The sequence below is a fragment of the Lytechinus pictus genome, chromosome 5, assembly GCF_037042905.1.
Source record: "Lytechinus pictus isolate F3 Inbred chromosome 5, Lp3.0, whole genome shotgun sequence".
NCBI classification, from domain to species: Eukaryota; Metazoa; Echinodermata; class Echinoidea; order Temnopleuroida; family Toxopneustidae; genus Lytechinus; species Lytechinus pictus.
This window is the reverse complement of record NC_087249.1, coordinates 2,472,731-2,524,285: the sequence shown is the minus strand read 5'-3', so window position 1 is coordinate 2,524,285 and position 51,555 is coordinate 2,472,731. Positions and strand designations below refer to the sequence as shown.

Below are 51,555 nucleotides of genomic sequence, written 5' to 3'. Positions count from 1 at the left end.
CGAAAATGATCTGAAAACGTACTCTATTTATACTAATCTCCAGGACCGTACGCACGAACGCGAGAACAATAGGTGGGCATTGATCCGTTGCGTCGGTATGCGGTGCGGCCGGTAATCCGTATATGCAAATAAGCCGGGGGTATATGCAAATACGCCGTGGGTCGGCAATATGCAAATTAGACAAAATTGGCGGGCTCGCTAGTTTCCCGTGGGCGGGGGCTGACTAGCTGAGCGGTCCCTCGTTCGGGGCCGGGAACGATCGGGTCGGCGTGCACTGCCAGGTAAGGGGGTATTGTGCTGTCGGATGGTTCGCATCCAGAAGTCGGGGATGTCGATCCCGCTGTCTCTGTTGAAGTTGTTAGGACAAAGACGTAAACTAATAGCCTCCTTAATCCTGCGTGTATACCAATGTCTCTCTTTTGCAATGCAATGTACACCCTCCCAATCTGGGTGGTGTTGCTTCTCCCAAGCATGTTCTGCCACCGCGGATGTGTCGGTTCGCTGTAACCGAACATCGCGCTTGTGTTCAGAAATGAGTTCAACTATCGGTCGGGCTGTTTCTCCGATGTAAGACCCGTCACATCCCTGGCAAGGAATGTTGTATACTACGCCATCACGTCTGTGATCAGGGATAGGGTCTTTGGGGTGTACAAGCTGTTTGTGTAAGGTGGTGTCCGAGCGGAAAACCGTTCGGATACCGTGACCTTCTAATCGGCGTTTAAGTTGTTGTGAGAGGCCATCTATGTATGGCAAGACTGTGCAAGTCTTGAAAACCTTCTGATCCCTTGGTGGTTGTTTTTTCTTGAAAGTGTTCTTGATAAAACGGCGTGGGTAGCCGTTGCTGTACAAGGCGCCACGTATGTGTGCTCTTTCTTTCGGGAGTTCAGGTGGGTGAGTTATGATACGTGCTGCTCTGTCGAACAGGCATTTAACAAGACCCTTCTTGACCGATTTGTCGTGATGAGAATCATATGGTATGTATTGGTCTGTATGAGTGGGCTTGCGGTAGACAGATTAGTTTACTCTACTCGCTAAAATGGGAACCAGTGTGTACAACTCTATGGGGAGTTTTCCATAGAGTTGTACGCACTGGTTCCCATTTTGGCGAGTAGAGTAAAGTAGTTTATTAAATCTAATCGCCAAAATGGGAACCATCTAAGAAAATTCTCATGAATTATACATGTTGGTTCCCATTTTCACGAGTAGATAAAGACAATTTGTTAGATTTATTTCGTCAGAATCATCACTGACGAAATAAATCTCATTGGCATTCTCTCTCTCTATATCTACTCTTCAAAATGGGAACCATCTAAGAAAATTCTCCTGAATTATAATGGTTCCCATTTTCACGAGTAGATAAAGACAGTTTATTAATCAGCTTTATTTCGTCAGAGAATCATCACTAACGAAATAAATATCACTAGTAATCTGTCTTTATCTACTCGCTGAAATGGGAACCAGCATGTACAACTCTATTGAGAATTTTCCATAGAGTTGTACGCGCTGGTTCCCATTTCAGCGAGTAGAGTAAACTAGTTTACTCTACTCGCTAAAATGGGAACCAGTGTGTACAACTCTATGGGGAGTTTTCCACGCTGGTTCCCATTTTAGCGAGTAGAGAAAAGACGGCGACGATATCAATCTTTCTGATCTAAGCTCTTTGAAGGATTACTTTATCTAGAATCAGTGCGCCAGCTGCGGTGAAGCAGTGAACAAGCTCGAAAAAGGTAGGTAGGTCATGTCTTGTCGTGAAAAAGTGTCCTTTGGAAATTAGGAACTGGTTCCCAATTTCACAATAATGCCGACATCACTTAGAAGCACTATCGTCTAGATGTGATGTTACTTCGGCTGTCGTGCAACTCTCACTTCCCTGGTTCATCCGAACTTAATACATAAACATATGACCATTGAGTCCCTGTAGTACAGATCGAGTTAGAACTTCGGTCTCTGTAATTGGTGAGTGGAGCCAACAGAGTTCAGCGGAACAACCAATATAACAGAGACCAAAGCTTTTGGTCTAAGTGCTAGGGTACTGTAATGTGACTGTGTGTGTGATTTATATGGTTTATTTCCAATTCGTCTAATGCAAATTTGTCCAGTTGCCAACTCGTCTACTATCATTTGGTCTACCATCAGTTCATCCTCTATCCACATGGTCTAAGTGCCAATTCGTCCACTCACCATTCGTCTAATAACCAGTTGGTCCAATAGCCATTTTAATAGTCGATATACCATTTGGTGTAATTGGACTAAGTGTTAATTATGCAAAATAAAGGAAAATGAAATTAGAATGATATTAGACCAACTGGCTATGAGACGAAATGGTCATAGACAAAATAGTAGTGAGACGAAGTGATGATTGGACCAAATGGTTAGACGAAATGTTGATGAACGGAATGACATTAGATTGAATGAGAGTAGACCATGTGGTGAGTGGACAAGTTGGTAGTAGACGATCTGAATTTCGCAAAGAAATATGTGGCAATTTCTCTCCCACCTTCTGGACCCTGGGGCGGCATTCTTAACATTGTCTTTTCTCAATATTTTTTTTCTCAGCGATATGACAGAATCGGTATTCTGGTGGATGTCATAACTTATAGAAATTGCCATAAATTTTGTCTCTTCTCTTTAGTGCACAAAAAATGTGCAGTTCATAAATGCACATAATCCCAATATACAAGCAAAAGTTATGACAATATTTATGAAAGGGTCTAACACTTATAAATTTTGTCATTTCCTTTAGTACCATAATATCCCGATACCCTGCCGACTAAATGTCAAGCATACAATTACTTTCACTCATCCATGACCATTCTCAAAAATATTTTTTTCATCCCACAAGTAGTTAGGCCCTACATATTAATTCTTCCTTTTTTCTCTTGTTTCTATCTCTCTTCCAAAAATTCTTTACAGCTTCCCTTTCTCTCTTGTGTAATTCTTGATGTAATTGACATGCAAAACCATGCCAAATGTGAAGTTTTTCCTTGTTCTTATTTAATGCGCAGGTATACTTTGATATAACAATAGGAGGTGAGGTAGAAGGACGGATAGTCATTGGTCTCTTTGGAAAGGTTGTACCCAAAACAGTGAAAAACTTTGTGGGCTTAGCCACACATGAGGTAAATATTTAACCTTTTATAATTCATGCATCTTGAGCTTGTCAATAGTTCATTTTGTTGAATGTTTATCCCTTATACATCCAATATGCATACATGTACATTGTATTTGTAGCAAAACCTTACTTTCATAGTCTACAAATTGCTGTACAAAGACAAAGGTTTGCACTACGATTTGTTTATCAAGACAAAGTATCAATAGCCGCTTGAAGTACCGTAAGTACATGTAAGTTCACAAACTGGATATTTTGAGTCATTGAAATTTACAGCATGACAAACACTTATTGCCTTTCCAGATGGTTATTGCCTTTCATTTTTTGAAAAATAATTGTACCAGTATGCAACCTTGACCCAAAAAAGACTTGGCTATTTCAATGCCTAGGAAGACTTATTATCTTGGCCCCCCTTCGCGACAAATATCAACACTTATGCTGTCCTTGGCATGATGTACTGAAATGTAAGATCAAATTCTTCATAAAATCTCATTTCTAATTGATTATGCTTATTTATGTGTAAAATCAAAGTTTGCTCTAATTAACTTATAAGGCCTCTAAAATGTTAATTTTTGTTCACAGACTCTTTATAGGATTCTGAACTAATGTAAATTAACAAATTTTAATATCACAATTATTTTCTTATGTATTTTATTGTTTTCTAAATTTCTTATGTATTTCCAATTTTCTATGATTGTTGACTTTTTTTTTCTTGTTTTTTTCAATGGAAATTGTTGGGGACTTTATTTTGACCATAAACAAGATGGAAGTAATTGATTTTAATCAATAAAAGGAGAAATAATGATACATTTATGAATTTTTTGCTAAAAAACGTTATTTACATTGGATTTGAACAGAATTCATGTTATTGGGCACTTTCGGGTCTTCACTTACGAAATGTTGTGTAATTTCAGAACTGCGTACCTGGGGGTCTTAAAAGTTGTGCGAGACTTGAAAGTAAAAAGTCAGTGAGTGACACGATCAAGACATTTTGTGCGGAGGATTTATCGTGAAAAATGTCGAGGGGGGCTGAATCACCCCCCCCCCAGTTTTATTTAATAGGGTTAACCATATATGTAACCGTAGACCAAGTTAGGCCAAATGAACTGAAAATTAGACAAAATGGTAGATGGGCTAAATGGCAATTATCCCAAATGGTTAATACTGTAGATGAACTAATGATAGACAAAGTAGGGTTTAGAGTAATTCTACTTTGTTTACAACCAGTTCATCTACTAAATATTTGGTCTAGACTATACATGTGGGATGAGAATGAAAATTAATTTACTACTGCAGTATGGTAGACCAAGTTTTAACAATTTCAGAAAGCACCACCACTCTATTTTATTAATAATTTTTCATGTATGAATGGGCCAGAAGAATAAGTGAGATGAGAAATTGTGAACCATAAGAGAGGGAAACAATGGAAAATTGGAAATCCAATAATCACATCTGTGTGTTCCAAAGTCTGGGGAAACAACACCTCGAAAGAATCTGTGTTTGGATTGCCTGGTATTTTAATGATTATTTAGCTGATACAACAAAGGCATGAAAAAGGGGTATACTTGTTTCTGGCACACAATCTCCATCACGAGTGTGTAATTTTAAAATAGTATTTTATGTGGAGCATATGTACTTGGATTTTATTTCTTGATGAGACTACCCTGAAGACTGTATGTCATGCAATTGTGATTTTACATATCAGAAGCAAAATAAGAACTTTTTTTAATGTACAGGACTAAAGTAGTAATCTACAATACGATCATGATATGATTTCCCTGCTTACGAATCAAAGATTTAGTTAGTAAGGGACAATGTGAATCATGCTAAAGTATCTTTTAACATTCCAACCCACCGGCAGATCCAGGGGGGGCCTTCTGAGAGGCACATTTAAAAATTTTTTTTGCTTGTTAAAATTTTCTCATGGATGAAATGTCATTTTTTTAGTTTGAAAAGCTTTTTTTTTTGCTTGTCAAATATTTCCTTGGGAAAATGTGCCGCCCCCCCCCCCCCCATTTTGGAAAATCCTGGATCCATCCCTGTTCCAACCTTATTGAGAATGAATAAGGGTTGCTAGGTATTTTGATACTTCAATAATTTAAAATTTAGCTTACATGTGATACACATTTGATTGGATTAAATTATTCAATTTCAATTAAACTGTTTCTGTATGGAGTTCAAGTTTAACCTCAAATCATCGTTCTTTTAAAATAAGCTTGATTAATCTTCAGAAATTTCACTACAAAATTTTTGAGTGTCATGCTTGAATGTAAGAGATGTGAAGGTTCAAATGATAACAGAACATATTTGAGATATTATTTGTTTTACCATGTCTTTAACATTCATGAACCATTTGTGTACCATGTTGTTGAGATATTTGTTTAACCTTATGTTTGCAGCAAGGATATGGCTACAAAGGAAGTAAGTTTCATCGAGTCATCAAAGATTTCATGATTCAAGGAGGCGATTTCACAAGGGGAGACGGAACTGGAGGTATGACATTTTAATTGTGTGTGAATATTACTTACATGTAATTGTTTTTGGCAAATAGAGTTACTGAATCACCATCAGGAAGATGTGTGGTCAATATCATTTTATGACATAGGATTTCATGTAGGGCCTATAGAGATTAGATGCCTTTATATTTTATTTTGAATTTGCCTGCATGAAAATATGACCCACTGTTCTGTACATGTACTCTGGGGAGCATTCCATTAAAAGAAATTCGGACAAGTTGTCAGATATGACATTTTCCCTCAAATTTGATTGGCTGAGAAGCACTAAATCTGATATAACGAAAATATGTTGAATAAAATGTTTAACAAGTCCTTTCATAAAATGATCCATTGAAGTCCAGTTTAACTTTGGCCATGGACAAGGTCTAACTCTGTGCTAATTGTGTTTACATTGTATCCTTGTGTTTAGGTGCCCCCCCTTTGTTTATTGGTGAAGAAAACTATTTTAATTATTATTCCACGAAAGTGACGAAGATTATTAATGTAATGAGCGTCAAAATTAAAAATTAAACCTCTGTGTTTTTAGAGATATATGTGTTACAGTTGGCGATCTGTAGTTTAATTGCAACTTTCAATCAAAGTTTGAATTAAATTCAAATTCAGAATGTGGGCATCTGTGTCTAAGATATTTGGAAAATAATACAGTTTTTTATTTTTCTTGTTTTTATTTTGTGTCTGTAGGAAAGAGTATATACGGTGACAAATTTAAGGATGAGAACTTCAAGCTAAGCCACTATGGAGCAGGATGGCTAAGTATGGCTAATGCAGGAAAGGACACCAATGGATCTCAATTTTTCCTTACTACAGTCAAGACATCATGGCTTGATGGTAGACATGTAGTCTTTGGGAAAGTCTTAGAAGGAATGGTGAGTAGAAAACACATTCATTTGGTTGGCTATTTTGTTTCTTTATTCCGACTGCTATAAGAAGCATCTGCTTCTCATGGTATGGTAGTCTGTAAGGTTATTAGTGGTGGTAATCTTATTGGGACACACCCCTCCATTGGGGTCAAGGTGAATTGAAATAGTTTTCAGGGCTTAAACAGTAAAAACCTAGATTTTATATCACTTTCTATGTCAGTGGCAATGTTAGTGCTGGGAGGGTGATTGTGATGATACATTGAGTGCAGGTTGGAAATATTGAGTGGTCAAAGGTTTTGACACTGGCACCTACCATCGTAGTGACATCACTGGATTTGAATTATAACAAGTGTATTCATGTAAAGTTGACAGTAATCTGAATGAAAATCACCAAGTTAACATGTCTAACAGTATTTTACTGATTTGTGTATTTTATTTGTTATTTCTTTAATTTGCAGGACGTTGTGAGAAGGGTAGAACAAACTAAGACAGCTAGACAAGACAAGCCCATCAAAGATTGTGTTATTGCTGACAGCGGCACTCTTGAAGTAGCAGAGCCTTTTGCTGTAGAAAAGAAACCAGTCGTAGAGTAAACTTCCCTTAGCCCTTCCTGCCTCTCAGTCTATGTCACAAATGATTATACCGATAGACAATTCACAATGTAGATGTATAGATTGTTCAGTGTTTTATATGCACATGCAGTTTATGCAACTTTTAAGTTACCAAGTAGTGTACCAGTAGTAGTTATTCCACTTCAAATAAGAATATATTATAAGATGTCTTATTTTCAATCAATTGGGAAAATTATTGTACTGTATTGAAGGATGGTTAGTTCTATAGGAAATTGTGAAATTGCACTGTTATTGCTGCAAAATTCATTGCTGATTGCAGTACTAGTAGGAACATTGTGCATTGCATGTTGGTCCTATTAAGACTTGATATTAACAACAAATGCACAATTTCTGTAACAAGTTTGCTATCAGCCAATGAAATTGAATGCTTTCAGGAGCTTTAAACTGTTATTTCAAATTTGTTATTTTAACACGTTTATGAAACAGGTCCCTGGTCTGTAGATCTTTCCTCCTCTATATTGATTAACTCAATATCTATAAAAGGACCTTCAGAGTGCAAGCTTGAATCTACCAGCTTGATCTTCGTAATTTATCACAGGCCTGATAAGTTCATCTTCTTTTCTTACAATGAATTTTACTACTCGATCAGAGTGAAGATAGATTGCTGATTATTGGACAAAGACATCATGTATGATCTTGGGATTACATCTATTGTAGTTTATATTGTTCTCACACCCATAGTATAGATAAAATATTATAGAGATAACTTTATTCATTCTGTTGGCAAATAGTTTTAATGCATTGCTTTAATGATAGCATCGAAGTAGAAATATACATGTACAAAATGAATTCTTGATAGAAATGGTATTTTGCAAGATGTTGTGATACATTTGTATATCATACAATCTGAAATGCATGCTATTTTTATTGCATTTTTTCTGAAATTGTTTGTTGGTGATCAAATAACAATAGTGGTAATCTCTTACTCTGCTAATTTTATATGACATGATCTTCAAATCACTGACAAACTTATATTGAAATTAGATAGAAACATGAGTATGTTTTATGTAATTATGATTTTGTTTGGTAAAGCAATAGCAGCATTTCATAGCAAGCCCCTTGTGACCATCTTAATTGTATAACTTAAAGGGAAGTTCACCCTGACAAAAAGTTGATTTGTAAAAATAGCAGAAGAAATATTTAAAAAATTCGTCAAAGAATAAAAAGTTATTAGAATTCTAATTATTTGATTTGTGACGTCATATGCAAGCATCTTTTCTACATATCGAATGGTAAAAAATCAATGAAATGTCATTTTCTCAGACAATTGAAAATTGTTTTTATTGTACCTTCAGTATTCAATAGACAAATCATTTCACACCCATTCCTAAAATGAAAACAAAATAGTCATCACGAATCATTAAATTACAAAACATATGGGGCAGCTGCTCGTTTATGACGTCACAAATCCAAAACTTCAATTTATAATAACCTTCTCGGTATTTAATGGATTTTCCTCAAACCTTCACCAATATTTTTCATTATTTTTTTTCTGCTATTTTTTTACCAGGGTAAACTTCCCCTTAAAGGCTTTTATTAGAAGAAATAATATATTATTTAGTATCAAAATATAACACCAATTTTTAAAAAGCAATGTGATTGCTTAAAATCAAGACCAGGAATAAAACTGTCACTTGAGTAATATTGTTTCTAGCAATATATTTTCTCTAGTCTAATTATCTCATTTTTTATGTTGATTAACAAACAAATTGAATATGATGAAATTGTATTGGATATTGTTAATTGAAATATTGTTATTTCATACAGATTCAATTCAATTTTTCTCCATTCGACTCATTTAGTCTGCTTGTCTTTGGAACAGTTGCCCTAAAATTAGATCAGTTAGCCTTCAAACCCTTTTTCACAGGCAGGAAGTCATGTTCTTCGATTGAAATGTCGGTGTGTGTCTTTTGTTAGTATTGTTTTTTTTGCTCCATACTGGCATTTGTTTGGTCTCTCATTTTGCATACCTCTTCATGTTACATTAGAAGAATAGTGGTGAAATATTTGAAGCAAAGGCTTGCCTATCGGAGCAAGTATTCATTGTATATATTATAAACAGTGCCTTTCTTCTTACCCATTCAATCTGAACACATTAGAAAGCAATATATAAAGGAATACTGTTTATGTATCATCAAAGTTTGATAAGATGTGTTGCATGTTACAAAACCATACAGAGGCAGGCTTTATTACCTGTTCATTTTGGTTGATGTGTTGTATATCTATAGAGTATAATTTAAGTCACAATTTATTACTGTGTACATGAAAGTAGCTTTCAATTATTTTACCAAACATTGAAGTGCAGGAAGAGTCTCGCATTTAGAGTAGAGTAGTTAATCTTTGTGATGTATGTTCAGGGTTTGATGTTTTTTGTCTCACCTGCATAGCAGAGTGAGACTATAGGCGCCGCTTTTCCGACGGCGACGGCGGCGGCGACGGCGGCGGCGACGGCGACGGCGGCGGTGGCGTCAACACCAAATCTTAACCTGAGGTTAAGTTTTTGAAATGACAGCATAACTTAGAAAGTATATGGACCTAGTTCATGAAACTTGGCCATAAGGTTAATCAAGTATTACTGAACATCCTGCCTGAGTTTCATGTCACATGACCAAGGTCAAAGGTCATTTAGGGTCAATGAACTTAGACCATGTTGGGGGAATCAACATCAAAATCTTAACCTAAGGTTAAGTTTTTGAAATGTCATCATAAATTAGAAAATATATGGACCTAGTTCATGAAACTTATACATAAGGTTAATCAAGTATCACTGAACATCCTGCATGAGTTTCACGACACATGACCAAGGTCAAAGGTCATTTAGGGTCAATGAACTTTGGCCGAATTGGGGGTATCTGTTGAATTACCATCATAACTTTGAAAGTTTATGGATCTGATTCATGAAACTTGGACATAATAGTAATCAAGTATTACTGAACATCCTGTGCAAGTTTCAGGTCACATGATCAAGGTCAAAGGTCATTTAGGGTCAATGAACTTTGGCCAAATTGGGGTATTTGTTGAATTACAGCCATAAATTTGAAAGTGTGTTGGTCTAGTTCATAAAACTTGGACATAAGAGTAATCAAGTATCACTGAACATCCTGTGCGAGTTTCAGGTCACATGAACAAGGTCAAAGGTCATGTAAGGTCAAAGAACTTTGGCCACGTTGGGGGTATTTGTTGAATTGCCATCATATCTCTATAAGTGTATTGGTCTAATTCATAAAACGTGGAAATACGAGTAACCAAGTATCACTGAACATCTTGTGCGAGTTATAGTAGTTTTCAAAATCAGCACTGCTGCTATATTGAATCGCGTGATGCAGGTGAGACGGCCAGAGGCATTCCACTTGTTTATGAATAAATCATTAAAGGTTAAAGATTATAAACAGTGGAAGGGGGAGGGGAGGTCTGACCTTGGAGATACATTTAGACCATTCAACAATTTCTTTTTAGCACGTCCCCTCTGATGGGCAATGCCATGTGGAAAGGCTAATCATTCTCTTAATGAGGTGTCTTTTCATCCTCTCGAGACAAAACCCCATATTTAAAAAAATATTTTCCTGATAGAAGCAACTTTCATGATCCAAGAACAGATATATAAGTGTACTTCATAGTTTGGGTATTGGTATGAATGTTATTCTTTAAACCGATGAACAATAGCAGTCAGGAGGCAAAGATGGGCAGGGAAGAGAATTATTTGAGGTGTCCAATTTTACTTTACATTCTTTTCACTTGAGCAATATTTTATTATGGTGATCAGGGCTTCGTAACACAAAGGTTAGCGATTAATCGCTAAATGAACTGACCTATCAAGACCTTCGTTGCATGCGCAATTTGCTCAGTTGACTGACTAGGAACCAATCAGAATCATTCTTTCATATTAGCGATTAATCGCAAATCTTTGTGTTACGGAGCCCAGGTGTAGTTTATTCCGGGAGTTTATTTTAGAAATATAGTTTCTTTGTTCATTTTGTTTTACCAGTAATGTCGAATTCAGTGAATTTGATCCTTTCGCTGTGATACAATAGATGCACGGATTGTGCACGTGATAACTATACTTGTGTGTTTTCACCTCACTTATTAATTCAGTATAGCCAGAGAGAGGGAGAGAGTGGGGGGGGGGGAAGATATGAGGGCAAGTCAGAAGTTTGAGAGAGGAGGTTAATTGAAATGGTAGAGTTCTAGCAATACATATATACTTTTTATATCCCTTACTTAAGATTGTTGTATTGAGAGTGTACACAAGGAGATAAAGAATAGTTTTACTACGAAAAACATTTGCCGTGAAAAAGGTTCATTTTCCTTGCTGACGTCACGCATAGTCCATTTTTTCCCTAGGGAAAAAGTGAACTATACATTTATTTTACCCCCCCCCCCCTCCCTACCTCGCGATTCGCGAGCTGTGCGGCACGATGCGAGCAGAGCGCTGCTCAGCCAAACGGTACTCTCCACTGCATGCCACGGGAAACTTTCGGCGAGCTGCACTAACCAGGTGCGCTCGCTGAACAGACGATCCATGGCGGCAAGACTTATTATTTTCTCAACGATTGTTCTATATCGACTTATTAAAAATCGTTTCGCTGTAAAATGCATGAGTGGAAGGGATATAAAACAAATATACAATGACCCATTCTCGGAGCAGGCTACAACTATTCGCACTCAGGAACATCACATAGTACTATTCTCCCTCGGGCCGATGGCCCTCGGGAGAATAGTACTATGTGATGTTCCTTCGATGCGAATAGTTTTAGCCAGATCCTCGAGTGTCATTGTATATTTGTATACTCTATCCAGTAAGTTCTTGGTATGATTTTAATTTCATTGATTTTTTTTTTCTGGAATACATGTTTATGAGAAAAGCTGCACAAGTGCCCCAACAAGTGCCCTTGGTAATCTTGTGAAAATTTGATGATACAATGCCGATAGTATATTTTACCTTCATGATTTCACATATTATTTGTAGAAGTTTAACATAGGTGTGGGCCCACTTCATACATGTAGTACCCTAACTTCACCCGTCTGTCTGCTTAAAATCACCGCAATTGTTTGATAATTCCTGATAACATAAACCACTGGCGTAAATCCCGGGGGGGGGGGGGGGATGGGGGGATATATCCCCCCACTTTTCGAGGAGGGGGGGATGGCCTGTACAAACATCCCCCCCCCCCACTTTTTACGAAAGAAATGAAGAAAAAAAAATCACAAGAGATAATTGTTTTATTGGTGAAAATTCTTCCTGAAATACCGCTTAACAAATAAAACGATATTATTGAATTATAAAATGCAAATAAAGAGCCAGTTCACCATTTCCAAACGAAATACTTATGTTCTTATTATAACATTGAAGAGAAACTCCCGTTTCTTCCAATTCAACAATGTTGGGGTCTTTGGGAAGGGATTAAGATGGAATGTCAATACTTTTTTAATGTAATCTCTAATAAAACCATTAAACCATCATGGGGTAACAAAGATAATAATATTGGAGGGGTATTTGCCATATGGACATACAGTGGCGTAACTACGGGGGGGGGGCATGGGCGGCACGTGCCCCCCCCCCCATCGGCTGACCAAAAAAAAGAAAAACGGGGAAAAGGAGAAAAGAGGGAGAAAGGAAGAGAAGCGTATAGTGGGAAAGAAGAAAATGTTATTCATTATAATGTTATATTACATAAGAAACATTTTTATCATAACTTCATGAAACATAATTTGCCCAGGGCCTACGTATTCATTGTTCCTGCATGGTGCTTGCATTGTCTGTTAACGAGATATATATAATCATGTTGTACTGAAACATCCCGTTTTCAAGTCAATATAAACCAATATATTTCCTAGCACTTGAGTTATCATTGTTTTATGTAGTGACATATGCTTCTTTTTTCATGACTCAAAAAGTGATTGCCCCATGTTAAGGTCTTTGTATATATGAAACATTTCCTGTCCGTGTTTACGTTCGCATTAGTGGATTGGTGAGATATGTCTGCTCTTCATGAATTCCTAAAATCAGTCCTTAAAATTTCCCTTCTTCTGATCTGAATATCAAAAATTTTCAGCTCGCGCTTCGCGCTCGCATCATTTGGATATTAAAATACGTATGGTCCTAGTTAATTCCTACAAAGAAACCTTAGAATGCCCCACTTTAGGTCTGAATTATCTATGATTTTCAGCTCGCGCTTCGCGCTCGCAATATTTGATTAGTGAGATGCATATGATAATCATGATTGCAATGACTACAAAAAGTGTTTCGTTTCGTGTTATCAAATGTAATTCATATAAACCAGCAAGCGCTTGGCACTCGCATTAGATGACTATGGTGAGATATGCATACTCTTAATGGATTCCTAAAATATATTCCTCAAAATCTCGCTGATTGGGGTCAAAATATACGAAAACTTCAGCTCACGCTTCGCGCTCGTATTGTTTAGCGAGACAGGTACCTATCATGATTACACAAATTTGATTATAATGTCTCTTTTTAGGTGTTAATATAAAAAAAATCAGCTCGCGCTTCGCGCTCGCATTATTTGATCAGTGAGATGCATATCCGTTTAATGACATTGTCCAGAAAATGTCTCTATTAGGTAAGTATAACTGGCAACTGAGCGCGCTCACTCAGTGATTCAAACATTTTGCTGGTGCCCCCCTCCCCAATGCCGTGACCCACGGTACGCCACTGTGGACATATCAATGACAATTCCTTTGCATATCTAAAAACATGATTGCAAAAAAAAAAAAATCCAAAATATTTCTGTCATCCCCCCCCCCCACCCATCAACACGGATTTACGCCAGTGGCAGCATGTCATAATATGGCATTAAATATACAGTTTTAAAAGCAGCATGGTGATTCAAATGTTCCTCTAGACACGTAGAAAGTACACAAAGAAAGTTATAGCATGTTCAGGTGATGTAAAACGGAGATAAAATCACAAAATAACAAGAAGGTTCAGAACAAGTTCATGGGAACATGGGAACATTAGACCGAATGATAGTAGACCAAATGTGGGTTCAGCCCATATTGTATTAGATTATCTGATAAGTATATACCAATTACTGCTTGTAGACCAATAAACTGGGCATTCTGACAGAATAAACATTACATTATCAAACAATCATTACGCCGAAAATTTCATCAAAATCGGATGTAGAATAATACTAGTAAAAAAAAATATTTTTATCACAAAAACGTGTATGCCCAGCACATTAATATGAAAGAGTCGATAATATAAATCACCAAATTGCATTGCATGTATTATGCCAATATAAAAAAAGTATATGTTACAACAGCAATTTCAGAAAGGTATAAAATAAAATTCTGTTCCGCATTACGATGAAGAGAAAGTTAAGATACACATTTTATATTGCATATACATTATAATAGAATTTAAAAAAAATAGGTGACGTTACCGGTTTTCTTATTCGCGTCCCGAGCATGATGAAACGTTTTTAACTTTCATATAATACAGTATATCACATCCGATTTTGATGAAATTTTAATTGATTTATCTCCCTTTTTATACTCAAACTAACAATTTTCATAATTTTGAAGGATTGAACTTCTCCTCTGATGGACTATCTGGCAGTTTTATAAAACCACCCTTTATCATGTTTATTACTTTATCCAACTTACATGAAACGATAGGGCAAAACTTAAAAAATTACGCACCTTTCTAGTTTATCCGATTTTAAAGAGTTTATTTGGAAGAAAAAAATAGAAAAGATCATGCCCATGTTGCACCATTTTTCGCTTCAGTTTTGGAGTAGAAGGGGGAGGGGTGGTTAAAACCTAACGTAAATCTTTCTCAAACCCGAATTAACAGACAGGCAAGCCCTTGTATCATTTGCTTAGAAGGTATTATTTACTGTTGTAAACCGTCTCTGAGAAAAAAATATCATACGTAGGCTCTGTATAAATATGCATTAATAGTCTTTTACAAGACAAACTGCAATGTATTTTCGAAATATTTTCACGTGGTTTTTTTTTATTATTTTGTCAATTTCGCTTTTCGATCGGTCAATATGTATGCCGTGTCATTTCACTAATAGAACCAATCAAACATCGGCTTATTTTAAAATGATTTGATGATTTTGGTATATTAATTTTATTTGGACGCCCCTAAATAACTTGAAATCTATTAAACAATAATATGTTAAGTGAGTATACTGTATGGTAGTGATTCTGAAAAAAAAAACTGATACTAAAAGAGAACCATCTCTCAGTACATTATAGTATCTTTGATTTGATCTGTCGAACACTAAAGCATTAAATCTACTATTTTCCTGAATTACTTCCTGCCTAAGTTTTTTTGTCGACATGTACTTCTGCTTTGTTCATCATTTTATTTTGTGAGTATAACAAAATAATTTTTTTTTATATAATCATGATAATAGAAATAGGCATACTTAAGACCAATGAAGTAAATAAGGAGACAGGTCTAAAGAGAAAGGGTGAGGGAGGTAGAAAGAGAGAGAGGGAGAAAGAGAGAGAGGGAGGGAAGGGGAGAGGGGGGGGGGGGGAGAGAGAGAGAAAAGGGGAAGTAAGGGGAAAGGGAGTGTTAAGATAGTAAGGATTTCATAATCATCATTTTCGTAATTATTTGTTATCATGGTTGTTGGATATCATTATTGTTTTTGTTTTTTAATGTTTTTCTTTGTTTATGTTAATGTTTTTTGCTGCACATATAACTGTTTAATCACCATTAATCTGTTTTCTTTATGCGCAGAACCAAGGGGGATTGGCTTCGATAGGTCTTTGGCCTTTGCTAATCCACTACATCCACTGCATGTTGGTTTTATCCTTTCCATTTGTCATTATATTGACTTGTTTATGTATTTATTGTTCTTTTTATTGTTTATATATACCTTTTTAATGGATGTGAATAAAGTGAAATTTATTGAACATTGATTTTTTTAAGGATTTTCCTGGTGAATTTCGCAATTTGAATTCATATTTGCATTTATTATGTTAGCGTCAATCGGTTTTCTGTGCGTGCGATAGGATTTTGGTCGAAGAATTTCATTGATTTTTCATTTGATTTAGAAACTGGCCACTTCAGGAATCATCAGATCTTGCATTTGTGAATTAGCGCCTGGCATTATTTTTTCCCATCATCATTGGCATGAATATCGTCACTAATATATACGTCGTTAAAAATGTTGAGTATGTTATGATAAGACATTTTCGGGGGGGGGGGTGCGTGGTGTAAAAAATACAAAAAATATTTTTTTAAATAGTCAAAAGTTACCACCAAAAAAGATTAGTTAGCAAAATGAAATGACAATCAAAATAGTAAAAAATAAATAAATGAAAAATCCCGGATGTATGGCGTGGGCTTGGACCCCTGCGTAATTGAAAGAGCTATATTATTAACGCTTCAACATCTGTGCAGAATTCACGCCTTCAAACAAAGATTTCAGGGCCGAATATACCACACCTAACTCGTGTAAGAGTGGCTGTATGCACATCAGTTCTTTGCTATCTAGCATGTCTAGTGGTTTCTGGAAGGAGAAGGAAAGGGGTGGGTCAAATAAACCCCCTAATTAATATTTGACTGTTAATAATAAAGACTATACGAAAATCATTTTGAAATATCATCCGCCTAAATAATTATGTCCGTTTTTTATTATACAAACCGGTATACAAAATCGGTTCATTTCCAAGTTTTTGCTGTAAAATTTGTCGACTCGCTTTAATAGTCTGCGTGCGAATTGAATTCCCTGCCCCTGCGATCTTAAAAATACGTTGATTTCCCGTGTATTGATCCATAGGACAAAAAATAATCACAATAGAGCAATATGAAGAGATTTTAAAACGGAATAAAATTAGTTTAGACGGAAATCGTGTTTTCACTTTTAAGTTGAGAATCTTTTAGTTCAGCGAGTAAATCCGACTAATCAGATATAATATCAAAACCAAAACCTTTATAGACCAAGTTAACTTGTTTTTAAATATATTTTTAGCTATTTGTTCATTTATCAAATGTCATTTTCTTTTAGGAGGTGTTTTTATTGATTCATCTTTTATTTGCCACGCATTGTGCCCCATCCAAAACTTGTATTTTAAATATCTTAAAGGCTTGCACAGTAATACAAAATTGAACATGTTTATAAAATTGTAAAAAAAAAAAAAATAACAATTTTCATATTTTAAGCAATTAATATTAGAAATCAAACATTGCTGTTTAAAATTCAAACAAATGTTTTAAATTCAATCAATGCCTCATCATGGGTCAATCGGTTTGGTGTACAATACGGTTTGTACTGTGTACAATACCATATTTAGTATCGCTTATTCATAGACACCTGTATTTCTGTACATCCACAAAATTGGATATAGCTCCTTCTGCAGTTGGTCTTTTAGGATATTGATCTGTTGGGATGAATTATAGTGTTACTCGTATTGGTGGTGACATCACTCTGCGATTCGCATATTACACCAATCTAGGTATTGTGGACATGTCAAAGAGGCTGATATGTGGACGTAATCTTGGAAATATCTACATTCAAGATAATGTGTATCGTGCTATACTCATAATGGATAAATTTTGATGTTCTAAATTCGTTTGAAGGGAGTACATTTCTAGCCAAGATTTTTGTATGTATTGAGTATCGCCTTCCTCTCGGATATTTAAAGGATTACGCCAGTGATTCAGAAAAAAAAACCTGCCAAGCTTTTATATATAGTCTCGAAAATGATTCGAAAATAGTCAAAAAGTTTAATTGTTTTGCTTTATTCCGCGAATTGCTTACCTCTCAATATTTTAACGCATCCGAACATTAATCATACGGAATAAAGACAGAGAGTAATAAACTTCTTTTTTTTTTCACAAAACTGTATGAGAGATTTTGTAAACCTTTTGTAGCAGATGGTATTCTAGCTGCAAGAAGTATAATGCTTGTCCTCAGTATATTTTTCTGGCTTCAGTTGGGTGTAAATGAATACGTTTAATACTCGTCATCCCGTTTTAAAATTAACAAACTTCACAATTCGACTGACTTACCCGAAATAGTTTTGAACCGATGACCTTCAGCCAAAAGTAAACCACATGACCAAGTCACACCCTTCCTGATATAATTGGATATTGATAATATATGCACGTGATTAAGGCGGGAACGGATCACAGACTTATACCAACCGAATTTGAGGCCAATGTAGAAATAAAACAGAAAAATATGCAAGCCTCTATATTTTATTTGATATTCATCTTCAAAGCCGGATTCGTTGGGCTTTCTAGCGGTTACCAAACTGGTGCACCTGCATCAGCCTGTGTGTCTCTAACTCCAGGGCACCAAGGGACAACACCCAGCTCAAATCCCTTCCTCTATTCCATCACTACTGATGCTCAATCATATCAACCAGGAGGAAAGGTCGCAGGTAAGATTTTTCTCTATATTGTCTTGTATTTGTGGTAGATTTAAAGAAACCAAAGAACGTTTTATTTACCAGAGGTGAATTGCCGTATGAAGAAATTGGACACCGATGCACAGCGATTTAAATCTTATTTATTAACTATTTCAATTCGTTCCATCATAATATTACATTCATTCGCTCACTCAATCACACATTATTTTATTTATTCTCTTATTCAATCATATATTCGTTAGTTCGGTCGGTCGTTCATTCATTTATACATTCGTTCGTTCATTCATTCATGCATTCATTCATTCGTTTGTTCGTTAATTCACTAATTTATACATTCATTCATTCACTTGTTAATTAATTAATTGATTAGTTAATTAATCAATTTATTAATTAATCTATTTATTTATTAATTTACGTATTCATTCATTCATTCATTACGATTGATTCATTTCATGCATACATCCATCCATCCGTCTATTCATTAATGCATGCATATATACAAATACCCATTGATTCATTCTTTCTGTTACATATTCACTCATAACTGATTATCATGTCACTGATTAAATTTGTTCGTGCACTTAGTCAACGACATTATGTTTTATCACTGAATTTCATTCATTTATACATAATTAGTTGTAACAATGCTTCGTGATATACAGGGAAAAAACGAAGATGGAGAAGAAGAAAAGAGAAAGAGGAGAAAGAAGAAGAAGAAGGTGAAGAAGAAGAAGAAGGAGAAGAAGAAGAAGAAGAAGAAGAAGAAGAAGAAGAAGAAGAAGGAGGAGGAGGAGGAGAAGAAGAAGAATGCGGAGGAGGAGGAGGATGGGGAATAGAAGCAGAAGGAGAAGGAAAAACTGGCAATTGGATCGGTTAAACTTTCCTAACATATGAATATGAATAGGAGGAGGGGAAAAGAAAAATTGTAAAAGGAAAAAGGGAATATATGTTAATAATGTAGGAATAGTGTCTTATTCCGTTATTTGTACTGTTTCTTCAAGAAACAAAATTCACACAATTCTCATTCCAAGTAAAATGCCCTTTGTCATGTTTGTCTTGTTCTGCCCTAAAGCATGTTCATAAACATCATTTTCATTTATTTTTTTCTGCAACTTTTCCTAAATCATACAAAGTAACAAAGAATACATCACGAAATTTTTAACAATATTAAAAATGTTAACAAAGTTGTGTTTTCTATAACACAGATCTTTAAAAAGGTTGCAGGGTTTGCCACTATAAGCTTAGCTTGACTCTGTGGCAACCCCGGAAAACAATTTCAAATTATATAATTAAAGTATAAGAGTGCAGGTGAAGGGGGGGGGCATCGCTTTCCTGGTTGGCGGAAGTTCATTTTAAACCTCTTAATTCTTTATTTATCACCCTCAGTAACTATTTCTTCAAACACTGGCAGCATACTTCGCGGATTTTTCATCCAAGCAAGGCCGCTAAACCAAAACATCCCTGTTGGTTTCTTTGAGACAAGGCCCTCTACGGCTCAACATCTTACATGCCCAGGTGGACCAGCTTTGAATTCTGTAACACACAACATAGGTATGTCACAGGAAAGAAAGTCATCTGTGGTTGTCGGTTGGCGAGCACCAACATCACTACATAGTGACATACAGTTTATGTGAGTACCATCATCGAAATCATGGAATTAACTTTGTAGAAAAGAAACTAATTAATTACTTCCTCCTCAATATATCTTTGAAAACTATATTCATCTATTTCACCACGATAATAATAAATAAATTCTCGGAGTAAAATTAAAATCACAGCTACGATGAACGCATAGTTTTGGCCTGACGATATCTTATCATTAATGCTGTGATCCCATATCGTTGTGCAAAGGAGTAGGGTCAACTTAATAAGCATGACTATAAAACCATAAGATTATATGTAAGGGAAGTTTGAATATGGTGGGGGTTGAAAGGAATACATTCCCTATCGAAACAAACCATATTTTTAACATCGGCAACGTTCAGTTCGGTGCAACTTTGAAATATTAAAAAAAAATCTTCTAGTAGACATGATAGCATTTACCGATATAAAAATAATTACTAATGAGAATATAAGACTATAATAATATCACTAATGGTTTTTTTTACTGTGGACGTGATAAGAAATATAAAATCGTACATTGGCTTAGTACGAAATAAGTGAGATGCAGATCTAAATCATGGCAATCTAATTCTTTTACACTTTAATCCACAGAGTCACAGTGGTCGAGTCGTTTACTGAATATTGGACAAACAGATATTCGGACGTTATTAGAGGAGGTAGGACTTAAAATCAAATGAATCGCGTTTGTATATCTTTCTACAAAAGTAATTAATAACATATAAAAGAAACATATATATTTAAAAAAAATAAAACGTTAAAGAAATGTTGCATGCACAAAGAGAAAACTACTCTGATATTTTCTTAATACATAAACACTGAATGTCATATAACATTGTGGAGTGCATTAATATTTCTCATTTTTTCTCACTAAAGCACCGGATTGCATAAAGTTGCATTTTAGGGGCATTTATTCAAAATTAGAGAGAGAAAATAGAAAGAAAAAAAAAGAGATTTAATTTCAGTAATGGTTGTCTATACTGTAATTTTGCCCCCCTCCCCCCAAAAAAAAACATGAAAAGAAAAATTGATTCACACCTTGCATTTGCATAGTCCTTGGATTTGTTTAATAAATTGATTATATACGTCATGCAATACATACGTCATGCAATACATACGCACAGTAAAACCGCTGTTCAATTTGTTTATGCAACGCTGTTTACTCTGAGCATAACGCTAGGTGTTTTTTAAACAACCGTGCGCTGTTTAAAATGCCAAGATTATCATAATTATAGATTTCGTACATATCCCAATGTAATTAATATTCTTTCAACGTATTTCTCTCAAGCTGGTGGAGTTTATAACTGTCCCGAGATATTTGAATTTTCATTGGAGAAAGACCAAAGCTATGCTATTGTTGATTTGGACGATGTGTTTGGACAAGGTGTACCACCTTACGACATCATCAGCGGGCCGGTGATGTCGAGTCCAACACAATTAGACTACAGTGAGATACTCCGTCAAGGTGTGACAGTGACTGTCAGGATGAGAGGAGCCATTGCTATCAGCAATGATTGCTCGTTTCTTCTTATCCTAACAGGTCAGTAGGATTTTGGGTTGGATATAGGATTGATAGGGGAGGGGGCCTTTTTGAAACAACAATTTGATGAGCCCCTCCACCGCTAAAAGAAATCAATGATTGCAACAGTAAAATTAACATTTTAACTGGTATATGATACGATTACTTACTAGTGATGAATATAATCGATGGACATGGTGGAGAGCAATAAATGAAGTACACAAATTATAAAGTTACATAAACCATTATTAAGCTGTAATTTTTATTACAGACCGCAAAGTACGAAAAAAAATGGTATCTTAAAATACTAAGGCGTTTATTTTTTGAGAGAGTTTGAGTCAAGTAATAACAAACGGTGAAATCACATTTTATTATACTGGTTAAACAAATATCAACGTTTTGTACAAATATAATTTCGCAAGCTGATGCTTCATTAATGCCAATATAACATTATATTTCCCAATCACACTGTGTGTAATTGTTATATTCCCTTATTTTCTTTTCTTATTCCTCCTATCCTTGCTGTCTAATTTGAATACTTACTCCTGTCCCCTCTGGTCTCACTACTCTGATACTTAACCCTTGGACAGAATTTGATCTCTATACCGTACCTATCTTCTATCCCCTCTCTAGATAACCAGGCACCAAACATAACATGTCCACAAAACCGCCTGCTTCAGACATCTTCATCAGATATCGAAGTCTTCTGGCCCCCAGCGGTAGCCAGAGATAATGTCGGACTCCGATCTAGTAACCCTATCGTCTACTCACACATCAATGGTATCAGACTACCTGTTTCGCCAGACCCGGTTATAATAACAGTGACGGCGTATGATACATCGGGCAACGCAGCCATGTGTGACTTTAGGATATTAGTGGGAGAGCAAGGTAGGGGTAAAGAAATAGAGGAAAGGGATAGATCATTACCAGGTCATAATAATCACGATTACATCTCGTAGTGTATCATAAAATTGGCTCAAGGCGCACGAATCTTATCGAGAATCAATTCAATGGCATATTAAATAACTTCGAGGTCCGAATGGGGTGAGGGAGGGGGAGGAGATCACTCTCCACGTGACCTGCTATCTACCTTTGTCCGACAACCTTAGTCTAAATGACGTAATAAAAATTATGCAAAGCCAAATTTGCAACCTGTCAAGATCTCACTGGTCTCTGTATTACTGCCAACGATGACAACATGCATTTAATTGATCTCTCTAAAGGTGTCGACGACAACCTCATCATGATCGACTGTCCCGACAACGATGTCATCACCTTCCCTCTGGATGCTGGTAAAGATAGTAGTACCATCGACCTGGACATACAGGGACGCGATGTCAACGGACAGCCTGTACCCATCTACCGTACTGCTGGACCTACCGATGTCACCCTACCGGGGATAGTTCAGTACTCGGAGAGATTCAGGGAGGGGCAACGGTTCACATTCGTGGCAGAAGATCCCACTACGAATGAGAGGCGTACTTGTAGCTTCGTACTTAAAATCGTTGGTAAACCAGCTTAGTTTGCGAACATTACATTCTCACTAGACTCGCTAAAGTTCACAAAGACTGGTAAACTACTGATATTCATTTAATTGAGAATACAAAGTTGTGATTTGTCTTGTCAACGTTATAATTCTAAGCGGAAATTATGTATTGAATCAAAATCAGGATCTCGGTTCCATCTCACCTCTCTGCCTCTATTGGGCAATATGTTATTGAATGCAATCATTGAATTTATTTTTACGACTCTCCCTTTCTCTAATTCTTTTTTAAAAACAGACGATGAGACCCCGACCATCGAATGTCCGAAAAATATCAGAGTGAGAACAAATAGGGACACGACTCCAGTCACATGGTCTCCGGCTCAAGCATCGGACAACCTTGCTGCCCCTTACAACATCACTATATCATACATCCCTGAGAATGGTTCGATCCTTGAAGCTTCAGATCCACCTAAGATGAGTGTCATCACCGCGGAAGCGAGTGATACATTCAATAATGTTGCTCGTTGTCAGTTTATTGCCTCTGTCCAGAGAGTCGGTAGGTGGACCTTCGGGTAGCTTTGACTGCGTGAATGTTTAGTATGCCATTGTTTAATCAGGGAAGCGGGGGTTCCCTAGTATAATCACCAATCATGCAAAGTGAGAACTTTAATATTTTCATATGAAATCAATCTGCGAAATTGCATGTTTACTGTTCCTTCTCCTTAGACATTAGAACGGCAGTAAGATTGCATGATGGCTTTGCATCATGTTCAGGAGCGTCTTCGTTGTAGAGGTTTGCTTTACATGCTTTAACAGTGTTTAATGAAAATTCTTACCCATGCTCTTTGAAACAGTCTTTATTTAAAGAGAGGTATCTCGTCAGTTACACCGTCTGGATTAACATTTGCAGGATTTTTAAAGGGAAATATCTATTCTGGTGTTCATATAAGGTTGATCACTTTAATCAGATAGGCTCGATAAAAGAATAAATGTACGAAACAAAGCGTTTCATTCTAAATCTTGTATGTGCTTGTATAGCCCGTATGGCAAGCCGTTTTAGCAAATAATCATATTTCTTGATATCAAGAATTCATTTCTTGATATCAAGAAATGGTTTTGTGTAGTTAAGCAATGGTAATTCTTGATATCAAGAAATATGATTAAATGTTAAGACGGCTTGCCGTAAGCCCGTGTTTGATATTATATTCATGGACTTCGATTATTGAAAGTTTTAACATTCAATAATCGTTTCTTTCTTGTATACGTTTAACAGATGCAGTTTGTCCGTTTCTGAGTCTTCCAAATACATCAGCAGTCTGCCAAGAGACGGCATCAGGTCAAACACAATGTAGTGTTTCATGTGACTTTGGTTTCCTATACGTTATGACTTCTAACCAATTCATATGTGAGATGGGAACTGATGGCGTCACATATTGGAACCCGTTACCCAATGACGCAATGTGCGCAGGTAAAATAACGTAACCGCTTAAAAATAATTTTCTCTATTTTTTATTGGGGGACTATAGGTTATAGTAATATAGTAATGGATTCGCTGTCTTATCAGCTCTTATGCCACAGGCAATAGATAAAACTGCCAATTGACTGGGTGATTGTGCGAACTCTCAAACCCAGGCCTACTCTTTGTCTTGACTCACGATTTTTTTTCTCTAAATAATTTTCATTCTACTCTAACCAGAACCTGAGTTGGGAGAGCGAATATATCAAACCGTAACGATACGTTTCATCATTCCTCAAGAGACGTGTCTCAACGACGAAGACCTTCCCCGTATTGTTCGAACCTATATCGTTCCTCAACTACTGGAGGAATCCTTATGTGAGTACGAGGACGCTAAAGCATGCGAAGATCAGTATATCATACCATACTGTGGCGGGAAATCAGGAGCGAAGAAACGACGACAGTCAGCGCGGACACTTCTCGATGTCGACATCGAAGTCAGCTCCGTGGTCGATAGTAATACAGACAATATGCGAGGTAAGCATATTTTCCATACCTCTTTTACCCGATGCGTCAGTTCGCGAACTCTGGCACTGCATTCTTAGGAGTCTTTGTGAAGGCTTCCCGACATACCAAACCACTATGTCCCTCTTTCCTTGAATCCTGGACCCAGCCTTGAGGAAGACAGATTCCATTTCCAGGATGAATAAATCAGTTATGAAAACCATGTATCTAGAGGCCCCGTAATAAGTTCAGTGACATGTCACGTGACAGAATACATCTCACAACCATGGGTTGACAACTTCTTCTTGTAAGTTTCTCTTAACTTTTTCTTAACTCTGACAAAAAAGACAAAACATTATGATTGAGAAACATTCATTGTCTATGCTGACAGCAAGCTTGATTGTCTTATTCTACTGTTCGAACAATGTAAAATAAATTACAAGTTAATTTTATATTTGTTTGGTCACTCATAGTGGCAAGTCTGGAGCAAGACGTTGATACCCTCGTCAAGATGATCGAAAAGCACGTGATGGAGAGTCGGATTACAATACGGATCGATGGGAATGACTATAATTCAGAGACGGACTGGTCGGTCGTTTCATCAGGTTTCACTTGGTCATGTCCTCGAGGATGGAAGATCACTGACCGTGGATGTGGTAAGCAACTATATTTTTACCACCACCATAATCATCATCATCTTCTTCTTCTTCTATTACTACTACTATACTACTACTACTACTACTACTACTACTACTACTACTACTACTACTACTACTACTACTACTACTACTACTACTACTTCTACTTCTACTACTACTTCTTCTTTTTTTTCTTCTTCTTCTTCCATTTCTTTCCCTTTCTTCTATTCTTCTTTCACTTCTTCCAATGAGGGTGTTGCTTTGAGCATGGACTGAGGAGGATCCTTTGAGGTGTTAAATATGAAAGTAATACAAGACAATAAATATCCTCGTATTTCACTATCGATGATTATTCTTACTCAAACGCTTAAGATCCTCTTCGTCCTCTGCATTTACTAGTTTTAACCGATAGCAATAATTAATGATCAGGTGATGATGAAAATGATGATGATAAAAACATGTCGAGAATAGAATAAATCGTATACCACATTGTTGAAGAGTGATACACCGGTGTTACTTCTTGGGTAACTCCCTCCACTAATGGATCGCATCATTTTATGCCGACATTGGGAACAGTAAGAAAACAGGATATACCGTCTGATCCCTGGATCAAGACGTAATCATGAGAGCGTTTCATCAACATCAATGTCCGACAGTAATTATCAGATCTGACAACTTTCCTTGATTTTGGATTGGCTGAGAAGCACTCTTACTGTGGTAACTGTCGGATGAAATGGGACTTATTGGATAAAGCACCAGAAAGGTCCTTTCATGAAACGCTCTCCTGAAGGTAACCACGGAGACCCTTGTCCAACTGAGTGTCAGGTATTTCGCTATAGACCATGGTTTACTTGATATAATAACGATAACAACCTTTAACCTATCTATCTGCCTGTCTCACCTACTTTTCTTTTGTAGTACCTTGCCCACGAGGATCATACTTTGAAGAAACTAGGAACATATGTGAGTTTTGTCCTGTGGAAGAATATCAAGACCTTCCTCAGCAGACATCCTGCAAGCCGTGTACAGGAGAGATCATCGTAAGCGGAGAAGGGAAGATATCTGAACGCGGATGTAAGATTCATATCTATTACTATACTACAGTACTACTGCTATCATCACACTAATTTTATTACTACTACTACTACTACTACTACTACTACTACTACTACTACTACTACTACTACTACTACTACTAATACTACTACTACAACTACTTCTACTACTACTACTAATACTACTACTACAACTACTACTACTACTGTCCCCATTACTGCTACTATATTACTTCTACGATTACTACTACTACTACTACTACTACTACTACTACTACTACTACTACTACTACTTCTACTACTACTACTACTACTACTACTACTACTACTACTACTACTACTTCTACTTCTACTTCTTCTACTGCTTCTACTACTACTACTACTACTACTACTACTACTACTACTACTACTACTACTACTACTACTTCTGCTACTACTTCTACTTCTTCTCCTCATCCTCCTCCTTCTACTACTTGCTACTAATGCTATTGCTGCTGCTGCTGCTGCTGCTGCTGCTACTACTACCACTTCCACCATTACTAGTACAACCACAGGAGGATCGGGGGGGGGGGCGAATACCCTTTTCCCTATCTATTTTTCTTTTCTTGTCTCTTTCATTGTTTTGGGGGCAAATATTAATGTGCAACTCCGAATATACTTTATTATTATTATTGTTTTTATAAGGTTTCACTGTCTATAGTCTGCAGGCCTTGATTGAAACTTTGATCAACAATTAGGTCTTCACACAAGACTAGCGTACCTGAGCGAGAGGTCCTTCAGTACACAGGTCATTGTAGGTCATGTAGTATTCAGTATTCAGACCACTTAAGTAGAGTGATAGGTTTGCAGAGCAGACTTTGTACTGCCCTACACATCATAATTATATCACAAAAAATTGATTTGTCGAACAAAAGTCTGTTTAAAAAGTATATTCTTTTATACCATTCTTGAAGGTTCGTCGGTCACTCCTTCAGAACCCCAGGAAACAACTTTTACGAGCCTTACTGCCATATTCGTCATCTTCTGTATCATCCTATGTCTTGGTATCCTCTTCCTCGTCATCGTCGGTATCATCTACTGCTGCATGAAGAATACAATCACCCATCACTTCCCTTCGTCATCACGAAAACGATCTTTAAGCAAGCTGCAATACCTCAACCAGGCTTTCGAAAGTGACAATGAAACGACGACCGGTCCGGACATGCGATATGAAAACAACAGAGGTACGGCACGACGGAACGTCTCTAGGCAGTTCAGTCGGTCATCGCTGAGTACACAGTACGGTTATTCGCAAGAGGACCCAGACGAGGTCGCACTCATGAACTCAAATTTTACGTTTGGAGTACGAGACGATGACGGTGGGTTGGTGATGCGACCTGCCGACGGTTCAGGTCGGTCGGAACACGGTGGTCCTGATGGCGGTGAATCTACAACGTCACCTGGATCACCTGAAGAAAGTAGCACGTCACAATCGCCTACCAACCAAGGGGAGGAGAAACGAGGTGAGAAGGTACTTGATGAGAGTACTGGAGAGTATCTTTGGCTAGCTCCCCCTTCGCCTCCTAGCCCTCCACGACCACCACCCCCAGTTCAAAGAGAAGGTGAAACTGTCATGGATGAAAATAATGCACCTACTACTAGACTGTAAATCCTTGTTTAGTTTGAGTCATATTGTCTTTGTAGTTTTGAGTAGATTTGTAAGTATCAGGGCATTGTAGAGTAATTTTTGTTGACCATACGCCAAGTTGTAACATAAATATCCGATAAAATGAATCTGCAAGCATAAGGCAAAGTATTATGTAAAACAATTGTAAATAAAATTATACATTAAGGGCACTTTTTACTGATTGGTAAGAATTTAGTTTCATTTTAATCTGTCATCTTTTCATTATCAAGAACAAATATCAGAAGAGCGAACCTTTATTATCATAATTATGTTTCAAGTTTAGTGCAAACCTTTTTAAAATGCTGTATAAATACGCTAAATTGTCCTTTTGGTGGCAATGGTGAATGAGGCTGCAGTCATATCTCCAGTATTCTTTCGATCATGCTGTAGCTGAAATTGCTTACGAGAAAAAAAAAGATTTAGAAAAGTCCTGCTACATTTCTTCAGGATATATAATATAAGGTACACAAATCACTTTAGAAATATATGAATAATGTATAGGTGGCAGTTAAACAAAACTGATTATTATTTTTAAATGTATAGGTTTATAATATTTCTCAATTTAACGAAAATATATACAAAATCAAATCCAATTCACTTCGAAGACTGTTTCTCCTGATTAAACTTTATCAAATTCCTCTTTACTATTTAAATTTCCTTCAATCACTAGAGATTTTTTTCTTTTTGTTCATTTTCTTCAATACTTCAACATATAGTGTGTGTACTTGCAATAAAAGTATAATATTTATATATCCCTCTCGTTATAATGCTATTTAAGGTTTACAATTGATGAAAAAAAAATTGATTAGACTCACAGAGTATTTTGATACATTCGCATTTTCAGAGGTATGTATGTTTTATATTTAATAGTTGTGTATAATGATTCATGGATGCCGGCATATAAAAAGGAAAATCATAAACAAACAATTAGTATTCATCTCTTGTATGATTGTGTTTGTATATCCTACTGTAGTACGCCCCCACTGGACCTTTAATAGAATCTTGTGCCATTAACCCCTAATGGAAAGAAGAAATGGAGCGTATCATTCGATAAGTCGATTAAGAACCATCGTTTTTTCTCTTTTGCTGGTGGAATAATATCAATTAATGAAGAATCATAATCTCAAACAGGAAATTAAAAGTTTATAGGCAATATATAGCCACTCATGGGAAATTAGCTAGGGCGTACATAAAGAAGAGAGAGGAGAAGAGAATAAAGAGAAAGTGGAAGTTAGACATGTTAGATAGAAAGATACGAGAGAGAGAGGGGGAGTGAGGGAGAGTGCGTATGGGATAGGGTGGGCCAGCTCAGTTGCCTCGCCCTCCGCTAAAGGAACTGTGCCCCTGCTACGCCCTCATTGTAACCTGGCTATGGCTATGGAATCGCATGTATAAGTATCTTAGTATTACTTGGTAATTATCCATGGCTATTGATTCTAATGTATGATAAGCATTTTTCTTTATTACTGGTCGTTATCCATAATATTGGACTCGAATGGATGATATAAGAATTTTCTTATTGATGTCCAAACGATATCAGTTATATAGGAAAGACATATTCGATGCTTTTTGTTGGATCCTGTTTGAAAATGGTTTACTGAAATACTACCTTGTTTGTTTATATTTCTAGCTCAAGATATATCGTGCGGGAAAGTATTTGATAAATAAAAAGACAAAAGGGCAAGCAACATATTTAATGTTATAATGTGAAAACGTGACATTTTTTGTCTACAAAATATCGGCCTTTACAGTGTAAGATTACATATCTTATGATCGGCATAGAGGAATTATGACTTGTTCGTAGTGTTTTTATTTTGCATTATAATACTAGTTAGAAGTTTAAATATATCAATTTCCACTTTGAAAGGTTGTATCGTAGCTGCCACCAAATTAAATCTCAGAAACGGAGATATGATGTTATAAAATAATGACGCCTAACCTTTAAACGATCATTTTCGAATTACGTTTTGCCATTTCACCGAGATTTTATAGATTCGGGGGCTTAATGATAAAACAATTCGATACCACTATCTACCTATTATAGCAGTGTTCAACGGAACCATACTGATTCCTTGTGATGTTAAACTTTTTTCTTTGATGAGAGATGAGCCGACTCCCTAAATAGGGACCCAAACATGCCCATTGGCATTTGCTCCCAGTCTAAAAGTTGAGACTTTTCAAACTTATATAACTTTTTTTTTTAATTTAAGAACCTCTGATGAAACACTTTTTAAAGATATTTTTTTTACTCCCACCTTTTTGCCCCCATTAAGCTATATAAGTATTTCACAAGGGTTTAATTCTGTTTTAACATGTTTAATGTTCGTGTTCGGAAGGCGACCTGCATGAGATGAATAGTGGCCCGCTAATCAAACATATGTATTTGATCGCAACTCAAAATATCAAATGCGAGGCTTTTATGTGTGTTTCTGATTGGTTGCAAAGCAAGTTGCGTTTGATTACATTTATCTATGTAAAATTATGGTCTCTGTCCTCTGGCACTGAACCAAGACATATTGACTTCCAGGATAACGCTGCGACTGGATGGCTTCCTCTGAAGACAATCTACGAGATGGGTTTAGATGAAGACGAATAAGACTGGTGGATGAAACCTACTGGCGGATCCGGGGGGGGGGGGGGAAGCCGGCCCGTGCCCCCTCCCTTTGAGAGGTACAATTAAACTTTGTAATGTGAAAATGCCGTTAAAACACAAATGTCCCCCCCCTCCTTTGAAAGCGAAGACCTTTTTTTGAGCCGTGCTTGTCAAATTTTCCTGGGGAAAATGTGCCCCCCGTTTTAGAAAATCCTGGATCCGCCCCTGAACCAGACAGAAAGTACACGTGAAATAGCAACGAACACAGGGAGGGGTTTATGGTAAAGAGGAAAGATAAAGGGAAAAATGCTACTACTTTTTCATATAAAAAGACTATGACAGTAGCGTATACCTATGGGGGCGCAGGGGAACAGAATGCCCCAAACAGAATGCTGGTGACCTTTTTTGCTTGACATAAACTTCTCGATTGTTAATTCCGGAAATGGCGGTGAAAGCTTTGTCCTCTGTCCTTTTATTTTTCTTTCCTCCAATGTTTTAGTTGTCAGAATTTTTTGAAAGGAAGAGGGTTCTTCAATTGGCAGTGATGTTTGACCTTTTTTTTAGTTGTCACATGTCCCCCCCCCCTTACTATAGACTTTCCATTTATGTCACTCACGGTGTAGTAAAAATGCTTAGCAGCTAAACAAAATCAAAGGTTTCATGTTACTTGATAAATTATATGCACCCTAGTCTTTGTCGGAACGCGGAACATGAGGACAGGTACGGGATGGAGAAAAAAGAGACAAACAATTAAAAACAGAGAGAGGGAAATATACTGAGGGAAAAGGGAGAGGGAAAGAGAAAGAAAATGGGAAAGAGACATACATATATTGAGATATAGAGATTGATATGGAAAAGAATAGAAGAGCAAGTATTATCATCATACGACAAAACTATAAACCACTTTGAAATTTCATTTTGTATGGATAGTATATACAAATATATTTGCGTCATACAGTGTCATAGGAGTTTTCTCTACGTTTGTAAAATCTAAAATTTGAATTGAATTTTTTAATGAATGTCCATTTTTTTAACCTACCTTTTAAAAGATATAATCTAAAATCAATTGATAAATTGAAAATTTAAGTGTTCATTGTATATATATTTTTTCAGAATTATGAATCATTTTATATTTCAAGCTTGTTCCGTTGCTTACAATATCATTTACTACACCTAGTGCAGATGTCTATCGAGGCAATCTGTTAAAAAATGGAAGAGGAGCAGTAAGAAGAACTTATCATAAAAGCGCACGTCACACGACATAACAAATTTTTCATAGTATTCTGGGTGGTGCGTACAAGGTCCGTACGTGCACGCGCGCATTCTCATTTTCGAAACCCAATAATGAAATGAACCGAAGCGACACGTTCTCGCGTGGTCATGGTGGTCTTATTCATCGCTATCTCAAACTCCTCCTTGATGTCTCAAACTCCTCCTTGATGTCTCAAACTCCGGAATGGCCTGGGGTCACGGTCTACTGATGAAGCTTAATGGAAGACCTACATTACTCTTCCATCACTACCAAGAAGACATTGCTATGAATATAAGTTCGTTCGAGGCAGTAATTCGATGTACTTTCTCTCCATTTCATGGTTGTTTTCTTCTCATTCGATATTATTTTCTCTGACACGATTTAGATGTAATCATCCCCACTGTCTGGTTCAAGCAAATCACAAACTCGCTGTATGGAATAAGCCGACTTGGGAGCATCAAATCTATGAAGTACTGAACTATCTTTGAAGCATCTATCGAATTTCGTTACGCTTACTTAAAGTTGGTTTATGATTAACAAGATGAGCCTCCAAATTTACGAACGGCAGGATTATCATTGTAATTACCATTGATTTGCTAGCATTGACGCTTTGCCCCGACATTCATGACGTTGCTCTTTTAGACTCCAGTTTCCAAGACGACTGATGAAACATCGTTGGAAGAACTTTCTACAGAATCAGTGAACTGACACCCCGTGACTATCAATTAACGAATTAATATATTTCGCCATTACGAGAGAAAACAAAAGTGTTAAATCGGAACTCATCGATTCGATATTATGATCTGAGCTAAGGAGGAATAAATTCACATTATTAGGAAAAAGATGGGCTTCAATTTCTCATTTCTCTACGTGACAAATACAGGGGTAAGTTGACCAATGGACATTAAATATTGTAATCTTACTTTGGGAAATCTATAATTGCATGAGACGGTCATAGTTTTGAACGCAGTGTGTTTTTATCGTGCATTTGATGTTTTCGAACTTTTATAATTCGATCTTGTTTTACATATTCATTTGACTGTATATTAACATATTTCAAACTTCATGAAAATACTAAAAATGATTACATGTAATGCTTAGAATTGAAAATCTCTGTTCTCATTGTTCTCATGCTTAATATGAGCAGGACTTGATAGGGTCTGCTGATGAACAGTGAGGACTCGTGTTCCTTTTTAGTGACAATGATCTCTGTTATGATTGTTATCTTGTTCCCGCTTAAATAGTGAAAGTAGTATCACATATTCTCCCCTAAATTTGAGAGCATTTCTGTTCGATATGTCTTGATGACGAAAAAAGTGACATAGAAAATCCTTATACCATGATAATAAATGCAATCTAAAACAGGTACACCCCTACCTCTACACAATATTTGGAAAACCCCAAAGCATAATGACCTGTATGAGGGTATATCCTTCACATACCCTTGGCGGAATGATATGGCAAGTATGCAGAGTCTTAAGGGTAACAACTGTTCAGAAAAACTATAAATCAATAGTTAACTATAGGTCAAGTTCATGGTAAATATTATCAGTGGTGCATCAATCTCGATATGTGTCATCTTAAACACATACCAATACAAGGAGTCGACGCCATATAAAACCATTCCCCTTTTTTACAGGCCCGTGACTTTTATTTGGGTTTTCTAGAACATGATTTAAGACAGGTTTCATGGTATTACGGGGGAGCCAGCTAGGGGGGGGGGGGGTCCCTAAATTACCCAACCCTATAATGGGTAGGTCACACATCGCCAGTTTAAATTGAGATTTTTGATGGTTCTCAAACCGAGGTGAACCATGTCTCGACGATGAGGGACTGAGCACTTGAAATGTGACCACGTTGTTTTGAACACGGCGCTAACGCGAATTAGCGCGGTAGTAGGGCGGATCTACTCCGAATCAACTACAGTACCACCGAGTATCTCATAAGAGACTGCAATTCCTCGGTGTTAACTCTTTCACCTCCATGTTGCTACCGCGTTTATTATTGGGATGTGCGGCGCGGTAGTATTACGGACAGGCTTTATTGCAGTGTTAATACTGCACTGTTAATATAATTCAAACAACGCTGTTTACCATGTGAATCGCACAGTAGTTGTTAAAGCAGTTTAAACAAGTGTTTGAAATCTTAAGCAACCATGCTTAAATTATTGATTGAATTTAAACTTTGTTATTTAAGATTTTAAACACTAGTTTAAAATGTTTGAACAACTACTGTGCGATTCACATAGTAAACGGCGTTGTTTAAATTATTTTTAATAGTGTGAGGATGTCCTACTTAAAACTACGTGGAGCGCTCCGTTTCTAATAGCCAAGACCGCCACAAAAAAAAAAATTAGTGGTTCCAAGCGGTTATCTGGGAGTAAGCCGAATGAATGACGGATGGGGTCTTTGGCGCAGCTTGGCCAACTACTGAACCACCATGAACGACTAAAACGGGCGAACTTTGATCACTCCTAACGCAAATGAAGTTGGTTAATTTGTAGGGGAGGGATCTCAATGGCATGAATATTTAGTTAGTACTTTAACGGCGATGTGACGGCCGCTGGAGATAGCCGCAACGTCTCAAAAATTTCGTGGAGATCGGAAACCGGAAAGACTGATAAAACGTTGTGGAATCTGCAATATCCCTACTGCCTACGTCATTCTCATGACGCGTATTAAAGAATCGGTGCTGTGGCGTCAGTTGCTAACGTCAGGCTAATGTCTTTTTGTGTCCTGAGTGTCAAGTTTTTCAATGATAAGTTACAAATAAAGTCAGCTCCCTTGCATAGTTTTCGCCATCATTTTGGCAGCTACCAAAATGCACGTATGCAATAGTGAAGTAACCACTCGTGACCCAACTTGGCGTTACTATAGGCCTGTCACATTATGAAGTGATGCACGATGAATAATGATTCATAAATCACTGTTACTTACTGACTGCTTCCAGATACTCTGTCAATAAAGATGTCAGCTGCATTGACAATGGTTGGGAGTTTCGGTCTTTGAGCCCCAATTATCACCATCATTACACCATGTACACGGTGAACATCTTGCAGTTGGTCTGTCATCTATGTCAGGAGCAGTGACACGGGGTCGCCATCTTTTTAGCAAGTCTATATGTCAATATCGCCTGATGGTCATGTTTAAAAAGGGGGATAAAGATAGAGAGAGAGAGAATCGAGTGATAGAAAAGGGGAGAGAAATATATCGAGAGATAGAGAAAGAGAGGGAGAGAGACAGAAATATAATACGATAGAGTGAAAAAGGAGGAAGATAGAAAAACTGGAAACTTGCTCGCTGAAATGTCAATATTCAATGTTTTTAAAAAATGGCGTAACTATCTGGGAAATTAAAAGTCGGTTGTGTGTGGTGTGTGTGTTTTGGGGGGCCTGCATTATTCGACCACGATGGCATCGAAATTACACCTGTAGTGTTCTGGATTTTGATCAGAATTAAGCTTTACCTTTTCGTCTTCTTTCGCTCTTTTTCTTGAGTTGTGCTCCCTTTTTTCTCTTTTAATTTCCACCCTGTTTGTCCTTGTCATTTTTATACTGAAACTGGAGCCTGCGGCACGTGTTACATTGCCCACGATATAAACGCTGATGTACAAAATAATAAAAGGAAATGTAAGATACAGCTAGATAATGACTACTGACAGAAAAGAAAAAAAAACATACAGTATTCGAAATTGCGAAATGTGAGATGATTCTCTATTTTTGTTGAGAGAGCTGTTCGTCTCGAATGAAATCATGACTTACTTGGAGTTTCTGCTGATTATTGAATATCATCTGTGACAAATTAATGCTCAACATTTTGCTTTTCATAGTAAAACCACATTCAGTCTTAAGTTCCGCCAGTTTGATTTTAAGATGGCTTCAGAATGTGGTCACTTTGATGCCGATGAACTATGTTGTACGCCTATCTTTGAGTGCCACGCTTTAGAACGAGTTCGTTTCAAGAGCAGACCACTCTAGATAGCCTAGTTGAATTGGAACTTGTTTTGACACAAGACAAGGGCTACGTTTTCAAAACAACATTACTTCTGAGGATATTACCAAGAAACTGGACGCAAAAATGAAGTACAGCTTGTTCTCAAATTCAACAAACATACAGTTGAATTTTCCTACATCTGTATGGTCGTGATGGTATGGTATCTTAATAGATAATAAACATGTTTCAAATTACATGGACACGAAAACTATTTAAAAAAAACAGACGCAAAGACGTGCAATTCAGCGTCCCGTCATCACCCTCTCTAAACTCTCTCTGTCTTTTGTTACCATCTTCATCCTCCATGTCCTCTTTCATCATACCAATTCTCTTCCCTACACCATGTACACACACTTTACTTCTTACTTGTTTTTATCGTGATTATGACTTTTGGATTGCGTATTAACCATGCTAATTCATCGTAATTCTATGCATTATATCAAGATATATTGCCATCTTATCTTTAAAACTTTTGTACCCATTTCTCTAATCACCCCTCTGTCTATCTATTTCCCTCCCTTCCTTACTATGTTTATTGACTGAGATTGAATACTCGTACCTTATTTTTTGCTTGAAGAAGGAATTTCCCTAAATCCTTTGTCAATGAATTACACAATTTTATTCAGGATGCTCGTCGCCATTATTGAAGTAATGTATATCATTCTGGATGAAATTAGTCAATTTAAAATTTCGCTTTTTACATTCCAGCATCTTCATTATTATAACTTGACGCTATGGAACTACATTTATTTTCACATTAGTCATGTGAGTATATTGATATCCAAAACGGTTACAACCAATCATTTTTTTGTCTTAAAGACACGTTTACGAAGATTCCCAGTAGAATGTCCATACCAATTACTCACCCCACCTCATTAAATAAGGATCGGTATCCTCCATGGGCTAACATTTCACTTACAATCCTCTCGAGAAAATAATTTCCCTTTCATTCTTGATCAGAAAAGAGATGGGTTAATCTTGAAGTGCGATCAATTCCTCCGTTAGCGCTTGATGACGTCATAAAATGGGTGTACTCTTACCAAAACCGTTGTTCAGGATAACGATTGAGTAAAAAAAAAAGAGAAAAATTAGACACCAGTGGTAATGATGATCGATGGAATCTCCCCCAAACAGAGAATGTAATTCCTTATCTTGACCTGTCAACAACGCTTTGATACTCTTGTATTGACCAATGAGAAAACTTTGGCCTAGTCATCACTAAACTAGATGTTATCCTAGATCCTAGCTAGATTGAGGTACATGATAGGATAATGTTTCCAATTCAGGCTCCCAATGCAGGAAGAGTTGAAACCAAATGAAATATATATATATATATATATATGTATATATATATATATATATAAATGTGTTTACACTTCACCACTGGAGAATCTAGATCCATGATTATAATATAGATTATAATCTAGATCCATAATTATAATAATAGAGAGAAATTTCATATCCCATTGTATAAGAAATATATTTTATTCATCATTTTTTTAGCCTAAACAAGTTCATTGAAAAAAAAAATTTAGTGACCCAAATTTCATTTGATTATTTCCTTTTATGCAATATCATTGATCTTTCCTATTTTTGTATAACTAATATGCTGTTTAAATAGGGGGTAAGATACTGTGATTAAGAGGTTTAAAATCTCCCAACTATCTCCTTTCAGTACTCGAATTTATCGATTTGGGATTGGTTTTCAATAATCTGCTCAGAAGAATCGATTGCTCGAGTAATTTCTATGGTATAATATTTCATCATGATGACATGACATGTCGCATACGATTTGTAGCAGTAGCTTGGTTACCATCTGGTAGAAATAATGTGGATAAAAAATGTGTGAATTGTTTTGTAAATGGTATCGGATGAAATCAAGATGAAGTGTTTGATCTGTATAAATGCATAGACATATTGTGGTCAACCTCATGCGTGTAATTTAAAGTGAGAACATGTTGTTAAATAATGAAGAAAGAACAAAACCTCTCGTAAAAATCAATATATCATGTATCTCACACTATAGTTTTTACTTGAAACATGTTAATATTCAATTCTGTGGAGCTCTTGCATGCGGTGTCTCTTGATTTGTTGCTATTTTTACCAATCAGTGTTGGGCAGTTTTGAATAATGAAAATAGTCGTGGTAATCCACACTATCACCAAGTTGAGATGTGGATAAAGATACTCTAGAGCGTACTTCAACTCCTTACCAAAGACTTGAGGGTAAATAGAAATGTGAAATATATCGTTTTTCAGAGGCATCGTTTAATTTCCCACAAGGTTTGTCGTTGCTTCTCTCGGACAATGACACCCTCGATGAGCTCGTGTTATTTCACTATCCGTGTCTGTCAGATATAGAATGGACATGATGGGTGTAGTTGAATGGCCCTTGGCATTTTTTATACAAAACCCAGTGAAGTTTCATTTTTACGTTATAAAAAATAGGCTATGTAGTTTTTTTGCTCTTATTGCTTTTTGCTATGAAAGTAATATAGAAGCCATGATATTGTTTTATTCATAGATACGGAAAACAAGGCGTAAAATAAGTTTCTCTTTATAACTTGAACCTGCCTTGACTAATTGTGCAGGGAAATTGTAGTTCATTCTACACTGTAAAAAAAAATTAGTAGAAATTACTTAATAAAATTGTGGCAAAAAATTGCCTTAATTTTTTCAAGTATTTATGACTTTGGCAGTTTTAAGTAAAATTTACTTATTTTCTTTGCTTCCATTTTACTCAAGAAAATTAAGTTACAATAACTTAATTCAATTAAGTAAAACAATCAACAAAATATTTGAAAATATCAAATGGGGGAGTGGACTTTCGTGATTCGAAAGTCCGCTCCCCCATCGTCCCACTTTTGGTGGCATCATTTTCATTTTAGACATGTTTTATCCAAATATTAGACTTTGTGAATTGTCACTTACCTGTACATGTATAGGTACTGACATTTATATTTATACGCGATCGTTTCATTCTTACAAATAAAACAGTGAGAATAATTTTCTGCTAAATGACTATTTAATATTGCCTTTTCATTGATTCAACAAAAGAATACAATAGTTAGCACACCCTTATCCAAAACAATTTCAAACACAAATAGATATGACAGTTAATTCAAATAAGGTACTGACATTTATATTTATACGCGATCGTTTCATTCTTACAAATAAAACAGTGAGAATAATTGTCTGCTAAATGACTATTTAATATTGCCTTTTCATTGATTCAACAAAAGAATACAATAGTTAGCACACCCTTATCCAAAACAATTTCAAACACAAATAGATATGACAGTTATTTAAAAAAAAAACCATTTACTTGCTCTAATGAATATTCATGCATTATTTAAATATGGCGTTAATTGAAAAATATAAGTACATTCAACATGATTTTATAAGTAACAATCATCTTTGCCTAATTGAGTTAGATTTACTCAATCAAAGCAAGCTATCAATACGTGAATTTTCTTAAATGTATATTGAACCCAAATAAATCAAGTAAATCAAGTAAATTAAAAGACAAGTTGAAACTACTTAAAAACAACGAAAAATAATTACAAATTGTAAATTCTACTTAAATACATTAAGTGTTAACTACTGATTCAAAGATTTTTTTTTACAGTGTAGATCATCTGCAGGTTAATCTGTACCACACTCCAGTATGGTTCTTGTTTAGGTTCACCATGTTCACTGTTCTGGATTATTAAAACTCATTCATTAACAAAAGAAATGTCCCTCAAATTAAAAGAAATACTTAATTGATGTAGCCTTTTTTTCGAATGAAAACTCTTTGGAAGTTCCATGCGACTGGTGATCCTTTCTTAGGAGATTAATCAACACCAATGTAAATTTTGGGCGCAAGATTTACCACAAATAAGTATCACCAGTCGTTCGTATAGTCGCTCGTAACTTTCATGATGATAGTATTCTGCTCTGACGTAAAATAACGTGCATTGAAGAGTGAAAACGGTCAATGCTTTATTTCGGTGTGGTATAAAAAAATTGAGGATTCTCTGAAAGCCTTTTCTATCTGTACTTTAAACCTACCGTCCAGCGCACGGCTGAATAAGCCAAGATAGCATGTTCACGACGATAGTTAAAAGTGATTAGCCAATTTGGATCAAAATAATGTATTCATTTGACCTCCTCTCAAATTCCTCCTCTCTTAAAATGAATTTCGCTTCCGCATCCTCATGCATTTATTCGGCACTATTAATTCGTAAAAGAGTTTTGACCGCTTTTCATCATTTCCAATTTCGCCCCTGTCATATCTGTTCGAAGGCCTGTTGATTTTGCCCTTTCATCCCTTATTTTTTATTCTCTCTCTTTCCTATGAAGATTTCCTCTTAAATATCTGATCCAGTGCCTATCATAATGGAAGAAAGTCGGTTGATCTGACTTTAATGAATGAAACAAATTGAAGATTGACACCAAATAGAGTTTTTATTGATTAGAAATAAATTGAAACTATTTGTTTCCGCTTTTAGAAAGGTAGATCCTATTTCATATGATTCCGCTTTTAGAAAGGTAGATCCTATTTGGGTTTAGGAAATGATAAAATGTAATATGTTGATCCAAATCGAACGGATGAAATTTCGAAAAAAAAACACACGCATACACAATCTTATGTACTTGCAAAAACGAGGAGCCATATACTATACGCTCAAACGTACATGTTAATAAAACTCCTCATTTGTTTGCCATTCAAAAGTCATCATTCAATTTAAGAATTCTTGAGGTAAAGAAGTATTTTTTAAAAACCAAATTAGGTATGAGAGGTAAAGTTAGAAATTAAAAGTACGTGGTGTTGAGGCGAACCCTTTCTGATATCAGGGAAGTGGGAGGTTGCTGAAATCATTCCAGATTCATTTTGTACTCGAAGCCAAGTTCAGTGAAAAGAAATATGAATAATATTTATGTTTCACAGGTGTATATTTGTCATTTCAAGGCCATAACAAGATACCCCTGTTTGACCTATTCAAGGTCTGGCTCGTTAAGTTGTTAATCGTGCAATTATCAATAATTTTACCCCTAGTATAACTGCTCTAGCTCCTGTGATCTTCCAGTGGGTCCTGCATAACTTAATGTAGTTAATAAAAGAAGAACAAAGAAGATTCTACTGTATGTCTCGATTGCATGGTTGTTTGAACCCATAACGTTTCTTTCCTTTTAGTGGGTGAAAATCTAAAATGAGCCGATCATACATCGCCTGCTTAGATATAGCGCGATTTATGGCAGTAATCAAACCGCCGTTTAACCGTGTCCCAGGAGTGGAGGAAAGAACTTAAATACGACGTGACTCTAATTCCCAACACGTTTTGGACATGGCGCTAACGCGGATCGGACGAAGGTATATGTCGGATATCCGTCGAAAAGACTGCAGAATCCGGCTGCAGCTTCCATTATTAACTGCAGTGCCACCGTGTAGCTCCTTCATGAGACCGTGATGCGTCCGTGTTAACTCTTCCATCTCCGTGTAGTTACCGTGTTTATTTCGTAAAGGTCTTGGAGGAAAATCTAACTGGAGAATCGTGGCGGTGTCAACTTCACGGATCTTGCAATGAGCACGGATGATGCAGTTCTTGGCACGGTGAACGGCGTGTTGGTTACGGTCCATTACAAATCGACAAGACCGTCACGAAAAAAACATGTTTGATTTCTCGGCTTTTCCTTGTGGTTCCCGGGGTTTGGGGCGATTGAGTGACGTATCAGTTACGTACGGTGTTAACGGAGGATGGCGAATTGCCGAACTGCCTTGAACATCTAGGCCTATGCAGAGACCGTCAATGTTTGATCTCCTGTATTGGTCAAATGATTTCTTATATCTCAAAATAACACGAGAAAATTAAAGAAAATATGGTAAAAATGTTATAAAATATGACAGCAACAGCATGTCTAAGCATTGTATTGCGTAATGGAATATTTGAACTGTGATATGCATATCCATTATCTATTAATTTGATGTTGAACTTCTATTTTGTTGCATTTCTGCTTTCATAATAGTGTAAGCATGGAAACTTCTCCATCTTTACGATGTCTGCATGCATGTACATCTCAGGGTGCTGCTACACGCCTTCAAAATGTTTTCTAAAATGTTGTCCATGCCTAACCTTGGACGTGAGTAGGTGTAGAGAAAGAGAGTCTTGATCAAATTTCAGCCCTCTTTTCCTTCACATCCTTCCTAAACAGCCAAGGTCTTATCAAATCACATTTTCCTAACCATCCCACTCATGAAAATGCCATCGTTTTAATTTGAATCTAATATCCATGGCTTGTGTTTGATTACGCTATTTCCTTTAAAGGATCATAGCGATTTAGCCCATGGTCAAGCTGACCGATGCATCACTAATAATATTCTTTAGCTTGATGTGGTAAGGTCATGGCCATCGTGGTCAGCTGTCCGAACTTTCCAATTAGCCAGTTTCAATCAGAGGAATAATTAGGTATAATTGTGCGATCAACGCTTTCGTTAACGAGCCTTCTACGCCCCGCTTAGCCCCACTTTATGATATAACTATAAATTATATTAACAAACTATTGTATTGTACCCAAAAAGTTGCGTGACGGACATAGCAACAATTAAGAAATTTCAGGACAATAATAAAATTTTGCTGTTAAATAGCACAAATAATCGGAACGATGTCGCTGGAATGTAGTCTCTACAAATTCGCTTTGCAGAAATATCACTACTTCATTCATTCTTGTCTATTTACATGCAATGTTTGCACTCTCTCCACTCCTTGGGGAACATTCCATCAATGAACAGTCAACCCATTTGAATTACTTAGCCACATGCTTGCACTGTAAAGAAAAAAAAATGGGTAAAAGTTTAACCAACACCAGGGTAATATGTGTCCAACAATTTGGGGCAGTATTTTACCCAATGCGGGAAGCATATTGTCCAGTAAGGTTAAAAATGAGCAGCAATTACCTTAGAATGGGCAAAATTTTCGTCACACTGGATAAATAAAATGCCCAAAAGAAATGCCCAATGTTGGTTGGGCACATAATTACCCTCATGGAGCATTTTTACCCAATATATGTATGTAGATGTTCCTACCCAATATGGTACCACTTTATTTTCTGGTTGGAGAATGGTAAATGAAGATAAACGTTTTACCAAAGAATAGTATTATATATTACTATGCTGTCAGACTTTCTTTTGCAAACTGTAGTATTCGTGATATGTGAAAGTGAACAGTATATCGTGTACAGGATCAATGTATTTATTAAAATGACCAAATTAAGCTTAATAGATCCTCAGAATGGGTTGCTTAATGAATGAACATGACAGTATGAACTGATAGTTAGTATCAAATCAACAGTAATTTCATTTCATGGATTGAGTGTAGAATTATCATGATCATGTTGTGGAAATCGAGAAAATTTTAAAGACAGGCACAAATCTTTAGAGAAGTGACCCGTGTACTCAGTCTCCTCCAAATGATTCACGAGTATCGAGGGTCTGATAGCTAATAAATGACATGCTCTAATTACTATAAAACTCATTGATATATGCCGCCCGATCGAGAGAGAAGAAAACTCTGCTTAAAAGTCAATTACACAGCTCTTACATATGCTACATACACACTAGTCTATATACGTTAGTATGTCATTTATACATATTAGTTGTTTTATTCGGGAATCCTTACTGATTATGGGTGGAGAGAGTGAGTTTTTTTTTCTTTTGAAATTTTACGGGGCACCTTCAGCCCCCCTGAAGAAATGTTCACGTGTAAGAGTGTCCACCCCGGGAGGATAGACGTACCCCCCCCCCCCTCGGATTTCACATTTCGCACAGCAGCCTTTAAAAGGGTCGTCTCCCCTCCCCTTATAGAAGGACCAAGAATATCACGAAATAGTCACCATGGTACTGAGGAGGTGTTCATGAAAATTTTCACATACAATCGATTATGAGCTACTGAAAATCTTAGTCGGATTTAACTGGAGCTTCTGTTTCTGGTAACTCCCGTAGAAACCCGGCAGGACAGCATTTTGCTGTTAAACGCCAAGCTGGTATATAACCAATTACCTAGGAAACATTTTACATCTAGCTTAATCAGTCATAGTGGATGACCTTATAGACGACAGATATTACTCTTGGGCCTTTTTATCAAAGTGGAGACAATGGCAGAGTGGGGATTCGAACTCACAACCTTGCGTTTATGAGTCCAATGCTCTAACCACTAGACCACATGGCCCGTGGTTGCGAATCACTGAAGAAGAAAATATTTTCTCCGGATCTAGAATACAGTCACCTCAACCATAAGGAACCTCAGCATGACTGACATGTCATTGAAAATAGCTTGATATTCTGGGGTTGGTTTATTTGGTGTGGCTGTGATCAGATATTGAAGTATCATTCTGAAGAGGACATGGAGGAGGGATTGAGAGAAGAAGAGAGAGATAAAGAGAGAGAGAGAGAGAGAGAGAGGGGGGGGGGGGTAAAGAGAAGATGTGGAAACTGAACGAGATGATAAAAAAAGAAGAGCAAGTATGAGAATGAGGGAGTGAAAGGACCGTAGGGGAAGTGGGCGTGAAGATAATAGTGAGCAAAGCATTGCACATTAATGTTTAAGAAAATACTCGGCTCCAAATCTTCGATTCTCTATATATAGCCCCTAGTGTGTACATTGCTTCACCCAGGGGCTTTGAGGAAAAGTGCAGCGACTTCATCGAATTTCCTATGAAATTATTGGTATGTGCATTTATCCTCAAAAAAAATTGTTTGTGACCAGTCGCCGTAATGACACCGGTTATATTTTGATTGAGGTTTAAATACGAAGTTCCGAATTAGATACTTATGACGATGTGATCAACATATTTAGTGATTATTCATAATGGCAATATATATTAAATTCAAATGAAATTATGCGAGATTGATTCTCATTTCTTTCAGACAGACCCCCCGCAAGCAATAATGTATCAAACAAGGAATCATATTAGCTCAGAAAGGAAAGTATTATGCTTATGGTGGGTGGAGGAACTATAGCTACAGAGCAACGCTCCTCGAACTTGAAAATCAAGATTCGAAACCCGATTTATGTGTTTGCAAAGGCATTCCAAATAATTACCACGTCCACTTTGAGCTGCACTCGCTTTCTTAGGATCAACCTACTAGAGGAAAAAATTATTGAAAAAATTATTGAGGAAAATTTTTTTTTGACCACAATAACCAGACTTGTGACATTCGGTATATCCACCAATCGCTCAATGAAATTAAACAGGTAATGTGAGTCCTCAGGAAGATCTGTTTCGTTATCAAAAGACGGAGGGGGTGGTGTCTACTTTGGGGCGACACATTTTCTTTTTCTTTTTTTTTCTTTTCTAGACCCTTTCAGTCAGATTGGTGGTATAGGTGTAGAAGAATGTTCCCTCTTGGTGTCGTATTTCTTGAGGTGAAATGCTATACGTTCCTTGGGTCATGTTACCTTATTTACGTCATTCATGAGGAACTATTTCATCCTGGATAGATTCCCAACATTTTCAGCATCTCCCTTCTTCTAAGTTCTACATGTCCCTCCAAATCCTCGTATTTTTTATCTTCTCCAGATCTCAATCTCTAAGTCCGTTTTCTTTTTTTATCTTTCTGTCTGTCCATCTGTCTGTTTTTTTCTCTGTTATGTGTCTGTCTTTGTATCTTGTCTCTGTCCTCTGCACGTAGGCCTCCTAACTCACTCATATCGGTGAGGAGAGTGAGAGATTAGAGGGGGCGGTGTGAAGGTGGATGATGAGGACGAAGGAGGACGAGGAGGTGGGGGAGGAGGAGGTGTCAAGAAGAGGAAAATGAAAGCTGAGAGGAGGAACGACAGAAAGAAGAGCTAGAGATAAATTGGCTTCTAGTCCAGCGGTCATCTGTCAATCAGTGCTGCAACTAAACATCACAGGTTTTCTTGATGAGTTATTGGGACTCTCACTAGAGCATGATAAATAAAAACAAAAGTGGCCTAGCTTATTAATCTGCAGAGCCTAACGATAATCCGAAGTGTTGTTGTCCACATTTGCAGAATCAATTAATGGTAAAAGCCTGATGAATGATTAGTTAGTCTGGATGAGTATGTGTCTTGTTGAGGGATTGTTTTGACGAGTCGATGGACGCAGACATCCATGAAGTATGGTTTGTATATCTATGCGTGTAGTATAATCTGTATCATCATCGTGATTCCTAGCAATCTTCATCAGACACCGAGGCATGGGCGGAAATCCCAGGGGGGACAGGGGGACGTGTCCCCCCTACTCAAAATAGTAGGGGGGGGGGACACAATATCAAATGTCCCCCTACTATTTGTGGTCTTTTATGATGGTAAGAAATACATCATACAAAATCGAAATAAAACATGAATTTTAGGACGAGATGACCTTAAATTTGGGGTGATAACCTTTTTTTTTGCTTGTCAAATTTTCCAGCCCCTTGTCCCCCCTAACTTTTGGGAGAGATTTCCGCCCCTGCACCGAGGTGAGTGGTAGAGATTAAGGCATTGTATGAAAATTCTACTTGATTTTGTCATCTTCTGATAACCTCTTCCGTATAAGGTTTTCATCATATTGGATTTAATGAACATAATTTTTATAGTTATTTTTCATCCTATTGCTTGAACGTTTGCAAGTTTTAATAAAGAGGTTTATTTGCATTTTCATAAATAAAAAGGCTAAGTCAATCTAATACCATGCACAAGTTTAATACTGTTAAAACCTTGGACTTTTCCTGCATGTGTGAAGTCAGATGTATTAAACCGTAATCACATTTAATTCACCATTTTGACGATTCCGATAAACGATTATTTGTTCAATTAGGGGTAACTTAAAGTTTTTATACATGAAAATCCATGTATAAAAATTGCGATGAATATTAGATACAAACTCTCTGATACAGGGCAGTGTCTAAAACCCAATTATGTTTTGAAAAATATCATGATCTATTCAAATAGACTCTGTGACCCATGTTCTAATCATTTAACATTTCGTATTTTTAGAGCAAGAAGTCTATCTCGTGAAAGTTGAGTGATATCATACCCTTTTCAAAACTTAGTGTTGTTTTAATCACAGAAAATTATTGTATCAACACTCCTAAAGGATGCCATGACTGGCCTAATCATAGAACGGGTGATTGCAGAAGTTGATTAGTAGGACATTGGCCTTTAAACCTTAATTGAATCGACCAAAACACGTGTTACTAGTTTAAAATCATGATCAGACATCAGGAAACACCAACGAAACAACTCCAAACCGACGATTGTAAATGCACATTGAAAATAGCAATGTATTTGATCGATCTACGATATGAATGTGTCATTTATAGCTTACTAAACAACTCCAAAAGATACCGAACGACTGACGACATATCAAATTTATCTTTAGAGACAATCGAAATGCTGTATTTGTTTGAAGACCAAGTCAGTCCTACAACTCCAAAAGATACAGAACGACTGACGACATATCAAATTTATCTTTAGAGACAATCGAAATGCTGTATTTGTTTGAAGACCAAGTCAGTCCTATAGGTCAAGTTATATCAATAGGCAATGTTTATCGCTGCTGCGATGGGCAATCCACCATAAAATACAATGAAATTCAATTGGAAGAAAAACCGCAAAATGTGTTATAATGTACTGAAATCATAGCATTTGAATATTATTGTGAGAGAGAAGACATACTTCAAACTGCATTTTTTTAACACATTTCTTATATTTTGTTGTTCAAATTATCAGGATTATTATATATAATCCATTGCTAAATAACAATGGCCAATCAGATCATTGCAATCCGTCGCAACTGTCTCTTATTTATGTTATGGTCTTAATATCAATATGAAAAAAACCGAATTTTGCCGAATGTCAAAATCGATACACATTAAAAGGAATCCAATAGTCAACACCTATAGACATGATATACTTTAATCTAAATCTTATCTCTCTATATCGGGGAAATAACTGTTTGAGGAGACATATTTTTTGGGAAAATATCTTACATCTTAATTGAATGATTGACATACGAAATGTTCACAAATATGTCCGTTTCCAACGAAGCTAATCTTGCTCCTCAACGGCCTATCATGGTACGGATTCAAAATGGCGGCATCATCATTATGCGTTATTAGTCAATATCTGGGTCGCGGATTACTGTGCAAACATATTCTAACCTAATTTTTTATTTGAATTGAAATCTAGTCTCGTTAGGTAAATGATTAGCCTGGAGATATACGATGAGAAAATGAAAAATGGAACATATGGCCAAGATTGGAACCAATACATTTCCGTATCTCTACGATGCTTACCTTGTTCTTGATTAATGTACTTCAACGAAGATGCAAGATGGTACATGCTATTACTTTTGTGTCAATATCATCAGATTGATTGATTGATTGATTTTATTTGGCAAGTCACAGTAGCATTAAAACAAAAGGCTTGCACAGGATGACCCACGAAAGCTCGAAAGCTTATTTTCAGTGGGGTCCTCGACATACAGAATTAAGATAATAAAATGGTAAAATTATACTATTTACATATTAAAAAAATGAAGAAAAAAAAATCAGAATTTACTATTACCAATAAATAAGATATATAAAATATATATACAAGAATATAACGAAGAAGAAGAAGAAAATAAGGAGAAGAAGGAGGAGGAATAGAAGAAGAAAGGGGAGGAGGAGGAGAAGGAGACATAAGAAAAGGATGAGGAAGAAAAATAATAAGAAGAACAACAGCAAAAACGGCGACAAAAATAACAACATGAAGAGGAGAATAGAAGGAAGAGATAAAAGAAATAGAAAGAATAGAAGAAAGGACATATCGAAGCTTCAATCAAACTATGTAAAATAAATAATAATACCTGGTAGAGAAGCGAAAAGAACGTGGTCAGTATTCAGGCTAAATCAACCTCATTTGCATCTTCTCTTTGACTCTCATTATTTCCGAGGCCACATGCAAAGGAGAATTTATTAGTTTCAAAAGGTTCAAAGACGTTCTTGAATCAATCAATAGATCTATAGGGATACACAAACAGACGATTGAAACAACGAGAAACGGAAATAGGGATTCTTTAATGGAGGTAAAACGAAAAGAAGAAGTGGAAAGATGAAAAGAAGAGTGGTACATGTAAATCAGGAAAAGGGCAAAAAGTTAAGAAAACTAAGAATATTATTTGATTTTCATGAAAAACTTTATTATTATCCCCAACTTAACGTGAACAATCGAGGATTTTTTATTCATTTTATTCTTTCTTCAATTTTGATGCAATTTTTAAGAGGAAGCTAAATTTGAACGAAAGATTATCAAGATTTAAGAAATTATTTGCCTTTAATACGAATAGTATAAAAACGGACGCCTACCATAAGGCAAATCCTTACTTACATCCCTTTCATGGTAAATATCCCCAGTAAACTAGGAAAAAACCAGATATGATAACATTTTTATTTCGCCTAGTATAAACGTGATAAATGTGATTCATATTTCATCACATTCAGCATCTGTATTTGTCCCCGAATCGACAGGTCCATTTCCATTATTTTAAAATCATTTCCAATTTTATTTTTGGAGGGTTTGGTGAGTGTTTTCAAGGTCTCAGATGGAAAACAAATTCCAAACGGGAATAACAGGAGCACTATGAAATATTATCTAGTCACGACCATTCGATATGGCTTTCAAAGCTTGAAGCGATTTGCTTTTTTAGGGAATTTGAAGAAAAAAAAGGAGAGAAGTGGGAGTGGAGAGATGAAGAGACAATGATTGAAGAACTCAACAAAGAGCTGATTGGATAAGGGTCGAAAAGAGGAGAGGAGACAAAAGGAATGATAGAGAGAGGAAAAGAGAGGAGTGAGAGAGAGAGAGAGGAGGAGGAGGAGAGAATAGAGAGAAAGAGGATTGAAAGAAAAATAAAGAAAGAAAGAAATAAACAAAGAAAGAAAGAAAGAAAGAAAAAGAGAGAGAAAAAACAGAGAAAAAAGAAAAAAGAAAGAAAGAAATGCAGAAAAAAAAAAGAAAGACAGAAAGAAAGAAAAAAGAAAGAAAGAAATGCGGAAAAAAGACAGAAAGAAAGAAAGAAAGAGAAAGAGAAAAAAGAAAAAAGAAAGAAAGAAATGCAGAAAAAAGAAAGAAAGAAAGATAGAAAAAAGAAAGAAAGAAAGAAAGAAGAAAACATTATATAAAGAAGAGAGAAATAATGAAAATAGAATAGGGAAGGAGAGAGAGAGAGAGAATGAAAAAGATTTAGACATGATAAAGAAGGATTGCAGGCAAAAATAGTCCGGGAGACCCAAAACACCTTCTAAATTAGAAAAAAAAAGTGAGACAGATATTATTATGATATTATGTTCCAGCTTATATTGTTGATTCAACAAAACATTAAACTCACGAATATCAAAAATTTGCGCAACTTTGGTCTTAAGCTGAAAGAAATGAAATGTAATGCATTTGTCAATACTGCAAGACAAAGGCAAATGTAAATAAGAGCACGATCTCACGCTTTCCTCTGATACCCAAGGTCCAGGGAAACTATGTTTAGAATATTAAAACATGAAATCATAATGCTCTAATATTCATTAATTCCAATATAAGAATAGACCACCTTGGGTTAGGTATTATCAATTTCCATTAAAACTGAATTTGTTATATATTTCTTCTTGTAAATAAAGACATTCAGTACTTTCTAAATAGAATATTCTGAAATGCATGCAAAAGTCTTGCATTTCATGGTTATATTATTTTATATTAATGAAATGCGACTGAACATCGATTGAGTTTTGTAGGATTCAATAACGCGTACATTCTTTTTCAAACAATTCAATAAACTTCAGACTGGAAAGTATGATGGTTGATGCAGATGTATTGTTCAAGTCGTAAAGTTTTTTTTACTGATCATTTAGTACTTCGGCACTCAATAATTATATAGCTGCGCCTCTCGATCCGCGTCTGTTGTCGAGTACAATAAATGTTTACGACTGCATTGCTTTACATGAAAGTTAATTTCGTTGTGTAAAAATTATTCAATAACAGTACGTTCATATCTAATGCTGATAGATGGATGAAATTCGAATTTTCCGTACGAACAGAAAAAAATGCAACAAAAATATTTAATTAAAAATACCTAAGTGCTCTGCATTTTTTGAATAAAACGATTAAAAATGGTCTTATATATTACAGATACCGTAAAAATAGCTAAATGGATCGTATCCTCACATCAAATTGATACAACCACAGGTACACCATGTCCATGGGATTCATAATTTCATACAAATCGAGTTTCAAATATCTTTAGCAAAGTATATCATCATGATCATTGGATCAATGATATATA

The 51,555-nt window shown here is 36.3% G+C and overlaps 2 protein-coding genes across 2 annotated transcripts in view; both read left to right on the top strand.

The window, feature by feature from the left end:
* The window catches only part of LOC129262584 (peptidyl-prolyl cis-trans isomerase B-like), a 13,490-nt gene extending 2,313 nt beyond the window's left edge, over positions 1-11,177 (top strand). Inside the window, exons 2-5 of the mRNA XM_054900720.2 lie at positions 3,006-3,119; positions 5,509-5,602; positions 6,307-6,491; positions 6,944-11,177. Coding sequence (XP_054756695.1) covers positions 3,006-3,119; positions 5,509-5,602; positions 6,307-6,491; positions 6,944-7,078 — 528 coding nt within the window. The 3' untranslated portion in view covers positions 7,079-11,177. The remainder of the gene's footprint in view (positions 1-3,005; positions 3,120-5,508; positions 5,603-6,306; positions 6,492-6,943) is intronic.
* A 6,349-nt stretch (positions 11,178-17,526) lies between these two features.
* LOC129260606 (uncharacterized) lies at positions 17,527-29,343 on the top strand. The gene is made up of 12 exons (XM_064099359.1): positions 17,527-18,490; positions 19,865-20,108; positions 20,693-20,757; positions 21,387-21,638; positions 22,251-22,505; positions 22,841-23,125; positions 23,399-23,659; positions 24,377-24,571; positions 24,800-25,096; positions 25,537-25,719; positions 26,620-26,775; positions 27,710-29,343. Exons 1-12 carry the CDS (start codon positions 18,208-18,210, stop codon positions 28,402-28,404), a joined length of 3,171 nt encoding a protein of 1,056 aa, XP_063955429.1. The 5' UTR covers positions 17,527-18,207; the 3' UTR covers positions 28,405-29,343.
* Positions 29,344-51,555: the final 22,212 nt, after the last annotated feature.

What these genes read in the sequence shown, in the direction of transcription:
- LOC129260606 (XM_064099359.1), top strand. Translation starts at nt 18,208, where the DNA reads ATGCACGTGATTAAGGCGGGAACGGATCACAGACTTATACCAACCGAA. An exon ending in GTTTCTTCTTATCCTAACAG is followed by an intron (nt 21,639 to 22,250) that starts GTCAGTAGGATT and finishes TCCCCTCTCTAG; the next exon opens with ATAACCAGGCACCAAACATA. An exon ending in GAAGATATCTGAACGCGGAT is followed by an intron (nt 26,776 to 27,709) that starts GTAAGATTCATA and finishes CCATTCTTGAAG; the next exon opens with GTTCGTCGGTCACTCCTTCA.